The sequence below is a fragment of the Triturus cristatus genome, chromosome 2_2 (assembly GCF_964204655.1).
Source record: "Triturus cristatus chromosome 2_2, aTriCri1.1, whole genome shotgun sequence".
NCBI lineage: Eukaryota > Metazoa > Chordata > Amphibia > Caudata > Salamandridae > Triturus > Triturus cristatus.
In genome coordinates, this window is record NC_140582.1 from 1079991160 (window position 1) to 1080053896 (window position 62737).

At 44.2% G+C, this 62737-nt stretch overlaps 1 protein-coding gene across 1 annotated transcript; it reads left to right on the top strand.

Annotated features, from left to right (window-relative positions):
* Window positions 1-2272: 2272 nt before the first annotated feature.
* On the top strand, window positions 2273-59496 carry SPON2 (spondin 2). The gene is made up of 6 exons (XM_085642603.1): window positions 2273-2488; window positions 3282-3508; window positions 3905-4128; window positions 44536-44727; window positions 52548-52722; window positions 59043-59496. Exons 2-6 carry the CDS (start codon window positions 3286-3288, stop codon window positions 59219-59221), a joined length of 993 nt encoding a protein of 330 aa, XP_085498729.1. The 5' UTR covers window positions 2273-2488; window positions 3282-3285; the 3' UTR covers window positions 59222-59496.
* Window positions 59497-62737: the final 3241 nt, after the last annotated feature.

The following is a 62737-nucleotide window of genomic DNA, read 5'->3' on the forward strand; positions in this document are numbered from 1 at the left end:
AATAACTGTTTCACAGGATATTGGTGGGTGAAGTAATACTAGGTACAAGATGCAGAATGTTGTGGATGGTGTTGGAGTAAGAAGATCATTTGATCCTCACCCTGACATGTGTGAGGCTAAGTCAATCGAAGGCTCTCGGAAGAACACCACACCTCAAGCAATTGAGTTCTACAAGATAGTCTGTTCTTCACAAAAACTGACTTTCAACAGAACAGCCATAAAAAGGATCAGCACTTAGCCTACCATTTGAATTAGAGAGTAATTACTTCAATTTGTAAAGTGCGAAATACCGACACAATCATATCTTGATGCTTGGATACCGCAAATTTGAATGGTTGTGAGTATGCTTCAACTCAGCTTTGTGCTGAAAGTGGTAGATCCATGACGTTTTGCAGAGATGTCTGTACCTGGGAAGAAGAAAGAAGCTTGCTTTCCTGAGCACCAACAAGCAGTGACCATTCTTGCAAGTTCTCAGGAGCATAGAACCAACAGTCGGTAAGTATTATTCACAATTCACAGTGAAAATCTTTCTATTATTATCAGTTTCGGGAAGTAATATTGCATACCTTAAATTCCAAAGGAATTTGGTTAGAAGACTAATATTGGTACATAGCTACCCTCAACAAGGTGCTCACAGGGTATTTGGGACAAAGAAGAAGGTCCAGAGAGATTGCTGAAGAAAAAAAAAGTATCAAAATTCTGAGTCCAACCTTTTTGGCATAAACTGCACCAAGAAAAGGAACATCTGTACCAAGCAGCAAAGCTGCATCTTTATGTAGGAGACTTACATAGTCTACACCACTAAGTTAATCTGACTGAAGGCAAGCAATAGAGGCCACCGTGACTTTCCAAGAAATGTGTTGGTTCAGTGGGGCCACCGGCTTAAGTTCTGTAGCTGCAAGGGCTGGGGAAACTTTTTGAACGCCAGTCTGCCTGCTGGAGGAGGCCAAGTCCTATTAAGGGAGTTTAACTCCCAAAGACCCAAAATCTGGGCAGGAATGGAATAAAGGTAGTCCAAAGTATACAGAACCTCCTGGGTGTCCTACATTCTCTCGTACCTTCGAGTGGTGAATGAGGCCTGTGAATGTTCCATAATGTCGACATGCGTATGGCCAAGTTAAAATTTCCAACATGTTGGGTGGCTCACCACAATGCTAGTTAGGTATGTCCCTGTGTTTAATGTGCATCCTCTGAAATAGCACCCATCCCAGAAGAGCTTCATTCTCTAAGACGAGGAGCACCAGCAATAAGCGCTGTTTGTGTCTGAGGGATCGCAGATCCCTTCTTCAGTGTTGCACTTATTTCTGTTTTCGTGGACTAGATCACCAGTTAACGTTTTGCCTACGCTTCGCGTTGCCTAAATAAGTACATCCAATAGTAGCCCTTGATGTTCATCTCTAATGGATTTCAAAAGTTTAAACGAATGGTCACTATAATTTTTGTAATTCCGCTCCTGTTTAAAATTATGCTAATTTCATTGCATAAGTGCTTTTATTTTTGCATTTTATATTTTCCTTTTCCCTCCCCCCTTATCCTGTTTTCTGCATATAATTGCTAATATTTTAATGTTATATCTCATTATTAAATGCTTTCAGTACATTGTTATTATATTATATTGTGAACCTGCTGTTTTGTTATTTCCTTTTCTCCTTCTTACTGAACTTTACTTTTTTTGTTTTGTTTTTTAAGAAGGGTCACGGCATTTTTGGAACATCTCTTGCCTCAGGGTAGTGCTGGTTTGTGATGTGATTTTTTTAGTGCAGCAATGATGAGAGGCAGCGCCAGTCTTCAGGGCAGGAGACCAAAGGCCTCCATGCATTGCACTCTTGGAAGCAAAACCCTTCTCACCCACGCTTTGACTTTGGCTGCAATACACCTTTTCTTTCCTAAACATATGTACTTCGTGTGTATTTATTTGTGCGACTGTGTGCCTGTGCTGTGTGTGTGTGTTTATGTTAACATGTATATTTGGCTTTATACATCATGTATAAGGGATATATATAAAAAAATCTCGAAACGAAAAAACCCACCAGAAAGACTGACTATTCTGCACTGCTATCCACCCAAGCGCAGACCTCTATCCTGCTGGAGGCGAAAGTCTCCAGCGCAGCCAGAGTAAGTTTATACAAAACATTATGAAATCATTAAAACAGAGAGCTGCGACGTCACCAGCATCTCCAAACTGCTCGGCGAGTTTAAGTAGATAATAATAACCCGGGGCAGTTGAGAAAAAAAAAGTGCCGAGTCTGCTGAGCAGCAAAGATTTACTTTTATAGGCGCGTGAATAAAGTGCCATGCAGTGCCTTTGATAGTTGTTCCAGGCGATGCGTTCCGGTAAAGTGCAAGGTGCTGGTTCAAGACCATTGCTGGACAAGGGGGGCTCTGCCCGGGCATAAATAGCAAAGGCGGCTGGTGCTCCCTCGCAGTCCAGCCCAGCTGCCCGCCACTGCAGGTGCTCCCTCCGAGACTGGACTCCAACCACAAACCAGTGAGTATACCGACCGGAGACCCCTGCTCGCTCCCCGCCGCCCAGAGCCGAGGAGCGTGTAGCATGTAATATGCACTTCAGGGGGATGAATGCATGCATGTTCAAAGGAGATTGCCTTCAGAAATATATATTCCCTGCGTTGTGTAGTGGATTGTACATGTTCTCAAGCGGTTAAATCTCATATTCCGAGAAACAATTCCAGTAGAACAGATTGATGATGTGTTTTTTCTTAGAAAAATGTATTTCAAACGTAAACTAATTCCAGCATGTAGTGTGGAAGCGAACAATGTAACGTTCATTTTCTTAGGACACATGTTGAAATATAATCATTTCAATATGTGGTTCTTGGAAGAGCAGAGGCTGAGTACAAGGCATGTTCACTCGTAAAATGGAAAATATTGCAAAACTCAGAGCTTTGTACAAAGTCTCAAATTTAAATCTGAAAGATTCCACTGACATCACAACTCTGCATGAAACTTTTAAAGAGGTCTGTCAAATATTTGTGTCTGCGTTCATATTTAGAATACAAAAAGTATGAATGGAAATCTTACTTAAAAAATGAATGCAGGTGTGCGAGAAAATGTGTAGCATACAGAGATGTCTGCATCTTAGCAGCGTATCCTTAGGAAAGCACAGGCATGTAAACATCTGCCTGTTCTCGGTACAATCCCGCGCTTCTCCTCTGCATGTCAGGCAGAAAGGATTGAATATTTGCAGGCTGGAGCCCACATCTGTTACATCCATCCTGCTCGTGTGGTTAGCCGGTCACTGTTCTTCTCCTTTCCATGGGCAGGAAAATGGAACAGCTAACGCCCTGCTGCAGGTCCTGTAAAGTCTTCTGGGCTGTCCTCTCAGCAGCTGTGGCCTGTGCCAGCTGCCTGCCCCTGGGCGAGGACTTCCTATGCACAGCCGAGGAGCTGGCCCGGTACAGCATCGTCTTCACAGGGAAATGGAGCCAGGTGGCTTTCCCCAAGCAGTATCCCCTCTTCAGACCCCCAGCTCAATGGTCATCTATGCTCGGTAAGTAAAATGCTTATAAAGTCAATAATAAAGTGTAAAAAATTCAGAATTTGTATACAGACTGTAGTATCCCGCGTAAACCAGGTCTTTGATCCTAGATGAAAAGCCAAATCAGCAGAATTCAATGGAAACATTAAGCATTTCGACATATAAACTCATTTTAACAATATTGGTAGTGTTGGGATCATTGTAAACTGGTATATGAATGATAGAAGTTTAAACAGATTTTACAATTTGTAATGCCTTATAATATTAACATCTACCTCTTAGCAAAAATTAAAATGGGTAGAATGTACTGCCCAACAAGGAATTTACTGCCAAACGTGGAGATTCAAATGAAAATGTTGGCTGCTCTCATGTATTTTTTGTTGACATTATCCCGAACCAATCCCACAGGCGCAACGCACAGCTCTGACTACCACATGTGGCAGAAGGGTGAATACGCCAGCAACGGAGTGCGGGATTTTGCTGAAAAGGGTGAGGCGTGGTCACTCATGAAGGAAATTGAAGCTGCTGGAGAAACAATCCAAAGTGTGCATGGGATCTTCTCCGCGGACCCCATCTCTAGCGGGACAGGGCAGACCTCAGCGGAGCTGGAAGTTCATTCCAGGCACTCGCTGGTAAGTACACTGAGTGGCAGTATGCACATATGGGAGTCGGAGTGAAATTTTCTGGAAAACCTGGAGCACACAAAGTGATCAAGCAGGAGAACCATACACAGGAATTAATTCAAATCATTCTATATATGATACTTTGTCTAGATAACCCTGTAAGTACGTGCTCTAGCCTAACCTTCCATCCCCAAAGTAAAAGTTCTAGGTGAGCCAATCAAAAGCTCAGAAATCCCAGACCCACTGGGAAACGCTGCACTGCATAGGTCTTCATAAGTGTCCTTTGAACTCCTGCCTAAATAAATTGGGGTCCTCTTCTTCATTGGAGGGTAATCCTTGATTCCTCTAGAAAAGCTCTGTCTGTCACTTCCTTCTTGTCACTATGGCTACCCCCGACCCCCTTCCTGTGTCTCTGGTGTGCCTGTCTCTTCAAACCAGCTTTGACTTTTCATGTGTTCTGTGCATTATTGTTTATGTGGTAAGTGGTGAACAATGCTGATAAGCTTTTAGAATTTGGCAACGCTAAAGACCTTCAAATGAGTAACCAAGGCACACCATTAACTAATCCTGAGCTGGTAGAGATCAAGAGTGCACTAATTAGCGTCTCCTAGGGTGTTGTCCCTGTGTGCACATGTTCCTAAACAATTATTGATACATCCGCTGTTGAAGCTAAACTGCTACATTGCACACGTAAAAGTTTTCTGAACTCAAAATGAATTTGGAAGGTGTTATATGTGCTAATCATGATAGAAGAATATATTAAAGCCTTAATAGCAAAGACCTGTCTTATGCAAAACAGAAATAAAACAAACTGTGATATTTATGTGCATGGACTCATTAGCAGGTTCAAAAAGTAAAATGTGTGCAATTCTACAGATGCAAAATGCACTTGTATGTGGCCCAAAGTGCTCAGGCACACTGCATTTGGACATCTACAAGCCGGGTCTGGTGGCTCAGCGGGCTAATACGTCCACTGCAGGGGCTTGTGTTCGACCTCATGGTCACAGGTTCAAATCCTGCTGGGTCTACTCAGCCTTTCATCCATTTGCGGTCGATAAAATGAGTACCGTTGGGTAACAATAAAACATCTGTTATTCAGCGCCAAGATGCCTACAGGTGAACGTGCACTTTACAAATACGCATGTTATGTTATATCAAGCAAAGGTTAAAGTGGCATTATGGTTGGCGCTGCAATAGCCCCTAAAACACAGTTAAAGTGCAGTTATGATTTTGAATTTAAAACTTAAAAATTCACAGAAATTCGCTAGCCATGGTTAGGACCACAATCGCAAAAAAGTCTTCCAAATCATAACTTACACACCAACTTTAATGCTCATGCCCTCACCCTTAAAACGACAGATGCAATTACAAATATTAAATATGTATTGTTATTTACTTACATTTTCCATGTAGGAGTTGTTATTTATTGGTATAAATATTGTGAGGTCATGAGTATTGCATTTGGTGTGCCATTAAAGTTTGTACGACTGTTGGGTAAGTTATGGATTGTGATCCTAAACATTAATTGCAAATGTCACTGGTTTTTCATTTTTAATTTTGAATCATAACTAGTCATGTTTTTCTTTATCAAAGAGCAAAGAACCCCATAGGAATTAATACTGGAGTCCAGGAGACCGGGCTGTCTAGCACTGGACTCCGAGGGGATCACAGCACCCCAAAAATAAACTTTTCTATTAATTTGACCCCAGGGGGTGCCCTCTGGGACCCCCCCTTCCAGGTCCAGGGGGTCAGGGTATCTCTTCCCTGCCCCTTTACACCTCATATTTTTATTTTCAGGACATGAGGACCGAGCCCAAGAGTGCTGTAATGGTGGTTGCAAAAATGGTGTTCGGGGTGTGGCCAGCCAATCAGAATGTGAGCTCCTGCAGGACTTGCAAGAGCCACTTGATCCGCAGGAGCAAGGCAGCCAATGGGAAAAAAGCCCCCTCAGCCAATCGAAGCACTTTTCAAAGTTGCATGCCTGTGAGACTCCTGTGTGCTTTCTGGGTAATGATTTCGTTCTCGGCCAAAAGCGGTGTAATTCTGTTCAAACATTTTGGCTACAGCGCTGTTTAGAAATCCCTATAGAAACTGCTTGAGGGAATTGCATTTTGGGACCACCCCCCGTTTTCTAGACCCCTGCTGTATGATTCATCCTGAAAGTTTCCAGGAAAGAGCTCAGGTTGATGAGCTTTTTGGGGGGGAAAGTGTTGTGAAGATTTGCTAAATGGCACAAAAGTTATTAGCAAAACAAAATAAAAATCCTATGGTAACTAGGTCCTAACTATAACTACACAGTGGTTACTGGCACTGTGTCATGTATGTATATACACAGAATGATACAGGCGCAGTCATTTGGCCATTGGAACTGAGGGAGTTGTGCGATACCTGGTTTCCTGGATTCTGGGACAGCATGGTGCATGCATAGGCCCCCTGAGTGTAAGTTTGTGTCTAGTCTCAGTTAGTGCAGGGAATGTGCCTTGAACTGATCAAACAATTTGGTCACGTGAGCCTTGATCATACAAATGGCCGAGTGTGAGACCAGTGGTTGCACTGCAGGACTGCTTGCTGCACAGACTCAGAGATATGCCTTTGTGCTTGGGGCCGGCCCATATTTTATCAACCACATATGTTGGTAAAGTCAGGGTTACATGTCATATGCATTGGTGGGGCACCAGTGAGTGTGGTGATATCTTCTCACTTTAGTGAACTACCAACCTTGATGCAAGCCCGGTCCCTAATGCAGCCTATTTCCAAGCACTCCAAATGTTTGCATGGAAGGAACTAAAGGCACGTAAACATTGTGAAATATTTTACCATTTACAATTTGTGCACAAGGTTCCAAGATACTATTTAATTTCAATTAAATATCCAAGTTAAGTCTTTTGTACGCTTTAATAAAGGATACTAATAGCAAGCAGTCAAGGCGCTACATTCCTTTAGATTATGCTGCCAGATGTTGATTGCTCATAGCTCAGGGATACGGTGCTATACAAACGGATACACAGGTTTTGTTGACTGCTGTTTTCGAGGATTCTTTGTTTGGTAAGACTCTGGCAGGCATAGCATTCTATTTCCCATGCAGCAGGCCCATCCTTAGTCACATTGGCCACAGCTCTCATGAAGCGTTCCTTGTAACCCCTCTAGGTATCACCTCTTTAAGAGCCCCTGCCTTTTTCACTCCACTTAAAGCACTGAACTTCAAATGCAGGGCAATAGTAAGGGCACAGTCACTCTGTTAGGAAACACAAAAACTATACAAAATATATATTTCTAAAATTTCTGCAGTTCCATTTTACATTTGCGCCGTACTGGAAATAGGGCAACTGACAACCATTGCAGATACAAGGAAACTGTTTGTTCGCATTTTGCGAATTCGCGAAATCCTTTTGTGAGATTTAAACTTTTGTGGGTATAAACACAGGCTGCAGTTGACAACAGTGATATCTTTATTTTTCAATATTCCATTTTTATGCATCGGGTGCCCTACGGCTCATCAGTCAGTTTGTCTTTAGTTTGCAGAGCGGCAGCAGGCTGACATCCTCGCTTCGAGTAACACATTTCAATCATTTTAACAGTAAATTGAAGGTTAAGAGCATTTTCGAGTGCCCTAGAGAAATGTGGAAATGTTTCAAAGCCTTGTTTGTAATGAAAAGGAAAAATTGCTTCTGAATGAGGCACTCACTACTTCAGGACTGAAAAAAATGATTGCGAATTGTGTTCATAAGTGTCCACTTGGTGCACTGTTTGGTTGAGTTGAAGGACTTTGCTCTAGATTTTGACCTTTGAGGCACCAACTACACCCGTACCTGATCCAAAACACCACGCACAGCTCTTTCCACCACAGCTACAGATGTTTCCTCATAATGACAGAGCAGACAATGTGTGGAAGGTAGAGGGAGGCCTCCCTGCTGCTGGCTTTGGTCCTCCCGGCGATGCAAGGCGGTAATCCCCCGATTCCTCAGGGCCTTGGGGACCTCTTTCCTTGGCAAACCCAAACAACCAAGCAACATGTTGATTCCCGAGATTCCCTTACAGTGGGTGTCTCTGGGATTCCTTTTTTCCTGGGGCACAAAACAAGGAACTTAATCCTAAGGAAAGCTATGATCCCCAGTATCTGGGGTGATTTATGGCCTTCTGCTCTTACCTGCACAAGGGGGAGGGGGGAGAGTCACAGGCGGCCAAGATGGCAGCATCTACCGCAACACCACCACTGTCCTTCCCTGCCGTGCCATGTTATACTCCAGCATCCAGTACCGTAACCTCGTTTTGATTAGGGGGGGAGGGTGGTTTGAGCACTCTGGTGGCGGCATCTGATTGGTGGTATTACAATCTCAAGGCTCTACTTGTAATTGGTGGCTGGGAGGTGCCTTGGTAGAGGGAGGCCTCTCTATGGAACCTCTTTGGTATTACAGTGGGTCTCAGAATACTGATAAAGATTAACAGACATTTCTGTCTTTGCACTATGCAAGAACCGAAATAAGACATATAAAAATAGCTAGAAGCCAAAAAAACCTTACTGTTTAAGTTGAACTATAGAAGATCATAATAAGAGTTTAGATCTTTTTAGATTTGGAAGTGATAAAATACCCTGACATATGAAAATGAGATAGTAAATGCTATTCAAGAATGATGTGACTCACTTGCCGGCGTCCTTGTTAATCTTGGTAGCAAAATCTATAAGGAACTTTTGGCTCCTGCCAACTAGGTTAATCAATCATCAATACCTTCAATTTTCAATATAATATAAAAAGGTATCGCTAATCAAGTAACTGGCTGAGGACCTTAACATAGCTGTTAACGTTTCTTTTCAAAGATAGAAAGAGAGGAGTTGGCCTAACGGCTAGAGCGGTCAACCACGAATCTGGGGAACTGGGTACGAGTTTCGTTAATGACACTGAGCATCCTGTGATTCTGGGCAAATCATAACGGCTAGGGCGGTCAACCTCGAATCTGGGGAACTGGGTACGAGTCTCGGCAATGACGCTCAACATCCTGTGATTCTGGGCAAATCCCTTAATCTACCCGTGTCTAACACACACAAAAAAATGATTGTGTCCTCATGTAATGCAACTGGTGCTATGTAAAGCGCTCTGATACCCAATTCGGCTCAAGTTCACGCTATATAAACTCTAGAAAAAAAATGACTGCTTTTATAAAATGTCATAATGAAACTCTACAAATACAGCAAGTACGAAGCCTATATGGACTCTCAACTTAATTGTCTAATTATACAGGCAGGCCTGGACAGGCTTTTTATTCCATTGGGCATTTCCCCAGTGGGCTGGAGCCGGTGGAGGCCGGTTTTGAAAGCCCAGGGCCGCTCCTGGTGCCTCTGACACTTCCCCAGCTTACAGAGGTTAATTGAAGCAGGCACAGAGAGGCTTTGGGAGAAAGAGAGTGAAGGTAGATGAAAGTGATCCAAGAGGGAGAGAAGAGAGAGGAGAGAAGGAGAGAGCGAGAGAATGGATGGATGCAAAGAGTGACTGTGGGAGGAGACACAGGGAGTGGAGCTAGTTTGAGCATTTTTGCCAGGGCTGCTTTTGGTTCCCAAGTTCTGCCCATTTCGAAGTGTAGCTAATGAATAATATATGCTATTGTGTCTTTATCAGTTATTTCCTTATAGGGGCCCAAACAGGGCATGCTATGCATGGGGGAGAAATGATTTTATATGAGAGAAAGAAGGAGGCCTGCTACACTGAACCTTTGAGATCTGTCTACAGGAATCTTCCCCTGCTCTCCTTTCGCTCTTTTCCCTCTGGGATTGCGTTCTCTCTACCTTCACTCTCCCTAACCATGCAATTTTTCTGGATTGCCTGGGACGAGTGATGGGAATTCTAGCCCCGCTTTGCAAGGGATTTTCCACTCTTAGGCAAAGCCCAACAATTCTATCTCGGACCTTCTTTCCTCAAAAACCTTGTAACAAGTGGTGTGCCTCAGGGGTCTGATCTTGGGTATCTGGGCGATGTCGATCATAACCAGCATCTGCCTGATCTCGAGTGGGATCTTGAGAGCCTGTGGAGGTGTCGGAACGTTTTGGGCAGATGTGCATGCGTGACAACTGGTTTTAAATAAATGGCGAGAAGACTGAGGTCTTGCTTCCCTGTTGTGCAGCGCTCCTAACAGGGCAATTTACAAAGCCTGGTGGGCTCAGTGACATCTCTAGTGGACTTTATTAGTGGACTTGCTTTCAATCTGTTTGTTAGGGCAGTAGTAAAAACTGCCCACTTAAATCTCTACTGCCTCTCCGAAGTCTGCCCACTGTGAGCATTGGAATAAAGCTGATTACTACTACAGGCCATTGTTCTGTCCTGATTACAATACTGGAGGGCTATCTGTTTGAACATTACTCTGTTGGCCTACTTGTTCACATTACAGACTATAGAATAGGATAATATTAACTCTATAAAAGTGTTTCCATGTTACAACAATGGCAGCAATTAGGATGGTTGACTATTCCTGACCACAACAATTTGAGAGTGGTGTTTGTAATAAGGACATTTATAATGACTCTTGCATCTAATTATTTGATGGAATTGATAAATTGTGTGGCAGATACGTTTAGGGTGCCTTTGCAAAGCAGTGGAATGCCCTCGCAAAGCGTTTTTGAGCTGTCCTGATATTTATAAAGTCAAGTTGCCTTAATGCCAATTGAAATCCTTTTAGACCTAGAGGGCTATCAAATATACTGTAGCTATCCTGACATATTTTTTCGGATTGGAATACGTTTGTCTGGTAAACTGTATACTGTAGCTTAGTGTATTTACGTGGTGGGTGGGCGATTTTTAATGAGTTTTTATTCCCTGATAATTTACATTTTTATAGTGCATGAGCGTGGAGTTTTTGGAAGCAGTTATTTTATTTTTGATTGGGTATTGTGCGCTTTAAGATTTGGGGCATTTTAGTTTTGCGGTTTATTATTGTTCTGGTTCTTTATCTTGAAAGAAGAATGATGTTCTCATAAAAAAATGTATTGAAAGCGAACAACAGTAAAAAAAATCTATTTAGTTACGTGTGCATGCACTTTGAAGACAATTAGATTTGTCCTGTCTGCATTTTATAAATAATAAATGAAACTCTTCTTAACTTCAATAGATTGTAATTTCAAATGCAGCACCCACACCTATGTTACAGGTGTAGAAGTGGCACTTGGGGTGCACTCAAGATAGGTCTATTGGAATATGGTATATGGAAGCATGACATGCGTCACTGATCTGCTTTATAATCCTCCCAGACATCATCATTTTCTAGAAATGAAGCTGTGCCAGCTGTTTGCTCTCATCAGGCACCGAGTAATAAGGCTTTGTAGAGATGGGTTCCAGCTAATAATCCTCAGAGAACATCAAAAAGGCTGACTCCATTTAAATGTCTTAGCATACAATACTGTAGGAAAGTCTCTGATGGCATATTGGCTAACCTTAGTCCTAAACCTATCACAATGAGACCAACTAAATCAAAGGTTTTAAGGAGATTACAAGCATGTGCCCATGTGTCTCAAGCACCCCTGTCCGTAGGAAGCACACTCCAGATTGTAAGTGTAGTCTCAAACAGTTATCATGGGATGGAGCAGGCCTCTTCTGTAGAACACAAGTACAGAAAGCTGGGAGGCAACAGGCCATTACTGGAGTCAATTAGACATAAGATGTGTAGAACAGTAAAGGGAATGCACAGTAGGCTAAAGCTAATACAGAGTGGGACATATGTGGAGGCCACCTGTATGTTACCGGTGCAGCAGGCTTCCCATCTGGTCTTCTGAATTATAGTTGCCCTTTTCTGAGCTAGAGTTATACCTCAGACATTTAGACCTATATTTACTCAAATTTAGCACCAGGTTTGCATCACAATTTATTTTGTGCTGGAAAATAGTACTTAAGTAGTGCTAGTGCTACACTGTGGTATTTGTCTACTATGGGAGCCACATTCCACTGCAATCACCTATGGATTTTGATACAAATTCCTATCACCTAAAAAATATATGTCGGGATTACGTCATAAAAAAGACATCTCCTCGGGGTAGGCATCATTTTTGTTTTCTTGGGACTTTTCTAAGTTTCCATGTGTGCTGTAGTGAGTGTACAGCCCACATACAAAGACAGAAAAGTTTTTCATTATGTCCAAGCAAAGTCATTTGTATAGGAAGCGTACCCTTCCCGTACAAAACCCATGCTTGACATCACACACACCCACCCTTGTACTATGTTACAAGGGTGTGTTTGGCGCCAGGCAGCATACAATGAGCCAGAGCTAGAGGAGGGAACTACAGCACCAAACCTTGGTAGACAAGGGGCTGTTCTGCACTCTCCCATTCAGGCAACACAGAATCATTCGTTGCTCTACTGTGTTGCATGAAAAGTTAGTAAATCAGCCCCTTCATTTTTTCGCACACTTGCCTACACATACACACATATTTGTTGTGTGGTTTCTTCAATTATTACCTGCCCCCCTCTTTCTGTTATGCCCACTGACCATTGTACACTTCTTTCCTTGGCTGTATCTGGAAGTCTTTCGCCTCTTGGTGGATATTGAAACAGGTCTACCAAGAAATTCTAAACACAATTAGTCATGGGTTTCTCTGACCACCTACTGTTGACAATGCCTAAAATGTGGTGCCAGCAACAACAAATCGTAAACATGATTACAGTAAACAGTGAGAGGTGGGTCATTTGGTTCTAAGTGAGCACTGGGTGTTCAATGTACAACACAGCTTTTAGAGTGTCAGGGTCACCCAAGGCCTTCTGTACATTGCCCATTCTTGTTTTTTAATGTTATCTTCTTGTTTATGGTACAGGGCCTTTTAGTAAATGCCCCCACCCTTACAGGTGCTCCCACTATCCACCAATACCACAACACCTCCTTGCATACAAAACAATTTAAATATATGTTTCATTCACTTTAAACATTCGGGCTATTAAGTAGACCAGGAAGGCTATCAGAAGAAATTCTGGTGAGATTGCAAGAAACTAATAGTTTCATATTTTAAATTGCTTTTTTACCCCCCGTGCGCTAGCCCACACACACAAGACACACACACGTGAGATTGCAAGAAACTAATAGTTTCCTATTTTAAACTGCTTTTTCAACCATTGTGCGCTCGCCCCACCCCCCCACACACACTGCTTTCATATGCTTTAAAACTGTCCCCTCTTCTCTCATGCTACTCAATAGACATCTTCCACATGTTTCCTGGACCACTAATGGTACAGTGAACAGCAACTGAGAATTCCCATACTTTGAGATCTCCATGAAGCAAAATGGGCAACTTTAGCCCAACGGAAGCTCCCCAGAAGCTAAATGTGTGTAGTATCACAGTATACTGCAGGGTGTACACAGTGGTCCATCTCAAGATATCAACTATATGATGACTGTGAGGCAAGCTTTTTATGAGGTTCTTTTGAACTCTAGTTGTCTGCTTTTTGTGGGTTGTTAAGAAAAAGTTTATTTGAGATAGCAGCATCATAGTCTCACACCTTTAAAATAATTAATTTTCCTTAGTTTTCTGCTTCAATGGTACCTTGTCTGTGCCTTCTGTTCTAGCACTGAACCTCCTGTGGGCGATAAACGGTGTTATTTTAAGTGAGACAGACCTACTGGCTTTGTGAAAGGGTCAAAACACCCAAATATAAAAAGCAGGGTGACTATTGGCTTAATCAAGAGGCCAGCCAATCAACATATATAATGCAGACCTAATGGCTATGTCAACAAGACCCCAATACCTATAATCAAATGTATATTTTTTATAAATATGCACACTGCAGTGTCAAATAAAAGTGATTAATACAACATGTTACCAATAAAGAAAAACATTCAAAATAACAGTGAGTCTTTCTTAAAACAAATTCAGGCCATAAAGTGCAGCCCTAGAACCAACCACAAGTGATCCCTGCACACCAGCTGAAGAACATACAGTACTTTAAAAAATATGGTAAGTTCTCTTGGGGTCGTGGAATTAATGACTCAGGGGACTTACTTTGTTTTTTATTTTGCTGGGGGCTGCTATATTCCATGTAGTCCTCCGGAAAATTAAAAAAAAATACTTGGTGGGCCATTTCCTTTCTGGGGGCACAACCAGGATCCAAATATATGCAAAAAAGACCTCGAAGGGCATGAGAGGGTGCTCCTCACAGGAGCAGTGAATAATAAATGTATATAGAAATATAAAGTACCGTTATAGCTAAAATGAGTTTAAAATGAATGCTTTTTAAGCATTCGTTTTTAACTTATTTTAACACCCAAATATAACTTTACTTTAACATTTGCTTTTTCTGTGAATATCTAGGGTTTTTTCTTAATGTAAGCTAAGATCTTATTGCCATACCTAGCTATAATAGCACTTTAACATTTATTCATGTTAAGGAAGCTAATATTACCAATACCAGGCTATAATCTCTTTTCATTAATTACTAAGGCTTTTTGTAAATATTCAGCCAACGCCTCCACTGCGCACAGCCTTCTGTAATTTACAACTGGGGGTTGGCACAGGCATACCCCTTCCTTGTGGCCAACCCACGGTAGCCTGCCCTCCGTGGTCATCTTGCTGTCCTGCCCCTCTTGCCATTGCCCTCCATTTGTGTGCATGCTCCTGCCCCTTCTTGCCTGCCCTCTATGGTCCATTGTGTTGCCCATGTCCACCTGCCTTCAGTGGTAAACTTCCTACCCCTGCCCACCACCCCCTGCCCTCTGTTCTTGAAATGCATGCCATTGTCACCCCTCCTGCTCTCCATGGTCCATTGTGCTGACCCTGCTCATGCAGGTCTGTTCGCTGTGGTTAAATTACTGCCCCTCCCCCCTTGTGCCTGCCTGTCATCCGTCCCCCATCTCGATGCCCTTATTCCATTCCGTAAGCCCTCAGTGCACAGCTTAATGCCCTTGCCAACCGGCCAGCTTGCTGTCCCTGCTCCTGCCCCACTCCTCCCTGGCAGTGGTTCTCAGTGTACAGACCCCTGCCTCCTCCCTCCTGTTCCCATGGTTGGTTGCGCTGGCCCTGCAGTTCTTTCCTCCATGGTCCACTTGCTGCCCCTAACCCCCTCCTGCCTGCCATCGATTGTCCAAATTTGTCTCTGCCCCTCCCTCCTGCCCATGTGGTCACTTCCCCTCCCGCTTGCCCTCCATGCTTACCTTGCTGCCCATACCTACGTCCTCCGTGTGATGTGTTGTTAAAGTCCATGTCACAGCCCTCTCATTCCTGCCCTTCACGGTCTGTATGCTGCCCCTGCCCTGCTCCCTTTCATTGTCTCTATGCATGCCCTCTCCCTCCTGCCCTACATGATGCCATGTGTTGTTCGAGTCCATGTCACTGCGCTCTAACTCCTGCCCTGCCCTCTTGCCCCAGTGGTTAGCTGGTTGTCCCTACCCTCTTCTCCTGCCCTCGGATGTCTGAGTCCATGCTTCTTCCCTCTCACCCCAGTCCTGAGCAGCCCAATGTACTGCCAATGCCCCTCCTGCCTGCCCTTCCTGGTTAGTTTGCTGCCCCTGCCCTGCTCCCCTTCATTGTCCCCGTATGCATGCCCCTGCCCCCTTCCTCCTGTACTCCATGGTCCATTGAGCTCCAGCATCCCCTCCTGCCTGCTCTGTGCAGTCTGGTGTGCTGCCATTGCCCCTCCCACCTGCCCTGCATGGTCAGGTTACTGCCCCTGACCCCTCCACCCTACCTTCCCTTGTCTGAGTCCATGCTCTTATCACTTGCCTCCGGCCCTCCATGGTCAGTTGTGCTGCCACTACCCCTCCTACCTGACCTCCAACTTCCTCGCCTGCCTGTCCTTCACGGTCAGCTTGCCTCATCCCCTGCTCCCCCTGTTGGCTTAGTACAGCTGCTACCTTCTCTCTACTTCCCTTCAAGGTCCTTTGTGCATACCCCAGCCCCTCTCCCTCTTGCCCACCATTCTATATTGTGTTTCCATTAACGCTCCTGCCTAAAATACATGGTGTGTTGTGCTGCCTCTGCCTCTGCTCCTCCCACCTACCCTGCGTAGTCAGCTTGCTGCTGTGTATGTGCCTCTGCCCCCTTCCTCATGCACTTCATGGCTCGTTGAGCTGCTGCTACCCCTCCTGCCTGCCCTGTAAGGTCTGTTGTTATACTACTGCCGCTCCCGCGCCTCCCTGTATGGTCAGCTTGCTGCCCCCTGTCTAGAAGTGGACGGAGTTCGCGGGGTTTCACTCCGTGGACTTATTAAAAAAACTCCACCAAATTCCCATGAGTTGCACATGTGGAACATCTTATAAAAAAAGAAACAAACATGCGGGGTGGCGCCTTGCCCTGCCTAATGTAGTGCCTCAAGTCATGGGTGGCCCATAGGCAAGCCGTTAGAGTGATGTCACATCGAAGCTGCAGCAGTCGGTGTCGGACTAGAGTCAAAGGCCGGTCTCTGCTGGAATACGCCAAGCTTGCTGACTGTCCTGTCCTCCCACTGTGTAGAACAAGGGGCGATCTGGGTTTCTGCAGCCCGTAGAAGAGAGCCAGGAGTAAGTAGGATAGTGGACCCCACTCCGGCTGCAGTATAGCAGGGTGAAATGGGTTTCTTTCCTCAGCTCTCAGTCTCAGACTCAAATATCTTGGCAGTGGCACGCGGTTGAAACCCAGTTGCCCTAGTTGGACTTTGTACTCGGAGCTCAGACAGATGGGCCAAAGTCAGAGAGGATGAAGCCAGGCCCCAAACAGACAATCACGCGGAGCACATTAAGAAGAGTGATGCGCTAGGTCAGCTCTAATCTTGTACACTACTGTTCTTACCTGGTGTACTCCGGTAGTCCCTCGCTCCTCCTGTCAGTGTTGCTTGCCTGTCACCACTCACCACAATAATCATACCTGCACTCCGGCTACAAAGCGGAGTCGCCTTTGCCTGCTCTCAGGAAAATGGAGTCTGACCTTGCTTGAGCAGACAGAACGAAGCACTAGATCTCAGAGTTTGAACCGCACTACATGCATGCATGCATAGAAGCACCTCAAATCGGAGCACTGCTGCTTCTGCCTGCAGCCGTTATGGCATCATATCATGTGGTGGTTGACTTGAGAATGACTCACCTGTGCACATAGATGGTGCACAGCTACAGAATTTAATGCAGGGTGGGCGGTGGCGCTGGTAAACTCCTCTCTGCTGCGGTTAACGGATTTTTGCAAAACTCTGCGTTCCAAGTGGAGCGGCAAAACTTTGCCACTCCGTCGGCAGAGCAGAGCCTGCCGCCCATTCATACCCCATACCCCGTCCCCTTCCGCCTGCCCTCCATTGTCCGAGCCTGTGCTCCGACCCCTTCCGTGCTAAACTCCATGCTCTGTTGTATTGCCATTGCCCCTCCCTCCTGCCGTCCATGGTTTGCTATGCTGCCACTCCCTCTTCAGCTTGCTATGCATGGTTGGTTGTGCTGCCATTGCCCCCCCCATCACCCCTGCATGGTCAGCTTGTTGCATCTGCCCCTGTCACCTTTGTCACCCTCACGCCTGCCCTCTGTTGTCCAAGTCCATGCCCTATCCCTTCCCTCCTGCCCTCCATGGTCCATTGGTATGCCCCTGCCCCCTCCCTTCTGTCTTCCATGGTCTGTTATGCAGTCACTGCCCCTCCTGCCAGCATTGCATGGTCAGCTTGCTGCCCTTGTCTCCTTTCCCCCTGCCTCCATTGTCATTTTGCATGCTCCAGCCCACTCCCTCCTACTCTCCATGGTCCATTGTGCTGCCACTTCACCTGCCCTGACTAGTCAACTTGCTGCCCCTGCCCCTTACACGGTCTGTTTTGCTACCACTGCCGGCCCCTCCCACTTGCACTCTGTGGTCTATTGTGCTGCCACTACCCCTGTGCCTGCCATACATGGTCAGCTTGCTGCCTCTGCCACCTCCCTCCTGCTGTCTGCTGTCCAAGTATGTGTCCCTTCCCCATCCCTTCTGCATACATACCACCACTGGGAAAGCAGAAAGATAGAGGGAAAAAAGAATATGGAGGGTCTTTATTTTCCTCATTGACTTGCACTGAAATGGGTATAACAAAAAACACACTGGTCTCTGGTAACAATACTTTTGATGCAAAGAACCAAATGGTGAATATAATTTATTCAAAAGAGTTTGTGAAAACAGCTTCAAGACACATAGCAGCGCAATAAATATTGGTGCAAAACAACCATGCTCGATGCTCTCTTTTGAGGCAATACACTGCAGTGATATATTGTGATCAACAAACACGAAAAAAGCTCGACCCGTTACAGTAAGTTCTCAAAATTTATATACGGTCCATGTTTTTAAAGTTGACAGCATTTTAATCTCAATAAAAATGGCGGCATCATCAGGACTCGGAGGGATACAATAAGCCTAAGAGAGCTGAAACAATAATAGAGAAAGAGTGATCAGAGTGAAGGTAAGAAAACGAAAAGTGAGCCAGTACAAGGCAGTACAATACTCATGAAACTACTTACATTATGAAGGGTAATGCAGTTACTAAATGAAAGAGACCCTGGTGCAAGCTCAAGGACAGGGTGGTCGGGAATGGCCTACATACAAAGAAGGGAAATATGAGCTGCCCCAAACCCTTGTAATAGGTAATACTGACGAAGGAGAAAGTGTGCAGTAGTATGAGAGGCACTGACCCTAGCTGGAAATATGCTGGATACCCAAACTGCAGCGGGAAGCACGTTCCGCTTGTGAGGTCTGGTTCTCAAGGTTGAGAGCCAGATTCCTTCATGGGATTGAATTAGCTCAGAAATGGAGTGCCATCCACGCCCTGATAGAAAGGGACAAAGTCTTTTGTCATTTCTACATCTAAGTTTTTAAGCATAGGACTAGCACAGTGCCATCCATGACAAGCTGTGAAATGACGAAAGCCTTTAACCACTCCAAGCACAGTATCTCAGCTTTGAATTGGTAACATACTACCCTAGCAAGCCTGAAATGAATACAAGCAACTCCTGACACGTGTTTGCTCTCATTAGAGCTCTTTAGAGATGTATAGCTTTGTCCAGACACAAGGGAGCACCCAGTGTAGGTCAAAACAATACTCTTTCAGGCATATAGTGACACATATATTATGCAAAAAAGAAGCAGAGAACTCTGGATAGTTCTTAAGTTTCTCTGGAAAGCAGCTCTTAGGTAGAGCACCCGCAACACCACTGACACTCTAAATTTGCTCACCTCAAACATCTGCTTTTCCATTTAAGTCTTTAAGCATAAGATTAGCCAGTGCCATCCACGCCGCGATGGAAAGGGACAAAGTCTTTTGCTATTTCTACATCAAAGTTTCTAAGCATGGGACTAGCACAGTGCTATCCATGCAGAGCTGTAAAATGACAAAAGCCTTTTACCACTCCAGGCACAGTATTGCAGCTTTGAATTGGTAAAATACCAAATTTAGAGTGTCACTGGTGTTGAGGGTGCTCTATACAGGAGCTGCTTTCCATCTAAACTTGAGAACTACCTCTCTGCTTTTTTCTGCATAATTTGTGGTGGTGAGTGGCCAGTGGGAGGACCAAACTCTTAATTCCTGCTCAGTATATGTCCCACCGAGGTTGCAGGCTCCCACACTGAAATTGCTGGGCCCGTTGCGCCTTGAATTTTCGGAAGGCGGAATGATATTTGGTGGAGACATGAATGATAGTCTCCATTGAGATGGATGTTTTGAGAGGGGCAGCATCGGGGAGGAGGGTGGGCCAACTAGGGTAGTTCCTCCTGGGCATGGGTCTGGGCGACATATGGCGTTACCAACATCCTACAATTAGACAATACACCCACATGGCGGCTGCCCACAGGGGCCTCACCTGCTTAGATTATCTCATTACACAGGCCCACGGCTTGGGGAATTTTAAGAGGGCCACATAAATACAGCAGAGGTGTCCGATCATTCCCCAATGGAGGCAATGCTGGAGGGCCCAACGAGGGACTATACCTTACCCCTGAAGATTGACCGGTGGTATCTTAAAGATAAAAAAATTAAATACACTATGAGAAACTGCACTGAGCTATTCTTTGCAGAAAACGTAGGGTCTGTGGACTCAAAGGTGATGCTATAGGAGGCATTCAAAACAATGATCAGGGGCCATGCCCAGGCCCAACTAGGGGCATTGAAAAAGGAGAAGGAGCTACAATGCCTCGCCCTGGAGAGTAGTATATGGAGCCTGGAGACCCTGGTGGCCGAGGAGTAGGCGACATCATCAGAGTTGAGACACCAGTTAAGGTTGTGCCAGCGAGAGCTGCTAGAGTTATTGGAGAATACTGCCAAGGTGCAGGCTTTAGCTACCCAACACAGACTATATGAGGTGGTAGACAATGCAAATACACTACTGGCATGGTTAGAAAAGAGGAGGACGAGTGGTAGGTGGGTGCCGGGGATAGATGATAGTGCAGGGCGAGGTCTTGAAACCGGAAGGGAGATAGCTGAGGCGTTCACAACCTGTTACGACACACTATGCATATCCCCATCCGAGATGACAGAGTTGGACTGCAAAGACTTTGCACAAGATATAACCTTACCACAATTGGCCACAGATGATAGGGAAATGTTAGAGGGAGATTTGACAGTGGAGGAGATTAATGCTGCTGCACATGCTCTACAAAGCAGTGGAACCTAAAGGTTTTGCTGTAGAATTATTTTAATGAATGCTACATAAAACAGTGGATCACCTCCTCGGTATGTTTAAGGAAGCCAAAACGGAAGATGCCCTACCTCAAGACCAGAGGACGACAGTGATGGTTGTAATCCCCAAAGAGGGCAAGTCCTCATCAGATGGTGGGTCATACAGACCAATTTCCCGACTCAATTAGGAGCTCAAAGTCTTGGCTAAGTCCCTATCCATGCGTTTGTGTGCAGTGATTACCTCCCTAATCCATCTGCTTTAGAGCCATAGAACCAGGTCAGCAGAGCTGCTTTAGAGGGAGAGATCCAGGTCAGCAGAGCTGCTCTAGAGGGAGAGAACCAGGTCAGCAGAGCTGCTCTAGAGCCAGAGAACCATGTCAGCAGAACTGCTTTGGAGCCATAGAACCGGGTCAGCAGAGCTGCTTTAGAGCCAGAGAACCAGGTCAGCAGAGTTGCTCTGTAGCCTAAGAGCTAGATCAGCAGAGCTGCTCTAGAGCCAGAGAACCAGGTCAGCATCAGCAGACCTGCTGTAGAGCCAGAGAAACCAGGTCCGCAGAGCTGCCCTAGCTGACACTGACTGATTGACACTGACTGACACTGATTGACTGACTGACACTGTCTGACACTGTCTGACACTGATTGACACTGATTGACTGAAACTGACTGACTGACAATGACTGACATTGACACTGACTGACTGACACTGACTGACACTGACTTACACTGATTGACTGACACTGATTGACTGACACTGATTGACTGACACTGACTGACTGACTGACACTGACTGACTGACACTGACACTGACTGACTGACTGACACTGACTGGCACTGACTGACTACTCTCTACTACTCTACTACTCACTCTCTACTACTCTCTACTACTCTCTCTCTACTACTCACTCTCTACTACTTACTCTCTACTACTCACTCTCTACTACTCTACTACTCTCTACTACTCACTTTCTACTACTCACTCTCTACTACTCTCTACTACTCACTCTCTACTACTCACTCTCTACTACTCTCTACTACTCACTCTCTACTACTCTCTCTCTACTACTCACTCTCTACTACTCTATACTACTTACTCTACTACTCTCTACTACTCTCTACCACTCACTCTCTACTACTCTACTACTCTCTCTCTACTACTCACTCTCTACTACTCTCTACTACTCACTCTCTACTACTCACTCTCTACTACACACTCTCTACTACTCACTCACTACTACTCTTTACTACTCACTCTCTACTACTCTCTACTACTACTCTCTACTATTTACTCTCTACTACTCACTCTCTACTACTCACTCTCTACTACTACTCTCTACTACTCACTCTCTACTACTCACTCTACTACTCTCTACTACTCTCTACTACTCACTCTACTACTCACTCTCTACTACTCTCATTTTACTACTCACTCTCTACTACTCACTCTACTACTCTCTACTACTCTCTCTACTACTCACTCTCTACTACTCACTCTCTCTCTACTACTCGCTCTCTACTACTCGCTCTCTACTACTCACTCTCTACTACTTGCTCTCTACTACTCTCTACTACTCACTCTCTACTACTCACTCTCTATGACTCTACTACTCTCTACTACTCTCTCTACTACTCTCTGTACTACTCACTCTCTACTACTCGCTCTCTACTACTCTCTACTACTCACTCTACTACTCACTCTCTACTACTCTCTCTACTACTCACTCTCTACTACTCACTCTACTACTCTCTCTCTACTACTCAATCTACTACTTCTCTCTACTACTTACTCTCTACTACTCTCTCTACTACTCTCTACTACTTACTCTCTACTACTCTTGCTCTACTACTCAATCTCTACTACTCTCTACTACTCACTCTCTACTACTCACTCTCTACTACTCTCTACTGCTCACTCTTCACTACTCACTCACTACTACTCGCTCTCTACTACTCTCTACTACTCACTCTACTACTCACTCTCTACTACTCACTCTACTACTCTCTCTCTACTACTCTCTACTACTCACTCTACTACTCACTCTCTACTACTCTCTACTACTCTCGCTCTCTGCTACTCACTCTCTACTACTCACTGTCTGCTACTCACTATCTACTACTCACTCTCTACTACCCTCTACTGCTCACTCTCCACTACTCACTCTCTACTACTCGCTCGCAACTACTCTCCACTACTCACTCTACTACTCACTCTACTACTCTACTACTCTCTCTTACTCTCTCTACTTCTCAATCTCTACTACTCTACTACTCAGTCTCTACTACTCTCTGCTACTCACTCTCTACTACACACACTCTACTTCTTGCTCTCTACTACTCGCTCTCTACTACTCTCTAGTACTCACTGACTGACACTGATTGACTGACACTGACAGACACTGATTGACTGACACTAACTGACTGACCGACACTGACTGACTGACACTGACACTGACTGACTACTCTCTACTACTCTACTACTCACTCTCTACTACTCTCTACTACTCTCTCTCTACTACTCACTCTCTACTACTCACTCTCTACTACTCTCTACTACTCACTCTCTACTACTCTACTACTCTCTACTACTCACTTTCTACTACTCTACTACTCTCTACTACTCACTCTCTACTACTCTACTACTCTCTACTACTCACTCTCTACTACTCACTCTCTACTACTCGCTCTCTACTACTCGCTCTCTACTACTCGCTCTCTACTACTCACTCTCTACTACTCGCTCTCTACTACTCTCTACTACTCACTCTCTACTACTCACTCTCTATGACTCTACTACTCTCTACTACTCTCTCTACTACTCTCTCTACTACTCACTCTCTACTATCACTCTACTACTCTCTGTACTACTCACTCTACTACTAGCTCTCTACTACTCTCCACTACTCACTCTACTACTCACTCTCTACTAATGTACTACTCTCTACTACTCACTCTCTACTACTCTCTACTACTCACTCTCTACTACTCTCTCTCTGCTACTCACTCTCTACTACTCTCTACTACTTCCTCTACTACTCTATACCACTCACTCTCTACTGCTCTCTCTCTACTACTCACTCTCTACTACTCACTCTCTACTACTCACTCTCTACTACTCACTCACTACTACTCTCTACTACTCACTCTCTACTACTCTCTACTACTACTCTCTACTACTCACTCTCTACTACTCACTCTCTACTACTCACTCTCTACTACTCACTCTCCACTACTCTCTACCACTACTCTCTACTACTCACTCTCTACTACTCTCTACTACTCACTGTACTACTCTCTACTACTCTCTACCACTCACTCTCTACTACTCACTCTCTACTACTCACTCTCTACTACTCACTCTCTACTACTCTCTACCACTACTCTCTACTACTCACTCTCTACTACTCTCTACTACTCACTGTACTACTCTCTACTACTCTCTACCACTCACTCTCTACTACTCTACTACTCACTCTCTACTACTCTCTACTACTCTCTCTACTACTCTCTCTACTACTCACTCTCGACTACTCGCTCTCTACTACTCGCTCTCTACTACTCACTCTCCACTACTCACTCTCTACTCCTCGCTCTCTACTACTCTCTACTACTCACTCTCTACTACTCACTCTCTACGACTCTACTACTCTCTACTACTCTCTCTACTACTCTCTACTACTCTCTCTACTACTCACTCTCTACTACTCACTCTCTACTACTCTCTCTACTACTCTCCACTACTCACTTTACTACTCACTCTCTACTACTCTCTACTACTCTCTACCACTCACTCTCTATTACCCACTCTCTACTACTCTCTACTACTCACTCTCTACTCCTCTCTACTAATCACTCTCTACTACTCACTCTCTACTACTCTACTACTCTCTACTACTCACTCTCTACTCTCTACTCTCTATTACTCATCCTCTACTCTCTACCTCTCTACTACTCTCTACCTATCTGCCTCTACACCTCTACCTCTCTCTACACGCACACATATGCACATATATATATATATATATATATGCATATGCATTTATATATATGTATGTGTATATATATATATATATATACATACATATATAAACATATATATATAATCTGCATATCTATAGAAATACAAATATAAATGCATGCATACATATACATATATGCATGCATATGCATGTTATGTACATGAAAGTTTGAAAAACACAAATAAAAGCAAAGCTAAAAAGCCACCTAATTACAAACAGAATTGCTTTAACTTAAACGAGGGCGAGACCTATTGCATTTTCAATGCTTGTTTACTTTGGTTCCATCAAGACAGCATTCAGATGTGTCACACATTTGCCATAAATTCTGAATGGTAGCACTCTAGTTGCTCATTAGATCACTGTAGTAAAGCTACTGCTCACCAGGGAAGTCTGCTGCTGGTATTCAAAGTGCATGTTTCAGTCTGCACGTCAGAATTTTTTTATGAAATAGAAGAGGATTTGAGAAGTCAAAATGTGCCCTAATTTTTCTTTCTGCTGCACTAATCATACTTTCTATGGCAAAATGATCCCCCTCATTTTGTTCCTCTGCAATTAAATGTTTTAAGTGTTACCTCTTTATTCCGATCAAGATGGCTTCAGGTGTGCCATACTTTTGTCATAAGTAAGACTGTTAGCGCTCTAGTTGTTCTTTAGAACACTCTGGGACATTCTGTCATTGGGCTATACTTGGGCTACATCTGGGTGATATTTGTGCTACATTTGGGCTCTTTTGTCTCTGGTGGCCATCTTGGGAGACTTATTTGTTATGAAGTTTCCTCATTTCCTCATTTACTACAGTCTCCTCAGTAGGAATACTTTCAGTTTTTTACTTTGATTCCATCAAGAAGGCATTCAGATGTGTCCCACACTTGCCATAAATTCAGAATATTAGCACTCTAGTTGCTCATTAGGTCACTGTAGTAAAGCTACTGCTCACCAGGGAAGTCTGCTGCTGGTATTGAAAGTGCATGTTTCAGTCTGCATGTCAGAATTTTCTTATGAATTAGAAGAGGATTTGAGAAGTCACTCAAAAAGTGCCCTAATTTTTAGGTCTCGCTGAGCCCAGCGCATGCGCTGACTCGGAGAGACATTTTGTATGTGGGATTTTCAAAGTGCTGCTGGCTGGCCTAGCGCTTGCGTTCACGCGATCGTGTACGCGCGCAGCCGGCCGCCAGCAGCACTTTGAAAACTGTGCTCTAGCGCGTCATCGCGATCACTTTCGCTTTCAGAGCGATCGCGATCACTTTCGCTTTTACTGCCGCGCGGCGTTACTTTTACTGCCGCGCGGCCAATGCTTGTTTCTTTGCAGGTTGGATGGCAAGCACGTCGTATTTAGCTCTGTCGTAAAAGGCATGGATGTTGTATGCGCAATGGAGAAGTTTGGCTCAAGCTCCGGGAAGACGTCGAAAAAGATAATGATTGCTGACTGCGGGATGCTTTAGTTTGTTTTCTGGCTTACCTCCGATCATTACTTGTGTAGCTGGTGAAAAGACCACCCATGCCACTTGGTTTAGTTTTCAGTCTTACTTCTGCACTCCAATGGACTGCATCTGTTGGATTTCTCTGGCTTTCCCCTCACTCCCCCCCCCCCCTTTCCGAACGTCAATGTAGCCTGCAGAATTACACTAAAATAAATAGATTAAACAGTTTGTCTCGGAGCTGGTGATTTTGCATGCCAGTAACCTTATTTCAAATATCACTTTGAGGCCAAACTTGTACAGAGAAGCAACGTGTGGGTGCGTGGCCTGGCCGAAGAGGCGGATCTAGCACTTTGGCACTTGCCCCTTTAGCAAGCTATCTTACTGTGGGCAAAACTTGACCTATTACTAACTCTGAATACTAAGTGGCAGGCTGACCTTTGTTGTGATACAGTGCCCCTTCACGTCGCACTTCGAGTGACGCAGGCAGTTTACTTTTAATCATTTTGGTGCAGTGTGGCAAGAGGCTTCAGTCTATATTGGGGAACTATGGATGGTCAATTTAATTTTGCTAGCCCTGCTTTGTTACAGATCGATCTACGCGATCACCTCCCAATGCTCAATGTGACCATGAGGCCACAACTTGAATGCTATTTGGTGGTGGGGGGGAGTTGAACCTTCCAGCCACCGACGATAGTGGTTGAACTGGAGGAAACCGAAGAATATTGGAATGGGTGTCTCACCCGTTACTGCCCCGACCCTTGGATGTTGTGCTGTTTTAGCGCGCATTTCCTGGTGTGTATGGGGCTGGCCAGGGCGACATATTTGCTGCTAACCTGAAAGTCCGATTTCTAACGAGCGGGTGAACCCTTGTGTAGTGGTTCCCCCTGCCACCCGTACATGTTTTGACAGCTATTTTTGAGATTCCCTAATAGGTATGACCACTACTACATCATTGCTGCGCGTCTGGTTCCTTAAAAACTGCCCTGCCTGGGCATCTGTTACTGAACTGGATACGGTCTCGGCGTCCCAAAACTCCACCACTGACTACTGTAGTGACTTAACAATGGAGGGCTTGTGGGTGGGGAACGTACCATTCTACTGGAAACTAGGTTGAAATTCAGCCAACTGAATTTTCCTTGCTTGAACGCAGAGTTGGGCATTTAATAGCTCAGTGAGCTCTGCTGTATTGGCTGGTCGGCTCTGCCCCATTAAGTAATCCCTTTGCCAACCTAGTAAACCTAAGCGTTTTGCAATTCTCGCGTCACTTGAACACATACCTAGAAAAGATGCATCTGTTACATGAAAGCAAAGTTGAATCCTGGATCTCTGTTACATAGATTTCGCCTTTGTGTTAATCATTTCACTGGCCAGTTTCCTGGATGTAACAAGGGCCACTGGAAGTATGCGATTATACGGCCGTATTTGTCAACTAATGATTGGCCACATAATCCACTATTTGTTGCATATTCTGCAGACATTGACTATTTCTAGCTCAAACGATTCAAAGGCTACTAAAAGTGCGGCAAGACGTGTTGTGCAGAGAAAGGCTCTTTGCAAAGACTGCCTGACCCTTTTGTTGCCTATTGTTATATTTGAGTAATCTGGAACAAATTGGGTGCAACCAATTCGCAGACCGTGTTAAGTGTAAAAATGACTAACTTAATACGATCCTAAAACGTGTGTTCTATATGGAATCATGACTGTTAGTGCTCTGGCTGGGTTTTGAGTATTTCGTTTCCAGCTCCTGCCACCAACTAGAAGGTGCCTCGATCGATTAATTTTGCGGGTGCCCCAAAGGGAGTAACTTGGTTATTAAAGTTGAGTACTAAATTGTCTGGATTGGGACATTAGGAGAAAACTATTCGCAGGGTGCCAAGGAACGGCTTTGCTCTGTTCAAATTTATACCTGTAATCCCCATCCCAAATATTAGACCCAGCCCCCATGATGTCGTCCCTGAGAAGCATTGCTTTACACAAATGCACTAAACACTTCTCATTCATCTTCATTAGATGGAAGGGATGGTATGTCTGTAGCACAGACATTTAGAATGCAATCCTATATTGTTCCATCAGAATTTCTTGGAAAATGAAACCATATTTAATTACTCATGGCGGTGTACAGTGTTTCTCATGGGCTAATATATTGCTACAGGTGCAGATTGCATGTGGTCTCATTCTCTGCAATATTCATAACAAGCATTGGCAGCACCAGGAGAGCTAGCTTTAAATGACTGTTTTATGCTAATGTGAAGTGTTACACATAAATAGAATGGCTCGTGTGGAAGCAAAGAGCTGTAGCATGTTGGTATAGGTTCAAATGTCTGGTGGTTTGTACTGCCTAGCAAGACTTAAAAGTCCACGTAGGTTAATGTCTGCCCTTCCATCTGTGCAGCTGCAGAAAAGCTATCTGGTTATCTAACACTTTAATAGCATTCCAATGTGTCCCTAAAAATCAAAGCTTAAGAAGCTGGATAAAGGAACAAAATGGTTATGTATGGAGGGCAAGCACTTTTTTATGGCAGCACACAACTTCTGTCCAATCAAAATGTGCACTGCTGACTTCCAGCAATTGGGTGGAGACAAATCCCCTCTAGTGATACTACGAATGGTCTGACAGCTGCACTTGCAAGCCAGACCATAAAAACCTTAACAAAAACTGACTTCAGCTTCAAAACTATTTTTTAGGTCTCACCTGACCCAGCGCATGCGCTGTTCTGGCAAGACTTTTTGAGAGGGCTCCAAAAAGTGCTACCAGGCCAGCCTAGAGCTACAGTGCATGTGCGCGGGTGCGCGCGCCGCGATTACTTTCACTTTCGCGGGCGCTTTGATGTTTGATCGCGATCACCAATAGGTCTCGCTTTTGGGACCTTATAAGTATTTAGTTATGCAACTGTTGCATGGCTAAACACTTATAAGGTCCCAAAGGCGAGACCTATTGGCTATGCCAATGCTTGTTCTTTCTGCAGCACTAATCCTACTTTCTATGACAAAATGAACCCCCTCATTTTGTTCCTTTTTAAATTAAATGTTTTAAGAGTTACCACTTTATTCCAATCAAGATGGCTTCAGGTGTGCCATACGTTTGTCATAAGTAGGACTGTTAGCGCTCTAGTTGTTCTTTGGAACACTCTGGGAAGCTGCAGTAGAACACAAAGGAATCAACTGACAGTCTCTGCCCTTGTTGGATGTACATGTTTTACTGAGAATGTCAGACTTCATTCTCACATGACTGAGAAAGATAATGTGAATTTACAGAAAATATGCTCTCCGTTTAGCTTGTAGATCACCTTCCAAACCTCTGTAGGAAAAGCATGAGAAAATAGTTTTCTCTCAAACATGATTCATGATATCCCAGCAGAAGGCTTTTCACATGGTAAAATCACCTTAGAACATACCACAATTCCTAAAATGAGTATGGTACCATCAACAAATGATTTATAATGTAACTATACATCATCCAAGAAGTGTTGGCAGCCATCTTGGGACCAATATACATGATAGCACCTCATTAAAAAGCATTGCAGTTAATAGAAGGTTTTAAGACTTTAGTTACATTATAAATCATTTGTTGATGGTACCATACTCATTTTAGGAATTGTGGTATGTTCTAAGGTGATTTCACCATGTGAAAAAGCCTTCTGCTGGGATATCATGATTGAGAGAAAAATATTTTCTCATGCTTTTCCCACAGAGGTTTGGAAGGTGATCTATAAGCTAAACTGAGAGCATATTTTCTGTAAATTCACATTATCTTTCTCAGTCATGTGAGAATGAAGACTGACATTCTCAGTAAAACATGTACATCCAGCAAGGGCAGAGACTGTCAGTTGATTCCTTTGTGTTCTACTGCAGCTTCCCAGAGTGTTCCAAAGAACAACTAGAGCGCTAACAGTCCTACTTATGATAAACGTATGGCATACCTGAAGCCATCTTGCTTGGATTAAAGTGGTAACTCTTAAAACATTTAATTTAAAAAGGAACAAAATGAGGGGGTTCATTTTTCCATAAAAAGTATGATTAGTGCTGCAGAAAGGAAAAAATAGGGCACATTTTGAGTGACTTCTCAAATCCTTCATAAAACAATTCTGACATGCAGACTGAAACATGCACTTTCAATACCAGCAGCAGTTTTCCCTGGTGAGCAGTAGCTTTACTACAGTAATCTAATGAGCAAAAAGAGTGCTAACATTCAGAATTTATGGCAAATGTGTGACACATCTGAATGCCTTCTTGATGGAATCAAAGTAAAAAACTGAAAGTATTTCCTACTGAGGAGACTGCAGTAAATGAGGAAATTAGGAAACTTCATAACAAATAAGTCTCCCAAGATGGCCACCAGAGACAAAAGAGCCCAAATGTAGCCCAAATATCACCCAGATGTAGCCAAAGTATAGCCCAATGACAGAATGTCCCAGAGTGTTCTTAAAAACAACTAGAGCGCTTACTGTGTTCATTATGACAAAAGTATGGCACACCTGAAGCCGTCTTGATTGGAATAAACTGGTAACACTTAAAACATTTAATTTAAAAAGGAACACAATGAGGGGGTTCATTTTGCCATAGAAATTATGATTAATGCTGAAGAAAGAAAATGAGGGCACATTTTGAGTGACTTCTCAAATCCTCTTCTATTTCATTAAAAAATTCTGACATGCAGACTGAAACATGCACTTTTAATACCAGGAGCAGACTTCCATGGTGAACAGTAGTTTTACTACAATGATCTAATGAGCAACTAGAGTGCTAACATTCAGAATTTATGGCAAATGTGTGACATATCTGAATACCTTCATGATGGAATCAAAGTAAAAAACTGAAAGCATTTCCTACTGAGGAGACTGCAGTACATGAGGAAATTAGGAAACTTCATAACAAATAAATCTCCCAAAATGGCCACCGGAGACAAAAGAGCCCAAATGTAGCCCAAAATCACCCAGATGTAGCCCAAATATAGCCCAATGACAGAAGTGTGCAAAACACTTATTATTTTTTGTTTTTGCAGTGTTATATAGTGCAGACTTGTCAGGTATTGGAGTGCTTTACATGAGCATTGGTTACATCACACAAGAACAAATTCATTTTGGTTGTAGACATGGGGAGACTAAGTGATTTGACCAGAATCACAGAATGTCGAGCTGAAGCAGAAACTCCAACCTGGTCCCCAGTTGCAAAGTCTGCAGTTCTGGAAGGATACTGTTGAGAGGCAGAGGCCAGGGGCACGGACTCTGAAAATTGAAGGCAGGTAGGAGGGTGCAAAGGCAACAATTTAACCACACTGAGCAGGCAGGAAGGGCCATGGCAGCACAACAGACTATGGAGGGCAGTGGAAAGGGGGGCAGGGGCAACAAACCAACAATACAGGACTTGCAAGAGAGGCTGTGGCAATGTAATAGACCATTGTGGGCAGAAGGAAGAGGCAATGGTAGTACAACCATACATGCCAACAGCCAGGAAACGTCCAATGTTTTTAAGCTCAAATGGGCTTTATTTGATCTGTCTCCTGTCTACAATCTCCTCTTTTTCAATGTAACTCAAAGGGGAAAATCAATACCCCAGCTTTTTTTCAAAATCTCCCTCTTACCAAGTTCAAAATGTTCGCAAGTATGGTACATTGGATCATGGAAGGAAATGGGGTAGGGACATGGACTTGGATAACAGAGGACAGGAGGGACATGGAGAGGTGCACCAAACTGACCCTGCAGGGCAGGCATCAGGGTTTGCAGCAGCACAATACACCACACAGGCCATGCGGGACGGGAGTGCAGCACAACAATCCATAGAAAGCAAGAGGGAGGGGACAGGACCATGCACGTCGACAACAGAGAACAGAGGGGCAAGAGGCAATGGTAGCTAGCTGACCATAATGGACAGACAGGAGAGAACGCTGCAGCATAACAGACCATAAAGGGCAGGAGGGACGGATCAGGGGCATTATACTGGAACAGACAAGCCAGGAGGGAGGGAGTAGGGGTCTGTACATGTAAACAGAGGGCTGGGGGCAAGGGGGCAGCACAGGAGCAGCAAGATAGCCATGGAGGTCTGGCAGGATGGGCACTAGAAGCAAGACACACCATGAAGAGCAACAGTGAGACTGTGATGGCATACACACAAACCATGGAGGGAAGGTGGGAGGGGGTCAGGGGCAGCTAACTGACCACACAGGGAAGTTGGGAGGGGCCATGGCAGCACAGAAGACCATGCATGGCAAGTGGGAGGGTTAGTGGCAGCACAATGGCTATGATGGGCAAGAAGGAGGGTGCAGGGGCATGCACAAAGGACGATGGAGGATAGAAGGGAGGGTCAGGACCTGTGCACAGACAAGAAAGTTCAGGGGAAGGGGCCTCACAACAGACCGCACGGGGTAGGCAGGAGGAGCAGTTGCAGCACAACAGACCAGGGAGGGCAGAAGGGTGTGGCAGTACAATGGACCATGTGGACAGGAGGAAGAGGATAGGGGCATGGCATGTGGGCAGGCAGGGTGGAGGTGACAGGGACAGGTTGTAGTCAACTGACAATGCTAGGCAGGTGGGAGGGGAGTGGCAGCTCAACAGAAGACTCAGAGTAGATAGGAGTGGCAGGTCCATGGAACATGGTGGGCAAAAAGGATGGAGCAGGGGCATGCACAAAGACATCGGAGGGCAGGGGGAAGGAGAGTAGGGGCAGCAAGCTAAGCACAGAGTTTAAGCAGGAGGTCAATGATGGGACATAGAATTGGGCAATGGAGGGCAGGAGGAGTGGACTGGTACATCATACTAAATTGAGGGCAGTGGCAGCACATCAGACCATGCATGGCAGGAGGGAGGAGGCTAGTCCATGGATTCACACAACAGAGGATAGGGAGGAGGGGGATGGGGCAGCAAGCTAACTGTTCAGAGAAGGCGGGTATTAGGAACTTTATTGTTTTTAAAACGTGTCTCTGTGCGAACTACTTAAAATATGAACAAGTATGCAGCATAATCTCACTTTTATTCAGGAAGAAGAGGACGTTTGTGACTGTGACTCCGGGCTCACTTGGCAGAAACACCCACTGACCCTCCACCCCCTATCGCAAAATGTAATGTCCGTGAAAAGGGTAGGTGAACACAGTGTTATATAGAACATAGTCCTGAGAGCACGATTGAAAATGAAAACTAGATATAGTGTGTGGTATAAACTATGCACCAAATAAGTGTGATATAAGATGAACCGGGCGTGAAATATAATATGCAATACATTGTGCGCAATGACAGATTCATTGGAGAGCGCGAGATAGCACAGGCACTAGCTCGTGCTATGCGATATGCGCCTTGGAGTGTAATATGCACAGGGCTGTGTTGTGTAACCTAACTAGTCTCTAAAGTTGTAATATAAAATATGTGCTGGGGAGTGTAACGTTGCATATGCACTGTGACAAAGATATGGATCCCAGATTGTTATATGTATGGCATAGCACTGTGCGTTATAACATAGGCATCGAGGAAGGCACGTTAGATGGGGCAATATAACCCGTGCAAAGACAAGTGTGGCATGACATATTCACGGGGTGGTGTTACAGTGCACCTGGGCTAGGGAGTGTCATAGCATATGCACTAGCTAGTGGAATACAACACAGAGGTGTGTGGCACTCAGCAGGCAATGGTGGGTGTAACACAGCATTGGGCTCTGCCAGGAGCGCGCTGTGACTCTCAAGTGATGTTCGTCCCTTTTCCAGAGAGTAAAATAAAAAGTATTACACATCCGGCAGTGGATTTGTGTTTTATTAATCGTGAGGGGGGTTTCTTGCATAGTTTTGGTCGAATTTTTGTTGAATCCCCTTTGAATGGCTTGGTGTGCATGTGTATTAAATGTGCCCGTCAATAGCTACCCATGTTTGTATAAATAAACGACAAGGGTGTCTACCGGGATTAGGCACGGTAGGGCATCAGACATGTCAGAGCTTCACTAGTGGTGTAAATACATTCCACGTGGATTCATTGTATGCATAGTCGCCTTTTAATGAATATCACGCAAAGGTGATAGGTACGTACGGTTTGTCCAGCATGTCCTAGGTGTGTCTATAAATATATACTTTTTTAAAATAATAAAAAACAGTGGCCGGCCCTGGGGATTGGGGTCAAAAAAATATAATTAGAAGACAGGCCCTGGGGGATGGGGTCATCAGGGCCAATAAATTAGAATAAGAAGGGGAACCACACAGGCCCCCTTCTTAAAAAATTAAAATAAATAAAAGACTGGCATCGTGCCGGAGGCGACGCCCCCTCCTTGCAGCACTCTGCAAACGCGCCCCCTGGCGAGTTGTAAGTTGGGGAATTAATTCCTCTTCAATACTGAGGGTCCCTGAGGGCCAACTAGCCCAACAGGCATCTCCAGTATGCGCCAGGGAGCTGCGCTGCAAACAGGTGTTCTGAGGCCAAGCCCCTTTTTACACCTCTCTGCAACGCAGCTCTGTGGCGCTTACTGGAGGTACCTAGTGGTCTAGTTTGACCCTAGGGACCCTTAGGATTCAAGGGGACTTAATCTCTCAACTTAGAACAGCCACAGGGTGCGTTTACACAGTGGTGAAGGGAGGGGACGGGGCCTGAGGTGACGTGTGCAAACACGCACTATGGCACGTTTTAAATTGGGGATATAATTTCCCTTCAATACTGAGGGCCCCTGGGGGCTAACTAGCCCACCAAGTGCTTCCAGTAAGCGCCACTGAGCTGCATTGCAGAGAGGTGGTCCAGACCGTGCCACTTTTTACACCTCTCTGCAACGCAGCTCTGTGGCACTTACTGGAGGTACCTAGTGGGCTAGTTGGACCCTAGGGACCCTCAGGATTCTAATGAACTTAATCTCCCAACTAAAAACGGACACAGGGCGTGTTTACACAGTGGTGAAGGGAGGGGACGGGGCCTGAGTTAACGTGTGCAAAAACGCCCTGTGGCCTGTTTTAAGAGGTAGTTTAAATCCCCCTGCCCTATTATATACTAGGGGCTTACAGAGGAGGTCATGCTAATCACAGGGGGACCCCAACACATAATGTTCCCTAGTGTATGTAGGTGTTTTCACTGTATTCTAAGTGTCTTTTAACATAGCACTGGCTCTAGGACTGGTTAGTCAGACTCAGTTACCACCAGTATCCGTCTGAAAAAGTTGAGGGTACAGGATGATTTTGCAACAAGGCTTCTTTCTGCTCTTCTTTCTGTTCTTTCTGCACATTATCCGTCTTCCTGCACTTTTCTTCGTCTTTGAGGACTTCTGTTGCTTCTTTCTGCACTTCTTTTTTTTCTTTCTGTGCATTTTTTCTTCTTTCTTCACATGTCCTATCTCTGTAGGCATAGTTAGAAATTAGCATTTAAAAAACCTTTGAAATTCACAGAAAAAACCATAGGTTTCAGGGGTGTTATAGTTAGATGGACTTTTCACTTGTACAAAACCATTGAAATTCCCCCGTTATAGTTAGTTAAGCTAACTATAACTCGCGCGCCTGCAATGCACTGCTGATGACGTCACATATTACATCACTCATGACATGGTCAGTGACATCACTCATGACATCACTGATGACATCTCAAATGACATCACTGATGAATCACTCATGACATCATCCTTGTGATAGAGTGGCAGACCTCCTCTCACCCTAATATAACCTTTGATACACACATTCAAAAATAGAGACTACAATTTTCAAAACAATGGACATACCAATACCAGTTACAACAACCTCTTCAGTAATTCTAAGATCCACATACACATCCACTCATTCACCAACAGTCCTATACAGTCACTCATACATGTACTCACTCATCATATGTACTCATACACCTATACATCCTGTTACACAATGCCACTCATCCATAGAGTTACTCACACACATAGTCACTCATGCTAATAAAGAATCAAACATACATTTACTTGCATATACAGTTATACACACATCACCACAGTTACTTCTACGGAAACTTACACATACTTAGTCTTTTAAACAATCACTTATAGAAACACATACTTATTCATACAGGTACTCTTTCAATCTCTCACTCTCACACATACTCACTTATATACACCAATAGTCACATATACTAGTTTAAAACATATGTAGTTACTCATAAAGACACTATTGAGACAGTCATTCACTCACTAACACACCCATACACACACTCATCCACCCATACAGTCCTGCACACATGCTGTCTTCAACACATACAAACAGTGAGCCACTCATTCATGCAACTATGCACTACGTAATACCCCCCACCGAACCATGCAGACACTCGGACTGATACTCAAAAAACCAACTAATAACCTATATAGACACCCATGTAGCTACTCACCAACCCATGCAGCCACTTATACACAAAGTGAGAGACTGATACAGATATTTACATATTTAAACATTACTCACTAAGCCATGTATTCACTATGATACACTTAATCAGTCAGTTACACAATCAATTTTTCAAAAACAAATCATCCATTTAGACACTTATATACCCATTTATTCTTCCATCGACCTTGAGATATACATATATAAAACATATTTAATTTTCAGAAAAACACACATTCACTGGATGATGTCATCAGTGATGTCATCAGTGATGTCATTTGAGATGTCATCAGTGATGTCATCAGTGATGTCACTGACCATGTCATGAGTGATGTAATATGTGACGTCATCAGCAGTGCATTGCGGGCGCGCGAGTTAGAGTTAGCTGACCTAACTATAATGGGGGAATTTCAATGGTTTTGTACAAGTGAAAAGTCCAGCTAACTATAACACCCCTGAAACCTATGGTTTTTTCTGTGAATTATATATATATATATACACACTCACACACACACACACACGTGTATATATATATATATATATATATATTTTTCACCAGTTTTCGCCAAACGCCGCCGCTCACTTTCTTCCGGGTGCAGTCGCCGCACGGTGGCGATCCGTGAAAATTACTCGAACCAAACGCTTTAGCCTTCTAAAGCAGGCAATGCACTCCGAGCCAATAAATTTGAAAAGCTTTATTCCACCATACTGACAAACCAGTTTCGGTCTTCGCAACCTTTTTCAATGTCAGAGTCTCATTCAAATTTGTTACCTTAAATACACGGATGTTGACAACAGAGAGAAGAGACTCCTGTGCTTAAATAAACATAGAAGAAGGACCACTGTAATCGTTGTTACAAGTGCAGTGGCCATCTTGTAGTTTCTCTCCACCAATGGCCGGCATGTAATCCACAATATTATTCTAAAAAACATATTATTTACTGGGGAGAAAATGGTCATTATCATTCATTTCCATAGTATTGTTATCAAATATAATTATACTTTGTAATTCATACATTTATTTCATTCTTGTTTCTACCCTTGGATTTATAATTATTATGCCCTGAATGGGCTATGCTGTTTTTTCGCTCTGATCAGATCATATTATATCATATTATTACATAGAACATCCATCATGTATTTTAACACAAAAAAGAAGAAAAAAGGAGGGAGAAAATTAGCTCTACAATATTATAGTTAAATTTAAAATCAAAATCAAATTTATGTTCCATCTTCTATTTCTTTTTGTATTCAGTTCATAATTCCTATTTTATATCCCATGAATATTTTATTTAGAGGAAATCGTTATTCACAGTTAACAGTAGTCAGTAAAGGGAAAGGTGCAAAGAACATATGCTCTTAATTGTATATATATATCAAGTGGGACCGGCAAATTTCTGCGACGAGTATCAAGTCATCCAACAATCATGGAGGCTGAATACACAGAGGCCAAAAACCCCCGAAAGAGAAAAAGGAAAACAAGACGGGGTGGAAAGAAGCACAAAAGGAACCGTGAAACAACAGTACACACCGAGGATAACGAGGAGCAGGAAAAAGAGGGGAGCGTACCATGCCTAGAATCTGACTTAACAGTGATTAATCTGTCACACAAAAAGCTTACCGACACGGAAATACAGGTGCTAAAGAAAAGGCTGACCTTTTGCCCTACGACTCAGTGGGACTATGATCAAACAAGGATAGACCTTTATCAATTTATAAGAAAATTGAAGTTACGAAAAATGTTTTTTGGTAGGCAAATGCAACCAGCTTTGATGACAGAAGAAGTTAATTCAGCATCCAGTTCATTGACAGTAGCAGATCTAACAACATTACAGACCATACATACCCTGGCTGAAAACCTAACAGAGAATCAGGAGGAAGTACAAGGTGGAGAACTCGCCTTAATAAGAGAAATGGATCTGACACAAGTGGGTGGCATGAGCCGCTTGAAAAGAAAATCAAGATTCATTCCCAAAACAGGATTTGACATGATTGACAGTTTCCAGGAAATGGTTATTCAAGATCTTGATAACTTAAGAACTGTATCGAATCCCAAAGATGTGAAATCACAGAACATATCTAGAAAACAACGGGAAGCTATAAGATCATTACAGGAGGACAAATCTTTGGAGATTAAGCCTTCAGATAAGGGCAGCAATGTTGTCGTCCAGGACAAAGAGTTGTATGAGTTAGAAGCACTAAGGCAACTAAGTGATGTGGACTGCTACAATAAAATCTCTAGACAGCAATACAATGAGTGTATTAGAATTTCATCGGGTAATCAGTGGGTGGCGGGATAAGGGAATTTTACATCAAGATGAGTTTGAGTTTCTGAAAATTGATTATCCCACCATCCCCACCTTCTACCACATCCCTAAACTACACAAAAACAACAAGAATCCTCCTGGAAGGCCCATTGTGTCCTCCAAAGGAAGTCTCCTAGAGAACACCTCAATACTGACCGATACAATACTGAGTCCTTTTGTTGGCAACTTGGTATCTTATGTTAAAGATACATCGGATTTCATCAAGCAAATTGCCAACATACCATGGGAGGAGAATCAGATATTGGTCACTATGGACATAACCAGTCTATATACCAGTATCAACCATGAACAGGGTTTAGAAGCGATTAAGAGCTTTCTAAAAACAAGACCAATACAACACATGGAGCACAATGAAATGATCATTGAACTTATGGCCTTTTGCCTATATAACAATATCTTTCTATTCGGCAATCAACTATACATCCAGAAACAAGGTACCGCGATGGGCACGTGCTAACCAGGTCAAAAGCTGAGGAGAGGTCCATGAAGGCCATATACAGAGACCCCTCCTTTGCAATGGTATATTTGCAAATAAGTAAGTGGAGATTTAAGCATTGATCCTGCGTGCTCCTATTAGCCCTAAAACCATATTGGGCGTCTGATAGTATGCCGTTACTCTCGAGCCAAGTATTCAATCTACCCAAAATGACTCTGCCTAAGATTTTAACGGCAGAGTCAATTAGGGAGATAGGCCTATAACAGGCCGGGTCATCCCTCTGGCCTTTTTTAAAAATTGGGATGATTGTAGATATTGCCCAAGCCTCAGGGATATTCTTATATCTAGCGGCATTAAAGACGTTTGTAAGTATTTTGGCCCACAATTTGGGAGCAGACCTATATAGGTCTGCAGGGACGCCGTCAGGACCTGGCGCCTTACTCTTAGATGTCTCTAGGATGGCTTTTTCTACGTCCTCCTCCTTGAAGGCCGAAACTGGACCGACCTGGTTCAAGGGTAACAGCCCCTCTAAATTCCCAGGCGAGACAGAACTATAAATTTTTTCAAAATGGGCTAACCACTGCTCGTCAGGAATACTACAATCCATGGCCTGATTCTCGCTACCGGAAAAAAAAGGGTGATTTATCACTCCCCAAAATTTGGAGCTATCCCGCAAGGTATCCGGTGACAGTAAATTATTCCAGGCTTCTTCCTGAATCTCGTTTTTACGGGCTTTAATGGCCAATTTATACTGTTTCCTCAGAGATGTAATCAGAGGTCTGTTTCTCGGTTTGCCCTTTGTTGCCTTCAAAAGAGCAGAATGAGCCTTGGTACAATTGGTATCAAACCATTTTTTGCCTGTATAGCAGCCTGACTTGGATTTAACCAAGAGGGCCGCATTTATATGTAGGCAAATGGTGGTAAAGGCCTCAACTATACTAGAGTTGGTATTAACATGGTCTAAGCATATACCCATCTCCGGTTCAACCTTAGACAGAACTTCTTGAAGAAAAGTAATCGGGGACACCTGAGCCCATTTTAACCTCCTGCCCTGGTCTTTTACTACCAGGGCTCTGGTTCCCAGGTTGCTAGAGTCTTTAAAGACCAAGAACCCTTCCGTGGCGACCTCGGCTATCACGGGGTTATGGTCACTAAATGCGGAGTCCTCCACCCTGTAATTTAAAATCAAGGGAAAAATCAAAGAGGAAACAAAAATGTAATCGATAACTGAACCTGAGTCAGGACCTTTAAAGGTACACGGTCTCTGACCTTCCGCGCAGCAACCAGGTTCAAAGAGGTCTGAGGAAGCCAGTAGGCTCTCCAAGGCCTCGCCTTGTTTGGTATGTTCAAAATGTGTGGATGATGAATAGGAAGATCCATCCTCATCATCCAAAATACAACCTAGGCTGCAAGGATGAATATTTAGATCACCCATTAGGATGACCTCAAAACTATTATGTGACGCCCTGTATTTATCCAGAACCTCCCCCAGAGATTCTAGATGGTGATTTAAGCTGACACTATCTTTGGAATTATAAAAATTAATCAAAAGCAAAGAAGGGGAGTTTGCCACCACTAGTTCTACAGCTAAGCAATGTTGGGAACCAGAATCTACCTGTTTAGCAGATCCTTTCAGGTTCAAAGAAACCAACAAAGCAAGGCCCCCCTTTGCCCTCCCCGCCAAGCTAGGTGTGGCTGGAATATAAAAATGAACATAACCGTCCAAAAAAAGGTTATTTGCTGTGTCCCAGGTTTCCTGCAATGCGATAATATCATGGGACACAACATAACCCTCCCATAGCTCATCCTGGCTTTTGAGTCTAATGCCCGCAATATTCCAGCTTAGAATTTTGCAGGTATTTTTTTGGTTGAACTCGTGCGACTCACTAGCTGCTACTCCCTTTCCCTCAGATCTAACTATCAGATTGTTTAGTGAGGGAGGCATGCTAGAAGAAGACCCCTCCAAGCCCGGTCAGGCTAAGGCTTCCGGATGGTGTATGTTATCAGTACGCACGGTGGGGAATGTGACAGAATTTGGATTGAATCCACTTCTTTCCTTTATCTGACCGAGGCTTCCAGGGTTGTTAGGATAAGAATTATAAAAATACCTTAAATCATGAACCCTTATTTCCGACCTGTCCCAACTAGGTGGATGATCACAGATGAAACGCACCACTCGGCTGTCCTTAAAATTAATAATGATGCAATCCCCTTGGACATTTTTTAGTCTGGGGCCCACCCAGCTAACTCTTCTGGCAAAGAGAATCTTCCCGTCCAAAAAGTTCGGGATGGGTCTCTTTTGATTAAGCCAGAAAATAACTTTATTTTTGAGTTGTTGATAAGATTCCTCTGTGTCGGTTTTCAATTCCGGAACGCCGGACAGGACAACAACATAAGGAATAGAATCAGGGGGTAGGTGGATACAAATATTAGGGGATTTAGTTGTTCTGTCCCCAGGGTCTGTATTTAAACCTTTATGTGAACTCCTACTAGCAGCTTTAATTCTGGGTGAATCCCTTAAGCCAGCCCTGTCATGACTACCACCTTGGGTGGAGGTATTGACTGTTGTCGAAGTTCTAGGGGGGATTACCCTAGAATTAGCTATAGAAGGTATATCGGTGATGGGAGGAGAAAGTGACGGAGCAGAAAGAATAGGGTTCACCTTAATAGGATTGACACTATCCTTGGTGGCTAATTTAATAAAAAATTTTAAAGAACAAAAATTATCTAAAATAGTTTGCTCAAGTCGATCAACTTTATCAGAGACCACCTTTACCCTTTCCAGAAGTGGCAATAATAGGGAACGGACTGCTTGTTCGATCTGGGGCATCAAATCACTATGTTGGGGCTGGTCCAAGTGCCTATTAGAAGTCTCATCCAATGGAGAGTTATCGACAAGCTGAACCACATCAGTCTCCAATGGTGGGCAAATCGTAATGTTAGGGTGCTTAGCCTGTCTCCCACCCTGAGTCAGCCCATCTCTCTTCCTCTTAGAAGCTGCACTAGTAACACCCTTTTTGTTGGCTCTTGTCTGTGGGTGAGTAGAGACGGGTTGAGAGTGAATCGAAGCGCTAGTAACTACGGGGGGAACCTCTCTCGGGGCATCATTTGTGTCATTTCGGTCGGATGATGTAATGGTACTGTCCACTATATCCCGCTGCTGCACAACATCTCCCAAGACCTGCAATACTGAGTCCTTAGGAGAGTTTGCTAAGGCAAGTATTCCCAATGACGAGCGCCTAGCTTGAGTTAGTTCGGCAGATAACCGGCGCTCAGTAATTGCTAGTTCATGTTCTAAAACCGAAACTGCTCTAGTGATAAAATGGTCCAAGGTACCAGACACAGACCCACCTCCTCCCAAACGCTTCCCCTTGCCTGCCATCATGCACTGTATACACCCCTATCAAAAATGCAATCTCAATATAATATAACGATGATCCGAATGTTGAGTCACAGTACTGCTTTTCACATAACTAGGCAAAAGGATCACTAGCCTCAATAAACATATGCAGTACACACTACTCGTGTCACCAAAGCCAACTAAATATACAAATCTACCTTTCCTGATGAAGCACAAGTGGAAATATTAGGGGGGTGGCCCAGTCCAGTCAGGTCCAGGCAGTGACGGGCAAGGACGGGCCTGCCCTTGGCCCGGGCTTCGCCCGGGCGTGGCCCGCGCGCGTCCCGCGCAGCGGGTCTTCCTCCGAGGCTTTAACCCTCCCCGGCGCTGCCTGATGACGCGGTAGGCAGGTGCCCGGGAGAGGGAATGATGGGGGCTGTAGTTCTTTGAGTTTCTCCGCCGTTCCCCTCACGGCACTGCAGCAACCAAGGCAAAAGTTCCGGCTTGAAGCGCCGTTCCCCTCACGGCTGGTGAAGTAAGCGGCACCTTACAGAGTGCCCGGCAAAAGCGTCCCGCGCAGCGGGTCTTCCTCCGAGGCTTTAACCCTCCCCGGCGCTGCCTGATGACGCGGTAGGCAGGCGCCCGGGAGAGGGAATGATGGAGGCTGTAGTTCTTTGAGTTTCTCCGCCGTTCCCCTCACGGCACTGCAGCAACCAAGGCAAAAGTTCCGGCTTGAAGCGCCGTTCCCCTCACGGCTGGTGAAGTAAGCGGCACCTTACAGAGTGCCCGGCAAAAGCGTCCCGCGCAGCGGGTCTTCCTCCGAGGCTTTAACCCTCCCCGGCGCTGCCTGATGACGCGGTAGGCAGGCGCCCGGGAGAGGGAATGATGGGGGCTGTAGTTCTTTGAGTTTCTCCGCCGTTCCCCTCACGGCACTGCAGCAACCAAGGCAAAAGTTCCGGCTTGAAGCGCCGTTCCCCTCACGGCTGGTGAAGTAAGCGGCACCTTACAGAGTGCCCGGCAAAAGCGTCCCGCGCAGCGGGTCTTCCTCCGAGGCTTTAACCCTCCCCGGCGCTACCTGATGACATGGTAGGCAGGCGCCCGGGAGAGGGAAAGATGAATGGCTGTAGTTCTTTGAGTTTCTCCGCCGTTCCCCTCACGGCACTGCAGCAACCAAGGCAAAAGTTCCGGCTTGAAGCGCCGTTCCCCTCACGGCTGGTGAAGTAAGCGGCACCTTACAGAGTGCCCGGCAAAAGCGTCCCGCGCAGCGGGTCTTCCTCCGAGGCTTTAACCCTCCCCGGCGCTGCCTGATGACGCGGTAGGCAGGCGCCCGGGAGAGGGAATGATGGAGGCTGTAGTTCTTTGAGTTTCTCCGCCGTTCCCCTCACGGCACTGCAGCAACCAAGGCAAAAGTTCCGGCTTGAAGCGTCGTTCCCCTCACGGCTGGTGAAGTAAGCGGCACCTTACAGAGTGCCCGGCAAAAGCGTCCCGCGCAGCGGGTCTTCCTCCGAGGCTTTAACGCTCCCCGACGCTACCTGATGACGCGGTAAGCAGGCGCCCGGGAGAGGGAATGATGGAGGCTGTAGTTCTTTGAGTTTCTCCGCCGTTCCCCTCACGGCACTGCAGCAACCAAGGCAAAAGTTCCGGCTTGAAGCGCCGTTCCCCTCACAGCTGGTGAAGTAAAAAAGTTTATTGTAAAAATACAGCACCTTCAATTATAGTACACTGTCTTTTTCAATATTTTGAACCTCATAATGTTTTAAATGTATAATTCATTGTGAACATTTGCTGTTTTACAATATTAGAGACTAGAGCAATAGATTAAGGACCAAAATTATGAAACTGTTTGTTGTTTAAATTATTATGCCATTAGGTAGAAGATTTTCATTCTTCGACTCTTTTGAAGATAAAATATTTGAATATAATTTCTACATATATACATTACACCTATGAAATTAGGTTTGACATTTTTTAGAGGGAGGCAAAGAAATGAGGTATTTTTTGAAGGACTGGTACAGTGTTTAATTGGAATTTCTCTCTTTTTGTCTAGCTTTCCTTCATAGTCCGCATTGTTCCCAGTCCCGACTGGTTTGTTGGTGTTGATAGTTTAAATCTATGCAACGGCAACCACTGGAAAGAGCAGATGTCATTGGAGTTGTACCCGTACGATGCCGGGACAGACAGTGGGTTTACATTCTCTTCGCCAAATTATGCCACCATCCCTCAGAGCACTGTGACACAGGTAAGCCACCAGACCAACGTATTGTTGAGGATGAAGATGTTGAGGATGAATTTGACACTTTACAAAGCACGCGTTACAACGCGTGTCATTACAACAAATTTTTTACATTGCAAAATCTATTACAACGCATGTCGTTACAACGCATGTCGTTACAACGTATAATCCATTACAACGCAATTACTATTCTAAATCCGCCGGGGCGTTACTTTGGGGAATGCGTTGTAATGGATTATGCAATGTAATAACGTGAGTTGTAATGGATTTTGCGTTGTAAAACATTCGTTGTAATGACACACGTTGTAATGCGTGCGTTGTAAACAATGTTTCCCATTGAGGATCGATGAGGAGCCCAAATTTCTGGTACACTGGTCCTCCATCTTGCAATGATGTCATGTTTTGCCAGAAAATAATGTGCATTATGCTTATAATGTTGATGCAACATCACCAATAAATCAAATATCAGCAGCCACTCATGGACCACACAAGTTATCTTCTTTTCTCTGCTCTGAATTACAGATCACCAACTACCACTCTGCTTACTGCAGTTCAATTTGATCACATATCACGATATCTGTATTCTAGGAGGCGTGCATTACATATGGAATAGGGTGAAAATGTTTATTAGGGATCAATTTCATAATCAGAAGTAGAGAAGCTAGAGAGACCTTCCATCTATGCCAGTAACTGACTGCTGTCAGCCATGAAACAACTGATCTCTGTACGGCTGTGTCCTGAATTTCCAAGGTTGAGACAATGGAGCCAACCAAGAGGCTGATCTCCTGTGGCCACCGCAAGAGGGTGCCTCAAATCTCCTGACTGATCAGATTACTGGGTGGGCCAGGTTTGGACTCCTTCCTCCAATGTACCACAAGAGCAACTTCACATTTTGAGTCGGGCCAATGGAACAACATGGACGCACAAGGCATATAAGCCACTCAGCTCTCTATGGAACCACAATACTGTGGTGGAAGGTGGGGAGTGGAAATGAGCCCAGATTAAATAAAAGGTCTCTACCCTTTAGGGAGGAGGAAATACCATGCCTATCCACTTCATTAACGAAGATCTGCTCAGAAGGAACAAAGGAAGACCTTCCCTATTGACTAACAGACCACATTTGCAGTGCATTGAAAATATTTTGTGAAAGGCGTGCATAGCCTAGGGTGCTCACTCTTGGAGCATTAGATGTACGGATAGATTATTGCTTTTAGTTGAGAGTAGTGAAACATATCAACCGCACCTGGACCATGCTGTAGCGATGCATCAAGAAAGGTTCTCACAGCGAGCGAAAGGCACACAGGTGACACGTTTCCGTCAGAGCTTGAACCAATCAGGGCAGGCAAACACTAGATAATTTACCTAACTACTGGAGATTCTCAGTGTTTGAAGAGAGGGAGGAACTCGAGTTGTAGAAGTCGCTAGGAGAATCACTCCTTTTTACCGCTGTCCTCCACAGAAATTGAAACAGGAGATACAGAGATGATGCTGAGTGTAGCTTGGAGGAGCTTTGAAGCTAGCTGTGGCAAGGGAAGAAGTGGGCAGCGTATACTGGACCTGAGACGACGAAAAAGAGCAGAACTGCTGCATTGAATTGAGGTAAATACTTCCTGTCAGGCCCTGAACTTTGAAAGTGTGTCCTAGGGTATAACAAGAGGTACAAAGTTTGCAGAAACGTGGAGCACAGATAGGTCTGCGTCATCGGAGGTGACCATTGCTCCAGATGTGGCCCTGAAGAAGAGAAAAGGAGACACTGCAACTGACCCTGGTAGGCACAGGAGGTACTGTAATATTCTAAATGCACAGTAAGAACAGAGAACTAAGAGAGAGAGAGGAATTAACAGTAGTTCTGGGATATGCAGCCCTGCATATTGCAATTACTGAAGGACAATAAAGGGCAGTTGCTGGAAAAAGCAGATTGAGACTATGCTTACTGCAAGCACTTGAATGATCAATGGAAACCCTCAAACTGTGACAAATAACTGGGGGTCTCTAGGTCAAAAAGACCCAGAGGGTTCCTGGTTGACTCCTTTGACGTGTGGCGCAAAGCTCTGTTAGTCTGCCTTTCCCTCAGAAGCTGCTAACTCCTAAGTGAACCTTTGTTGTTTGCTGTTGAAGTGAAAAATCAAATACTTAGGAGACTCCAAATGAGACACATTGACACATCTAGCGAGCAATTTTCCTCTTTTTGCCTATTATTTACTTGCCATCCCACGTTACTTTAGTCCCGCCTTCCTCCTATATTAGGAGTCATGGTCCCCAGGGTCCCTTCCAGCTGTCCTATACACATGCCTCAGTCCTTTTTTAGTTGTCACCCTGTTGCTTTCCCCAGTACATCTTTGAACTCCTCCCCCTTAGCTCTTTCATTGGAATTTCTCTAAAAAGTTCGGTTCCCTTAATAAATCCCAGCATGGGGCATGAATGGTCTTCACTTTTGAGAAAGGTGGGGGCATAAAGGACACTAGGGGCCTTATTTAGAGTTTGGTGGGTAGGATATTCTGTCACACACGTAACAAACGTCCTGTCTGCCGTATTATGAGTGCATTATTTGCAATGGCACTTGTAACACGGCCAACGGTATATCCACCCATCCTCCAATTTCTAAAAAAAGGTCCTAGGACTCTCTGGAGGACTACATTGTGTGCCTTACATGTTTTTGAACACGTGAATGCCAATGTTTTAGGCAACTCTTTCCTGGAAAAAGGGGCACCACAATATTTTTGATGGACTTGTGAGTTACATCATTTGAAAATCAATAAAGATTAAACAGATAGTTTTATTAAAAGTATAGTGGTTTGCCGCGGGGGTGCTGGGGGTGGCATCAAAGATGGCAGATGCTATTAGCAGAGCTTCCAGCTCTTAGGGGGGCGGTCGTCGATCTGGGGAGCCCGCCAAGGGCAGCACTCCCATATTCAATTCTAGGGAGTACTAGAGCTTGAACTGCAAGTTTGAAGTCATTTGCGGGGAGAAAGGGTTTTAGTTTTCATAGGGTATTCATTTAAAAATGTGGTCCTTTTATTGCGCTGCTACTGTGTTTCTGCATGTTAAGATTTTTATCGAGAGTTACTCCCAATGATTTCGCTGAGTCGATAATTAGAGGTTAGCAATTGAATGCTATGAGGTGTTTCAGCCAGTCAAGGATGATGGTCGACAGGTTGGGGGGAGCGATGAGGAGGAATCCGGTTTTGAGGGTGTTTATTTTCAGATGGTTTTCAGCCAGCCAGGTCTGAGTTTTTTGTAGCGTTCGTTGAGAGATTTGATGTCCTCTAGAGAATGGATTTTTAAGTATATTTGTGTATCATCCGCGTACATGTGATATTGTCATTAGAGGAGCTAAGGATGTCAGTGAGTGGTTCCATGAATAGGTTGAAGAGTGGAGGAGAGAGGGAAGACCCTTGTGGGACTCCTAGAGTGACTGGGACGGAATTGGACAAGGATTGCTTAACCTTGAATCTTTGTGATCTATTTTGAGGGAATGAAGAGAACCAGTTTAGGACTGATCTGGATAATCCAATTCTGTGTAAGTTGTCATGCTTGACAGTATCAAAAGCTGAGGATAGGTTCAGCAAGATTACCAGACAGGCTTCTTTTTTTCATCCAGGATTTTTAGAGCATCATCTATTATGTTGGTCATGGCTGTTTCAGTACTGTGCCCTGTATTGGTATTGATTAAGCAGGTTGAAATGGTAAATGTGTTTGCTAAGCTGGGAGTGAGCACATTTTGCTAATAGTTTGGCTAGAGTAGGGATGTTGGATATTGGGCGGTAGTTATTTAAGTCTGCCGGGTCAGACTTAGGCTTCTTAAGATTGGGAGATACCTGCCCAGATTTAAGGATATCTGGGATGAGTCCTTGCAGGAGAGAGGTATTTATGATCTTGGTCCAAAGAGGTAGTAACAGTGGTATGAAGTCTTTTATGTTATTTGCGGGAAGGGGGGCTGTGAAGCGGATGGAGGGGTTCAGAGAAGTAAGCATTTTTGAGATCGCATCTCCACTGTATGTAGTGAAGGAGGACCATGAGGCGTTGTTTGAGGTTAAACTTAGGAGAGCATGTAAGTTGGGCTCCAGGAGAGGGGGAAGAGATGTCCATGTGAATGCGTGGGTTGTGAGGTCATTGAGTAGGTCCGATTTTATGTTTTCTGTCTTCAGCATGAAGAAGGAGGCAAATTCTTCACAATTGGGAAGAGAGTCTGAGTTATTTTGGGGGTGTGAGTTACGCCCTTGGATTGTGTTTTGATTAGTTCAAATAGTTTTTTAGGGCAGTTCTTGGTTTGGTCTAATTGATTACTGAAAAAGATTGCTTTTGATTGTCTGATCTTTCTGTAGTAGGAGTTTCTCGTGGTTCTTAGCAGCTTGAGATGAGCTGGGGACAGGGCCGGACTGGCCGTAGCGGGCACCGGGCAATCCCCCAGTGCGCCGCACGGGTGGGGGCCGGTTTTGGGCCCCTGAGGGCCGTTTTCGTTACAGGACCGTTTATTTTTGCAAAATCGGCCCTGTAACAAAATCGGCCGAAAACCAGCCCTGGCAAAAAGCTTGGCGGCACCCTCCGGGAGGGGGGCCGGCCGAGCACTTTGCCAGGGCCGGTTGTGGTTCCCAGTCCGGCCCTGGCTGAGGATGGCGCTGACCTCCATCGTCGTTCGATTAATCTAAGGGATCTTCTATCATCGTTAAGTCTACCATCATGCCATGGTTTAGAATCTTTTGTAGAGGCTCTTTTCAATACAAAGGGAGCAACTTTGTCTAGGACCTTGTTAATGGAGCAGAAGTAGTGATCAGTCTGGTCTTGCACATCGGCTACATCTTCAGGGGGAAGCAGGTTGTTAGGGCTGGAGTTTGTGGTAAGATCTGCACCGAAATGTTTTAGGTTTCTCTTCCAAATTGTGGGTCTCATGGGTTGGGCAGAGTGAGGTATTACTAATTCATTAATGAAGAAAGTAATGATGTGGTGGTCAGACCATTCACAGGGGAGGATAAATTCTAACTGATTGGCTTCAGCTTTGGAGATGACTAGGTCTAGGGTTGAGCCTTTATCATGCGTGGGGCAATTACAGATTTGAGTGAGATCGAGGTCTGAGAGGAAATTTTTGAGGCTGATGATTGCTGAGTCATTACATTAATTCCATTGGAAGTTGAGGTCTCCAAGGAATATTTGTATATTATGTTGTCCAGTATTAGTAGATACAATATGCATGAGATGCTCGATAAAGGTGAGGCTGTCCCCTGGGGGATGGTAAAATGTATGCAATGAGCACAATGGTTTGTTATTATTTTTGATGTCTAGGCACAGGTATTCACAGGAGGCTAGAACTGGTGAATGGGAGCGGTTCACAGAGAGATTGGTCCGATGTATGGAGGCGATACCGCCCCCTGGCCTATCAATTCTGTCACGTCTGATGATGTTATAGTTTGGGGGCACCAATATGTCAAGGATAGGTGAGGATGATTCATTTAACCATGTTCGGTCAGGATTAGTAGGTTAGATTCGTGAGTGAGAATGAGGTCAGCTATGTCAGCAGCATATCTTGCGGCCGATCTACAATGTGGCAGTATTCATTTAAGTTGTAGCTTGATGGAATTTGGGTTGGGCTCTTGTGTGAGGGGGACTAGCGTCAGGTTGTTTTCGACAATGCCTCTAGAATTGTGTTTTGGCACTCTGTGAATGTTGATGGGGATGGTCTGAATTAGTGAGTGAGTAGGAAGTATTTCTGAGTGTTTTGTGTTAGGAGTGAGTTGCGGGAGATCATAGGAGCGAAGTAGGGAGAGTATATCTATATCCGATAGGGGATGTTTCATTCGGATAAGACGGGTTGAAGCATTAGGGTGAGGTACTGTTCTCCACCTTAGGGGCTGATGTTTCTGAGGTTGTGCAGGCAGTTGTGGTTAGAGTTTGGGTTGGGTATAGTGGGGGTTGGTCTTGGGATCTTGTTCAAAAAGTTTGACCTTGGGTTGAAGCATAATCAGGTCGCATATTGTTTAAAGGTCCTCTTCGACTTGTTGAAGTGATAATATTATAACATATAACATAACATGTGCATTTGTAAAGCGCACGTTCACCCAGAGGACTCTTGGCGCTGAATAACAGATGTTCATTGTAATCCAACTCAATGTTACTAATTAAATCTCATCCAATTTGGAGTCAGGTGTTGGTGGTGAAGTATTTAATAATAGGAATGTGTGGGAAGATGTGCTGAGGTCATGTACGAGTTTTGGAGTAACATGGTGAACTGGGTAGTTGTGTTGCAGACTGTCCGGAAGGTTGTCCAGGGAGGTGTGCGGTGTAATGGCGGGAGGTGAAAGGGTGTGGAGAGGGTGGATGTGATGTGTGGATGAGGACATGGAGGTGTTAGTGGTGCTAGGCATAGAGTGGGAATTAGGGGAGTGTGTGTCATCTCCTGGGGTATCCGATGGCTCTAGGGTGAGTGTAATTGTCGGCTGAGTCAAAAGTGCAGAATGTCTTGAGGGTGAAACCTGTGGGGGTTAGGAAGCAGATTCAGATAGGGAGCAGTTGGAGAGGGGGGATAGGGTCTTATGACTTTGTCCTTAATGAGGGGAAAGATGTTATCTAGTAGGTTTAGGCTACGGTCCGAAGATTGAATGAGGATGAGACCATTGTGATAAATGGTGATTGTTGCAGTGGTTTTGAAGAATGTGGACGGGATGATGGAGATAGTGAGGCCTTGTGCTGATTTTCTGGTGAAGGATATGGTGAGGCGGGTGAGAAAGACTTTCCTCCATTGGGCTCTTTGCTTAGTGTAGAAGATGAAGTCATTGGTTACATAGCCTTTGTTTCGTAGCCTTTGTAGCCTATATCGGGTAAATAGGCAGAGAGCTTTGGGTTTGCCACCATAATTTAGCAATTCAGGGAAGAATGTTCTGGTACAAGTCTGTCATTCGTCGTGTATAGAGCCATGCACATTTATGAGATAAAACTTGTTTTCAGATCTACATTACTATCCAATGCAATTTCTAGATGTCCCTGGCAAGACAGATGGAATCATTTACCTTCATAGAGATGTGTGGAATAAATCACTGGTGGGAGTAACAACTATACCTATATAGTAAATTACAATATTATTGTATAAAGAAAAAATAGTACAGGTTATGGTAAATAATGATAAGTATATAATGCTGAAAATTTGTGTGCTCATCAGCTTCTCCAGATTTAAAATTGCCACATTGACTCCAAAGGTAGTTGGATATAATAACATGAGTTACATATTAATACAACAATTTAAAACTTTGCTGGTCAGCTTCAGTTTGTGTGGAAACTGTATTTCGCTTATAACTTAATTGACCTATCGCCAGTGTTTTGCTAGGTGAAACACTAACACTCATTTTTTTAATCATAAATATATAACTCCAAACACAATAGGATGTTTGCCTGAGTGTGGTAGGTAGCGAGGTTGAAGATATTGATTTTGATGAAAGAGGATAAGTAGCTGTGGAGCTGCTAAGGAATTTGGTACTGTCACCACTATTAATCATGAAATCCTTGGCACTGCACTTTCTGGCTTTGATGGTGTGTCAATATTTACTCTTGTTTTACAGCCGATAAACATGGACCTATCAACATGGTTTGGGTTTGACTTCTGTCTAAAGAGGTTGCACCAAATTATATGTTTACAACGTAGTCTATTTTATGTGCTGTTGACAGCATCATCTTGAGTTGCAAAGCCAAAATTTAAATATTGACAGATGAATGGAATAAAGCACATACATAAACATTATTGTGTCATAATTACAGGACTAGACGATAACAAAATATTGATGAATCCCCTTTTTCTTAGACATGTTAAGAAAACATTGTAAACTTATTTCTATCCACAGATAACATCATCTTCCCCAAGCCATCCAGCAAACTCCTTCTTCTATCCCAGGCTAAAGCACCTGCCCCCTCTTGCCAAAGTGACCTTAACTAAGCTTAAAGGCAAACAAGTTGTTCTTCCAGTTACCGGTGCTGACCTGACCACCGCAGGGAATGAGATAGATGACTCTGTCTTAGGTAAGTCTTCAAAACAATACTTTGTCAGTGTATTTATTATCCTTGATACGCTGAAAATTGAAGAGATCATGATCATTAAAAAAAATAGAAAGGCCCAATGAGGGGGGGAGGGGGCTGAATGAATATATATTTGACATAATTTAATCGGCAGTCTAAGCCTGAAAGGGTATTGTCCTGATATATATATATATGTGTGTGTGTGTGTGTGTGTGTGTGTGTATATATCTATCTATATATATCTATATATTGGGAGGCAGTATTCCAGGATCAATGCGGAGTAATGTGATATATCTATGTATATATATATATATATTTTATCAAAGAACCATGCCACTTCTTAGCACGATAAAAAGCCAATCATCCGGAAAGCAGGTCAAACAGAGTTTTTATTCTAAACAAGCAGCAAAACAGTGCAGCATTACGCGTTTCGACCTCCCGACCAATTGCATCTAGCAATGAATAACATGAGAGTACTCTGCGTGAACAGATATTCTGATCCAGAACTTTAAACAACATTCATGAAACCAAGTTGCTGGGACATCTATAAATGTAGCACTTATGATTTTGTGTCTTTCCTCACTGTTTACCACCTCAGTTTATTTAAAATGAGAACAGCTGACACCCGCTGTTGTTGCAAATGATTAAGACCCCAGGAGGGTTGAAACGCGTAATGCTGCACTGTTTGGCTGCTTGTTTGGAATAAAAACTCTGTTTGCCCTGCTTTCTGGATGATTGAGCTTTTTATCATGCTAAGAAGTGGCATGGTGCTTTAATGAAATATTAAGAGGTGACGTCGCCAAAATAGCCCGACCCACCAGGATGGGCGCTCTCCTTGTCACAGCTCGTTTGGAGATATGTATATATATATATATATATATATATATATATATATATATATATATATATATATATATATATTACCTACTGGCGGTCGCCAGTAGGTAGTTATAGTTAGGACCACGTTTCCATAGGAAAACCTCAACATTCTATTTTGAATAACTTTGGCGCCGGTCGACGAATCCTCGCGAATTTCTCAAAATAGGTGGGGCGCTACGCTACGCTCCTACCCTGAAAGTCTCGGGGGGATCCGTCAAGCGGGGGCTGAGATAAAAGGGGGGTCCCAAAACGCGTTTTTCCCATGCATTTTTCCATAGGACCTTTAGAACGAGCTACAGCCCGAACGGCTGAACAGAATTACTCAAAATTTGGCAGAGAGGTAGTCCCTAGGTCAAGGAAGTGCCTTTTGTAGGTTTGGTGTAAATCTGTTCAGTAGATTCTGAGAAAATAGCCTTTAAATCAATATATATATCTGAGCCCGCTTACGGTACGCTTACCGTACGCTTACGGTAAGCGTACGGTGGCGTGCGCGAGCGCGATTCTGATTGGCTCTTAGATCTTAGTAAACATTCGAATCGGCCGAAACCAGGAAGCGGCGGCCGCCATTTTGTGTATTTCACTCTGAAAAAAAAGAGTGAAAACAAGGAAAGGGGGCAATGAGGAGAGTTACAGACCCCCTTACATTTGTGAGGGGGTCAAAGAAGGACTGTAAAGTACAAAGAAAACATTTATTGATTTTAAAAAAAATCACGGGGTACGCGTACGGTAAGCTTACAATAAGCGTACGGTAGAAAAAAAAAAAAAAAAAAAATGAAAATCAGATTTAAGTGTTTAGATATTAGGGGGCTCTAAAAAGAGCCGTTGTGTTTATGAAATGATTTTTTAGTGGTACCTACAAGTAAGTACCGATGCAGAGTCTAAGGTTCAAGAGGAAGACTCTGTTCCCTTCATCATTGAAGTGCACACCATCTCCTCTATAAATGTCTTGCATGTCATAACGCAAGTTGTTGTGGTAAATGGCACCCATACCATAGTCACGGAGGAAAGCAGAAACAGATTTGTTGACGTGCTTTCTTGCTTTGTCATCGCACCGCGTGCCCACCGTGCGTGCACGGCACTAACTGCGTAAAGTGGGCACGCGGTGCGCGAAGCGCACCGCGTGCTCACTGTGCGCGCACGGTGCGCGAAGCGCACCGTGCGCGCACGGAACGAACTGCGTTAAGTGGGCGCGCACGCCACGAATGGCGTAAAGTAACTTAGCATTTAAAAAACCGTACAAATTCACTGAAAAAACCATAGGTTTCACACACGTTATAGTTAGGAATTAGCATTTAAAAAACCTTGCAAATTCACTGAAAAAACCATAGGTTTCACACATGTTATAGTTAGCGGAAATTTTACTGATAAAAAACCAATGAAATTCCCCCGTTATAGTTAGTGCAGGCAACTATAACTCACGCGACCGCAATCTTCTGCTGATGACATATGTGTCTTTATGAAAAAAAAATATTTGTAATATATGTATAGCTAAAAATGTATGGAAGAAGACATGGGCAAATAAGTGTCTAAATACAGTATTAGCATCAGCAGAGGATTACGGTCGCGTGAGTTATAGTTGCCTGCACTAACTATAACGGGGGAATTTCATTGGTTTTTTATCAGTAAAATTTCCGCTAACTATAACATGTGTGAAACCTATGGTTTTTTCAGTGAATTTGCAAGGTTTTTTAAATGCTAATTCCTAACTATAACGTGTGTGAAACCTATGGTTTTTTCAGTGAATATATATATATATATATATATATATATATATATATATATATTATTTTCAAAAGTCACTGTGAGCAGCCGCTCACCCTCCTGTCGACGCCGGTGCCAGCAGCGGACACAGTACCGCTAAATATATTTCCACAAGGAAGTAGCGATTCGAAAGTACGGAATAACTTCCAGCGGCACACCAAAGGACGAGTCCAATAAAGGTTTATTGTCTCAAAAACCAAACAGTACTGTTTGGTTTTTGAGACAATAAATCTTTATTGAACTCGTCCTTTGGTGTGCCGCTGGAAGTTATTCCGTACTTTCGAATCGCTACTTCCTTGTGGAAATATATCAGCAGTTTAAAATTTTGCTCGCCACTGGCATTGATTTCTAAATACCAGCACCTCATGGTGGAGCTGTCTCTTTAGATGGGCACATCAGTGAAAAGATTTAGGGCCTGATTCCAATGTGGTTAGGAATTCATTCTGACCGAATGGGTTTGGGAATAGATTCTGACCAACTCGGATCAGGAGAGTCCGACCAACCGAGTACGAGGCATCCGGATGCTTCCAGATACTATTTGGTTGGACTCCCATTGACTTCAATGGGAGCCTTTGTTCCGACTGAATGTATAGGCTTCCATTGAAGAAAGGGGTGGCTGGGGAAAATCGGGCACCCTGTGACGGGCATCCCGTGGTACCTGTCACACTGTGCATGGCTGGTAGTGGGGGACCCATGGGTACCCCTCGGGCCCGATTGGGAAGGCATTGAGTGCAGGGGGGCCCACTATGGGCCCCCAAATTCTGATTCCGACTGCCAATTCAAGCCAGATGGCATGATTGGGAAAGGCTGTCTGAATCCAGTATCGTAATCGGTCATTGAGAAACGCAGACCATAGAGACATACAATTCTGCTCAGGACAGCTCGGCCATTCCAAATGCCATTGGGTTCGGATTGGGATATTCCTAACGCCTAACTCGCATCGTACTCGGTTGGTCGGAAACCTTCCTGATTCGGTCGGAAAGACATGTTCCCAATCCGATTCGGACGGAGCAAATGACGTTAGGAGGCCTTCCTAACTGCATCAGAATCGGGCCCTAACTGTTTAATACACTTTTTAAAAAATGATAGAGCTAGGATGTGCTGGCCATCCCTACAGTTTGAGATGCCCTGGAATAGTCAAAAATGTTACGCTTGTTTCAGCGTCATCAGTATTAGGTAATACTGGTGCTGGCATTCGACAGTAGTGACGGTAACTGTGGGTGGTGCCAAACGCAATTGCACATCTGTGAAATATCTTGGGTCCTGTCACTTGTGTTTTTGTATTTATTTTTTTTACAAATTAAGCACTGGCTGGCACCGGCCATTGATAACACCTCTTTAAGGGCTGACTTATATAGAAAGAGTTTTCCCAAAGATAGTGTTTTAACTGTTAAACCTTTTCAATGTTGCTCAAGCCCATATCCAGAAGCAAAGTAACGGTGTGCGTGCTCTGTGGGAGGTTTAGAAGATTTTTAGAAGATTTTTTAGAAAGAGATTCTCTGTCTTAATGAAATATGGAAAATCAAAATAATCCCCAAATCTCAACACCTTAAATGGCTACTGATTGGGCCGTGGCAGGAGGAAATGCTTTTCCGTGCATGTTTTTAGTAGGTTAAGTAGTAGCACCAGCGCGTTCAAGAAGGCTGTTTGCCAGCGATGGCTCATTCTTGAATGACCTCTGGGAACTAAATGGGAACTAAATGCCATGAATTTTGGTTTTGAAGTGTTGGTCATCAGCCCTAGTGGCAACAAAGGACTGACAGTCGATCCAATAAGTTTTGCATTCCCATGGGTGCGAGAGACACTGTTAAGGGTTGACATTTTTATGACTTTCATCATCAGTGCATCATTAGTACACAATTCTAAAAATTTAACAAGTTGGTTGATACATAGAGTAAACAGTGTTGACACACCCTTGCTGGGCAGCTTGTCTTATCAGAAGGGGGTTAGTGGGTACACCATCTTGGACACAAAGAATCTTGGCAATGGCATGATTTAGCAGATTAAATAAAGCAGTGGTTCTAACCTCCTGGCTTCTTTGGACTCCCACTATGTCACTACTGGATGCCAGAGATCACGACCAGAGCAATTTCTACTATTTGAAACAATACACTAAAATACACAAAAAGTATTCTGTATACAAATACAATTTTGGCTTACACTGCCACCACGTCTCCTTCACCGAAGGCCTGGGGATTGAGTGGTTCTGGTGTTCCTTTTCTGCTGCTCGTTGTACTCACTGGAGTTGCCCTTATGCTCTTCAACAGGGTTCGTTGAGACTAGCGATGGAGGGCGGCCCTGTATCTCCCAGAGTCCTATTTGCTCATATCTTCAAGTTGGCTTTCTTTCTGCTTGGTTGATAGGTGGTTTGGTTGAAGAGTTCATTGATTCTTTAATCCTTTGGCAATTCCCTTCTGGCTTTGCTTGCGGTGGCCCGCTGTGTGACGATTTCCTTGGCGTGGGTTTGGTCCCTTGCCCATATTCCCTGACAGACTACTGTTTGGCCTTCCCTCTTCTTGGCAGCCTTCCCTCTGGTCTCAATGAGGTGTCTTCTTGGCTTTGATACAATTCTGGGTTCGATACCTCTAGGCTGTCTTGGCCACAACTTGTCGCTGTGGGTCCATGGCAATCTCATTTTTCCCACCTGCGTTGCCTCTGGTGATAACTGTGTTTCTTCTTCTGGGACACCATGTGTTGCTTTGGAGTTTCCTTGTACTTACTGGAGATCGAGTCATGAGCCTGCTTCTCTGCTGTAGCCTCATTCAGTAAGGACTGCGCTGAGCAATGGTTGAGGAGGTGATGCACTGATGGCTTGCAGTATTCTTCATTACTCGTCCTCACTAAAGTACTTATGTCCCACCCTCCCTTTCCTTTGCCACAAGCTCATTTCCTGGTGCTTGCTGATTTTAGGGCCACCCCCTTTCGCTGGGTGAGGGGCAGTGGTGGCTTGCATAGGGCGTGCTGCGGGCGGGGAGGCAGGGTGGGGGAGGGGAGGGGCAGGGTGGGGTGTAGTAAACTCAGACATACGACAGAATGGAGGAGCGTAATAATTACTTTCCTCCGTTCCGTCGTATGTCCAAGTTTACTACCCCCCCACCCTGCACCTCCCCCGCCCCAACACCATGCAGCACGCCCTATGCGAGGCGCCACTGGTGAGGGGCACCTCTTTGCGGAGCACAACAGTGCATCCATAATATGACGCAAAGGCAAAGTGTTTCCCTCATTTGCATGGCATACACCCCCATGCAAATGAGGGAAGACCCCTTTATAGTAGCACCTGTGCTACATGTGCAGCAGCCCTATCTGCATTACAGAAGGGGCCATGCAAGTGTATGCGCTCCTTCTGTACTATCAAAGTGCCCCATTGGTGCAGAAAGAGCGCACACGCCCATTGCATCCCCGGAGCACTTTATGTAATACGTCCCCTGGTGCCTTGTTGATACCGACAAAAACTAATTTAATGAGTACTGGGATTGGTAGGGTAATGGGAGAAATGAAGATTACCAAGTGATCGGTGAATTACCAACTACCAGAAGCATTTGAGGTGGTGCTCTAGGTTAAACAAAGATGGCCGAAATCTACTGCAAATTGACAGGCCTCTCTATGCAAGTGAGAATTTAATTAGAATATTTTTTTGGAGTTTCCCATACTTTAAACTAACATGTGGGCTCTTTTTATTGCAGAAACGCCACTTGATTGCGAGGTGTCTCTATGGTCTTCGTGGGGTCTCTGCAAGGGCAGCTGTGGCACTGGGGCAACCAAAATCAGAACTCGGTACATCCATTTCAAACCATCAACCAGTGGAGCGCCTTGTCCCAGCCTTGAAGAAGAAACAGAATGCGTCCAGGATAACTGCGTCTAAACACCAACAAACATATCAGAAACTGTTGATTAAAATACGTTGTTTCCATCCTCCATACTTCAGCCAATCATCCCTAATCATTTTGCAATATTCAACAAAAAAGACTAATTATTTGTATAAATGAATGATCTGTTGTTTACATCAGGAGTCTTCCCTCATGTTCATGTTTTTGTACACCAGAGTGCCTCCAAATAATAAACTGTTCAATTGTCATAAATAAAAACTCATTCACGTGGCGCCCTCTTGTGGCAGATAGGGGGATGTTTGTACACACATTTAATCTTACATTCGAGCTAGATCAGTCATAAAACTCAAAGGTCTGAAAACGTGTATGTTTAAGAAGTTATTAATCGTGTATGTTTAAGAAGTTATTGGCAGTAGAGGTGGGCGAGCCAGCAAGCTTACAGAGAGAGCCGAGCCAAGAGCTCACAGCAGTAGCCAAACGCTGAAAATATTTGGCATGTAAATCAAGCAACAAACATGTTAAATACGGTGGCTTCAAAATTCAAGAAAGAGTAGTATGTTTTTAACACGCTGAAGAGTTACTTCTTAGTACATCAGAATATTTGAAAGTATGTATTAAAAGTGAGAATTTTTAAACATTAGCTGAAAAACATTCTTGCCCCCACCTGGATGACAATCCTACTAGTGAACTAATAGGTAACTCAGATGTCATGTCTTCCTTAAATCTTGTCTAGATTCTTATTGTAGATGAAGCAACATAGTAGTCTATTAAAACAAACACCAGAGAGCTTTATTGCACAGCGCACAGCCCAAAATCATGCATTTGAAGGTGCTTTCATAAGTGATAATGAACAAAAAACGAGGCTTGGTGAAATAAAGTATTTAGCAAGGATCACACAGTTTGGTCAAGCAGGAAGCCAGGATTCATCTCATATTTTTCCAGGCTCACACTGTGCAATGCAGGCACTAGAGGGGCACCCATTTCTGAACTCAAAGCTTAATGGTGTGTCCTTAACTCTTGGAGGATTGGATTTGAGCGTGGGCTACAGGCAGAATTTATATTTTATTTTGAGCAAACTTTCATAGCGCGATAGTTATCTTAAGGCGAGCTTCACAACAGACACAGACTACGTTAGACAATTTATTTATTTTTGGCACTTAGACATTGTGAGAAACTGAGTTATTGGTTGAGGGGGGGAAACTCCGCTCAAGCAACAATCACAATTATTGTTAGGGTGAAACACAAAAAGTCACTAAATAAACCTGTGCTTAACCCTCTGGTTGCTTGGCACAAAATACATCAGACTTAACTTAGAGGCAATATGTAAAGTATTTATGCAGCACACAAACAGTATCCAAGTGAAAACACAACACGAAAAAACCCGCACCAATTAAAAAAAACAGTAAAATTTACTAAATTATTTGACACCAAAATGACAAAAATCCTATCGGTACAACTGGAGATAGGTAATTTTAAGGATTTAAGGCACGTATGGTGCCTAAAAGCACAAAGCACCACTCACGATCATCTGGTCGTGCTAGACCAGGTGAAAGTAAAAAGTCAGGCCACCCGCAATAGAGTGCGGGCCGGATACAGGGACCAGGTTAGCTCTGCTGAAAAAGGTTCCGTCTCAAAGGCCGGCGCAGAGTCCAGTTCACGGTGGAGGAGGCCATGAGGCGAAAGGAGAGCGTCGCCGAGGTGGCCAGGCATTGTGGATGTTCATTACTGCAGCGCAAAGATACAATCAGACAGTCTTGGCTGGAGCTTCAAGTTGGCGGTTACCACAGGTTGTCGATGTTGTAGTACGAAGTGCTGATCTTACGTTGCCGGTTGTCACTGGTGATCGCTGTAGCCCAAAGAGTCGGTTTCACCGGAGTTTCACATTTACAGTCAGCGCAGGCAGCAAGATCTTGGCATTTGCGAAGAGGCCAAAACTTCAGAATTCCTCCTTTTGAGTTCAGAGGAGTGCACTCTGATGACAACCAAGGCCCAGGACCTGGGGAGGTGCCTCTTGGGGATCAGAGACTCACTTTAGCAGAGGCCAGCAGGACTCAGGAAGGTCCAGTTGCAAGTCCTGTCAAGCGTGCCAGCTGAGCAGTTGCAGGAAGGACTGTGGAGCTTGTTGTGTCTCTGAGCTCAGAAAATGAGGCCAGCTAACCGATCCTTTGATCACTCAGGTAGCCTGGAATGAAGGGAGCAGGTCCAGTCCTTCTTCTCAGAGAGCAGGGCAGACCTCCGGTAGCAAGCCATTCCTTCTTCTGTAGTGTCGGCAGAGCCTGGAGTGTACGTACGAGTTGGTCTGAGAGTCCAATATTTATACCTGATGCCATCTTTGAAGTGGGAGAAACTTCCCCATATATAGCTCAGGAATTTCCTTCCTTGCCCTGCCCTAGTTCTAGGATGTCTGGAGCCACAAAGGGCTAGTTTTTAGGCGGGAGGGGGGAACGGTGTGTGTGTGTGTGTGTATGTGTGTGTGTGTGTGTGTGTGTGTGTGTGTGTGTGTGTGTGTGTGTGTGTGTGTATGTGTGTATGTATGTATGTATGTATGTATGTATAGCTCCTTCGAAGTGCAAGTTTAGGAGGTGACATCTCCACCACTCCCATTTGGACAGGATGCTCAGTCCTGCCAACTCCCAGTCCCCTTTGTGATACTGTCTGGGAGGAATACATAAAGGCCAGCAGCCAACTACACCTGGTCATGCAACCCAGGATACAGGTTTTTGAAAGTGGCATTTTCAGAATTGTGACTTAAAATCCTATTTTACTATTAAAGAGGATTTAAAATTACAATTATTTATAGACCAAATGTGATATTTATACTGTTGTGTAGTTCCTATAAACCTATATAGGATCTGCACGTTTAGACAACTTAGACTTTGGGATTGGTGTCCAGACTGATTCCAGACACCCCCACCGGGTATGTTTGCCTGTATACCAGCTAGCTCACAGTGTCACTGTAAATTCTACTTACTAAGGAGAGAATAGTTCTTGGCAACTATCGAACATGACAACTCCGTCCCATCAGGGATCGTGGAAACAGTACAGTACTTTTCGCTTAGTCATTCGTGCTCACTTAGTCTCAGAGAGATACACCGAATAAAACGGTGGGGACGTTTTTCAATAAGCATTTATTGAACCAGCATCATTCTAGTGTAAAATAGGTGTGCTGAGCCAACCATAAGACAGAAACAGATATAAATTATTACAAGCAACAACAGAGTAAAAGGATGGTAGATTCCTACCATAGTGCTAAAACAATGAACACAGACAGGTATATACTCCTACGATACAACCCCAACTAGATGTACCTAAGTGTACCTAGCACGTATGTAGGTGTAGAGCCAAGAATCCCCCTAGGCTGAAGTCAAATCCATTACCTGAAGTGAGAGACTGTGGGACCCCATCTTGGTCTCGAGATGGACACCCTGTGAGGGATGTAAGACCACTGCGCGCTGTACTGTCTGCGTGCAGGAATCTCAGCATCTTGCGTCAGTGTGTCAGGATGGAAGTCCTTTTTCCCCTCTCCCTGCCTTGGCAAAGATATGGGGACA

Coding starts and splice junctions, on each gene's coding strand:
- SPON2 (XM_085642603.1), top strand. CDS start 3,286: ATGGAACAGCTAACGCCCTGCTGCAGGTCCTGTAAAGTCTTCTGGGCT. Junction 4,129..44,535: donor TTCATTCCAGGCACTCGCTG/GTAAGTACACTG, acceptor CTTTTTGTCTAG/CTTTCCTTCATAGTCCGCAT. Junction 52,723..59,042: donor GATAGATGACTCTGTCTTAG/GTAAGTCTTCAA, acceptor TTTTTATTGCAG/AAACGCCACTTGATTGCGAG.